Source organism: Pieris napi, chromosome 21 (assembly GCF_905475465.1).
Source record: "Pieris napi chromosome 21, ilPieNapi1.2, whole genome shotgun sequence".
In the NCBI taxonomy this organism is placed as follows: domain Eukaryota; kingdom Metazoa; phylum Arthropoda; class Insecta; order Lepidoptera; family Pieridae; genus Pieris; species Pieris napi.
In genome coordinates this window covers 196,642-268,730 of record NC_062254.1, presented here as the reverse complement: position 1 = coordinate 268,730, position 72,089 = coordinate 196,642, and the positions used below count along the sequence as shown (strand labels likewise).

At 33.7% G+C, this 72,089-nt stretch overlaps 3 protein-coding genes, 1 non-coding gene and 1 pseudogene across 6 annotated transcripts in view; 3 read left to right on the top strand and 2 right to left on the bottom strand.

The window, feature by feature from the left end:
• Positions 1-160, bottom strand: part of LOC125060497 (brachyurin-like) — a 1,363-nt gene extending 1,203 nt beyond the window's left edge. The window contains exon 1 of the mRNA XM_047665441.1: positions 1-160. This exon is cut by the window's left edge and continues 62 nt beyond it. Coding sequence (XP_047521397.1) covers positions 1-142 — 142 coding nt within the window. The 5' untranslated portion in view covers positions 143-160.
• Positions 161-20,099: 19,939 nt separating this feature from the next.
• Positions 20,100-71,746, bottom strand: LOC125060319 (lachesin-like). Of its 2 annotated transcripts, XM_047665171.1 has the most exons (11): positions 71,527-71,746; positions 58,812-58,930; positions 56,676-56,782; positions 46,400-46,607; positions 43,603-43,764; positions 31,350-31,478; positions 25,593-25,767; positions 24,098-24,207; positions 23,896-23,958; positions 23,164-23,328; positions 20,100-21,248 (listed from the first exon to the last, which is right to left on the bottom strand). In XM_047665171.1, exons 2-11 carry the CDS (start codon positions 58,888-58,890, stop codon positions 21,154-21,156), a joined length of 1,293 nt encoding a protein of 430 aa, XP_047521127.1. In that variant the 5' UTR covers positions 58,891-58,930; positions 71,527-71,746; the 3' UTR covers positions 20,100-21,153. The 2 variants fall into 2 exon arrangements, with proteins under 2 accessions (XP_047521127.1, XP_047521128.1); XM_047665172.1 differs by lacking the exon at positions 23,164-23,328 and having other exon boundaries at positions 71,527-71,743.
• LOC125060562 lies at positions 27,913-28,032 on the top strand (annotated as a pseudogene).
• On the top strand, positions 28,223-28,341 carry LOC125060551. Its single transcript, XR_007118879.1, has one exon. It is a non-coding gene; the product is annotated as a 5S ribosomal RNA (ribosomal RNA).
• LOC125060320 (phospholipase A1-like) lies at positions 28,500-31,181 on the top strand. Of its 2 annotated transcripts, none has more exons than XM_047665174.1 (4): positions 28,500-28,939; positions 29,500-29,652; positions 29,835-29,985; positions 30,465-31,181. In XM_047665174.1, the coding sequence occupies exons 1-4, from the start codon at positions 28,900-28,902 to the stop codon at positions 31,135-31,137; spliced, it is 1,017 nt and encodes a 338-aa protein (XP_047521130.1). In that variant the 5' UTR covers positions 28,500-28,899; the 3' UTR covers positions 31,138-31,181. The 2 variants fall into 2 exon arrangements, with proteins under 2 accessions (XP_047521130.1, XP_047521129.1); XM_047665173.1 differs by lacking the exon at positions 28,500-28,939 and adding an exon at positions 29,091-29,267.
• Positions 71,747-72,089: the final 343 nt, after the last annotated feature.

Here is a 72,089-nt window from a genome sequence, read left to right as displayed (position 1 = left end):
CAGAGGCAGCCTCAGCGGCCTTGATGCGTGCGGCCTCAGGAATACCGATCTGCCCATGGTAGTCGGTAACGATATCTTGGAACTGGGGCTGGGGTGCAGCTAAAGCCGCAGTGACTCCGAGTACTACCAGAAACAGCTTCATTGTTCAAATATGCTGCTTCAAACTGTCATATTGCCTTATATACACATAGGATTACCCAGATAATTAATTAATCGATAATAGTTGGGATTAATCTTATCTATCGTTACCTTCGTATTAATGCACAAATACAATGTTCTGTTGTACATTAACAATTTAACTACTACCCGCCGGCGCTTAGCAGCATTTGAGTTGTGGTGCTATCGTCGCATGCTTTGTATACCAATATCTCTTCCATGCATTTCCAATTCTTCCGTCTGTCTGTCGATGGTTAGCAATAATTGTTAATAAAGATCTTTTATTTCTGCTATAAATAATTTTGGCAATCTCTCGCCGCTTAGCTAAGTTATCAAATAAAAAAACAGTTTTAAGTTAATCAACTGTATCAATTAAATACGAGTATTAACATATATGTTTATCTAAATTCATATTTTTATAAAGATAATGGGTTTTTCCAATTCAGTTTTACGCGATTTATAAGTGCAGTATCTTATCACACTCATTATTTCTTGTGCGGTTCATTTTGTGCGGTGGCTATATGAGCTGTGGTCGAGAATCTCATATTGACGTTTTAATAATTAATAAGTAACCATAATATCAGTCGTGTTATAATTTCGACTCGACTCAATATTTCTTTGTTCTCATGGAACTATAAAGTTAAGAGTGCGGGAACTTTACCGTATATTGCTCAACTTTAATATTCAAAGTTTACGAGAGCGAACGTTCTGTGCAAAACAAGAAGTCATCATTTGTTATAATATATTTTAACATCTACAAGAAATATTTTCACAAGATGCAAATGGATTAACAAAATAAGTAAAATTGTTATCTACATGTAAAATAGATTAAGAAGTAGGAATCATTTGTTTTAATTTAAGTATAAAACACTTTTCAGAGTGACGCCTTTGGAAGTATGTTGTGTTTGTTTGAATTATATTTTTTCCAGAAAAATCACGAGACTATTATATTCGTTATACAGTTTTGAATGCGCAAGTGCCAAATAAATTTATTCTATCATTATTTTGTTATTTCTATGTAATGTCTCTAACGTACGATACTCTCTTCTGCATATTTTTTCCTAGTTGTAACATATGATTTATATAATCATATACTAATGTATACACACATAGATATTACTTGTAAAACGTTCACTAAAGGTGCCTTTTACCAACATCGTAATAATGCCAGCATTGTCAATTTGTGATGTAACACTTTGTTCGCCTATATTTAATGGTCTAGAAAAGACTCGCATAGTGAGACCACCAACCACCCTTGAAAAAATTTGTTATTTTTAATCAATCTTATATACTTAATGAAATATTTTTGAGTGAATCAATTTGTATGTATTGTAAAAAGAGATACTAAATAAATATGAAATGTTTTACAAACTCCAAAAGATTTTTCAATAATATTTTAAGCTTAGTGAACTTTAATTACATGGAATACTATATATTACTTAGTATAACTTAGTTGTACATTAATAAATCAAATAAATCATGTAAGCTATTGTCCTAAATGCCACGAGTTAGAAACATTGCTTGCACAACAATAATGAAGTAACATCGAACTAAGTTCGTCACAGCTTTACGTATATTATGCAGTGTACTCGCAAGGAGTAATTGACTTGCAACTTACAATAAAACTTGCCTTGCCGACATGAAAGCTAAACGATGGGGTTTAATTCAGACAAAACTGCGAACGAAATAGACAGAATTATAACGAATTTAAATGTGTACTATTTTGTATTTTCATTACTTCGTGACCTCGAAGATGCTTGTTCTCTTTTAAAGTGATAATAATCTCAAGTGATACAAATTACAATTACGTTTGGCTGAGAAGGTTAAGAATATCACGATAATAAATAAGTTCCAACTATTAGAGTTGGAACTTGTTTATATTGAACCGTAGCTTCGAATTTGTTTGGAAGCGTCGTGCCTGAAACTGGAGGTACAGAAGAAGACATTACTAGTATGAATAAAAATACTTTGCGGATTGCCAAAGCTCGGACAACCATCGCACAAGGTGGCGTGGCCGTCCCGAAGAAACCTGGCACCGTGCACTTGCAAAGAAAGCCGGAAAAACTTGGAGCGAGGTAAAATATTAGGCTCAAGACCGAACGCTATGGAGACTCACTGTGGTCTCTCTCTGCCCCACCTAGCTATAATAATAATAGCCTTTAATTCAGATACACTTACATTTAAACACGTTTCTATTTCATCTTTTTTTAGGGTATCTCTGTGCCCTTTTAAGGCAAAGGTCTCTTCCAACCTATATAAAATAGTTTATATAGCTGATATTGTATCATTAACATCCATTATTGTTGTCCGACTTTGTTAAGATAAGTATTAGAAAAAATTGGTGAAAGTTTGTGGTTTGCACCAGGCGCACAACTCTATGTAAGGTGCAGAGTCAACTCGCGACAAACTTGACTAGCTTGAGTTGGAATACACCTCGCGAATTCAATAAATACCCGACCGAAACAATTTATTTTTAATACATTGTGTGTGTGTGATTGAACTAAAAACGTCCATAATTAATAATTATTAATTAATTAATTATTTTTAATTTTTTAGACATACCATTTTGGTTTTACTTTTTTATGATACTGCTTTTTGTTTCTGCTTAATAGTTCACGCCTAACAGCAGTGTAGGGCTACTGGCCAGATGTAACAGAGTCAGAGTTGAACCCTCAATTTGATACTAATGTAATACAACATAGTTATGTTTTTTTTTATATTATTCCATACAAAATGTTTCTTAAACATCTATTAGTTTAACGAGAAACATTGTAATTAACAAGTGATTTGCATAGAACTCGAGCTGACTAATTAAGGGATTTCAGAAACAAAGTGCTTCTGATGACTTTCTTTAATAATCAAGAAAAGGTCTTAGTGTAAGAGCAATCATACTTTCAATGCTTGTGTATTTATTTGAAAACCTGGTAATTTTTTCTTTATTTTTGTAATCAACTTAGTTGCACGTAACGTATTGTTTATGTATGTAAGGAAAACATAATATATTTTCCTATACAAACTCTTGTACCATATATTGTATTTTATATAAACTCTTTTGTAATGTTATCTTTGCCGTCTGATCGACGATGTTTAATTTATGTCACTTGACATAATATGTGTAAGATATTTTAATTTTTTCATTATATTATTTTACTTTATAAAACCTAGAATATAGACTTTAAATGTTGTTTCTTTTGTATTCACATAGAAACGCAGTTGCGCCTTATTTATTCCCAGTATAAGCGATTGATACTATTATATGTATAGTAATTATTTCTTTAAACTTTAACGTGAAATGCGTTTAAAACAAAATGTGCGCGTCTAATAGCAGATTTAATTTATTTATTTAAGACATAATACAAACTTACAAACACCTTTGCTATTTTATCAACATGTTAATTGAAGAGTTCTTATATCTTAAAACCCGTTAAAATTAGCTCTTTGACCAGTTAAATTATAAAATATCGTGACGTTTAGTTTATTAATGGTAAGCTTTTCAGACAAATTTATTTTTAAGACAACATTTATAGACCAGTGCAGATAGCCTTTAAAATAAATAAAAAGTGAAAAAAATTACAGTAGGATGAAACCCATTAGGAAAGGAGGGGAATATGATCAAAATGAAAGGAAAAATAAATTACGGTCGATCTGTGCTCGGGAAGGGGTAAGGGGGGGAGTTTTAAGGGTAAAAAACGGTTTATCTCGATTTCCGGCAAAACTAAAAGTCCTATCGAAGAAAGTCAAATGGCAAAGTTGTAGGCAATAAAAAGATCTACAACTTTTGTATTTGCAGATTTTTCACATAACCTCAAAATTTAGGTGAAAAATTCAAAAAACCAACTTTTTGGTTTTTTATTTCTATCTTTTACAAAAATTTTTTTTTTTAAACGAAATTTGGTGAAAACTTACCTTATTATGTCCCAAATATACTGTAATTTATTTGATTAAAAATATTTATTTTTTCACCTTATTTTGAATTAACATCGAAAAAACACCCTAATTTTCAATCGAAAATTCTGACGTCAAAATTTCAGCTTTTTTCAAAAAGTTGATGTGCTTTCAGTGCGTTGAAATCTCTACTTTCCTATGGTAAAAAAATATATATATATTACCATAGTAAATCTTCTCAGAAAATGCAAAAAATCGTATGCAGTAACGCCCAGACCCGCCATCCCCTTCCCTACTTCTCTATGTACTATCTTCTTTAAATTATAATTAGATGCCTATTATATATATACTGAAAGCACATCAACTTTTTGAAAAAAGCTGAAATTTTGACGTCAGAATTTTCGATTGAAAATTAGGGTGTTTTTTCGATATTTATTCAAAATAAGGCGAAAAAATAAATATTTTTAATCAAATTAATTACAGTATATTTGGGACATAATAAGGTAAGTTTTCAGCAAATTTCGTTTAAAAAAATCAATTTTTGTAAAAGATAGAAATAAAAAACCAAAAAGTTGGTTTTTTGAATTTTTCACATAAATTTTGAGGTTATGTGAAAAATGTGTGAATACAAAAGTTGTAGATCTTTTTATGACCTACAACTTTGCCATTTAGTTTTCTTCCATAGGACTTTTAGTTTTGCCGGAAATCGAGATAAACCGTTTTTTACCCTTAAAACTCCCCCCCTACCCCTTCCCGACCTCAGATCGACCGTAATTTATTTTTCCTTTCATTTTGATCATATTCCCCTGCTTTTCTAATGGGTTTCATCCTACTGTAATTTTTTTTGGTTTCAAAAATTATCGGCACTGGTCTATTAGCTGTATTTAGCTGCACTCGAAACGTTATGTAAATGCAAGAAATTCGTGCTTGTGTGCTTGTTGCGATACTTCAGTCACATAAAGGTCGCGGATTCCAGCTCCCAACAGCTTGAAGCCTCAGGCTCGAACCTGATAGAACCACGAGTAACCTGCGCCGTACTTCAGTCGGAGACCTCCGTAGTTTCAGCCTGTTGATGATCATGCTCACAACAAATACAAATATGTAAGTATTATAACTCAATTTAGATTAAAAGATTATTTTTCAATGTTCAGATACTAAAACTAGATATAAGGTACATGTAGTTAATAATTTATATTTTTTATCATTCAACGTACGCACAAATGAATTAATTAGAGATAACCACTGCTATCATAATTAATGAGAATCAATAAAAAAATTACAATTGTATGTCATTTGAATTTAATGTTATCTGAAAGGAAAAAAGATAACTTGGTTGGATTACGTCCTCTGACGTGATTCACACACAATAGTTATTTCAAAATAAATCACTAATTTAATATTTTGAGCCGAAATCTATAAAATTGAAGGAAATAATTGTCTCTACGAATTCCAAACAGACGAATCGGGAGATCGGTGTTTCATCTGTTAAGGACAAGGTGTCACGGGTTCGAACCCTTGGCAATGGAACTTTTTTCTATATACGAAATCGACGATGTGTGTTAGGCACGGGAGACTAATGAGTGAAGAAAATGTCATCTATATACTGAAGCCTATTGTATAGGTTTACATCATCTCTGTGTTATATTATTATAATTATTATTTAATATACAAATATCTTAATATATATAAATTACGTGTCACGTTGTTTGTCCGCGATGGACTCCTAAACTACCGAACCGATCCAAACCGAATCAATCAAATTTGCACACCGTGTGTAGTTTGATCCAACTTAAAAGATAGGATAGCTTGCATCTCAATTTATACCCGCAATGTAATTTTATTGCAAATTATTTGTTTATTATTTGACACAAATCTAACAGATGGCGCTGTGTTGAAAGTACCAACGTTTCACATAAGCTACAATTTAATGGCATAGCCACCAAAAAAGCATGGTGATCCCCATGGCTGTTGTTTTCCTGCCGTTTCCTTTGAATAGTTTACTACTATGTAATATAACAAAAACCTTAGCCACAGCAACGCTTGGCCTAGTCTGCTAGTATGACTATAAATATTTTGAAATAGCTATAGATAAATATCTCTATCTTAATTGGCTAATTAGCGTTTGCACGTTGGGATGTTTAAAGCAATTATTATGAAATACTTAGAACCTATTTCTTAAAAAAATAAAAATAAATATATTTCTTCAAATTTTACGTAAATGCCTTGTCATGTTCCTTACAAGTTCCAAGCATCAATTTAGTTTTATTTTAGGTATATTCTAGAAGCAATTACGCAAAATGCAAGTTTCAGGATAGTTTGCACTTTCTAACTTCTCAAGTTTCCCGTATCGCCTGATCATAATTCAATGTAACTTTATCATCATCCTATGAGGTTTCCAATATTTCATATAGCACTTGAAAAGAAAAATAATTTGCTCGCATCCTCCAGTAAGTACGCGTATCAGTTGTTTCTTATTCTTCGTTATTAGACTTATACTTCTTCTCTGATACTGTTAAGTCAAGTGGAAATATTAAAAAAAGTAAAATGCCTTATGAACAAGGAATTTGTTGACTAAAATTGAGTGCATTTCATACGTCAACAACACATCCGCGATCTAATTGCGCTTGTGTTAAATATTTAACTATAAAGTAACATCTGCTTAACGCCATACATATCAGGAATTTTAATGTTTATTCTCGCAATGTTAAATCAGTTTGTTTAGCATGGATTAGGCGTGAAATTAAATATGTATTTATTCTTGTTTATAATGGTTAGGTAACTTTCTTGTAATAAACCCTAATTACTAAAAATAGAAGAGCTTCGTGCCTACATGAAGCTCTTATTTTTGAACGTCATATCGTAATATGACGTTCGAAAATAAGACGGCGCATCAAGTGTGGGGCGGCTTATAACCCGGTCGACTGTCCGTCAGGAGTGATACGGGTAAAGCAGCTGCTTTTCTCGGCTCTTGTATTAACACATATTATTTACCTTGTGTTTCAACTGCATTTAAAAATCGTAAAAAAGAAAGAAGATTTCCAATAGTGCAGTGCCACCGATAAGGCCCAGGGTTGACAGGCTCAAGATACTGACTGCACCTTATCATAAGTTAGAAATAATAATATTCAATTGTCTAAACTACTTTTACTGTGTTGCATTTACCATTCTCTGCATTTAACTCAAGAAAATATTGTTTTTTTTTATTAATAAAAATCAATCATAAAGTTAGGAATGTCTGATTAAATTTACACGTTTGTTATGTCTTAAAACGTGATGAGAAATAGCCGAACATTAACAATTTTGTTGTGTGTAATGTATTTGTTTCGTGTCAATCCTATTAAATTTAAAACGCCATGGTCATTAACCAAATCATCAAAGAATATATTTAGTAAGAATTTTAGAAAATTAGGACCGGATAAAACGTATATGCCGATCTGCGGCATAGATTCGTATGAAGATGATATTTTTGGATGTATTCCTGATGTATTAGATAATAAAAATGTAACAAATAACCTAAACGAAGCAACGGCGAAAGAAACTGTGAAAAATAAGCTTCATGGGGAATTTGAATATGAGATGAACCCTTCCACCAGAGTGACTTATATTTGTAGAGGCATCGCAATGTGTCGATATTTACAAGGAAAACCTAGCATAATAGGATTGCCAGATAGACTTTGAACATTCACATACATTTTTGGGATATTAAATGATTCTATTATATCATTATATCATTATTGTGAGAATTCTTACTGTATTTAAATAATCATAAATCTTAACGGACTTTGAATTATTACTTTTTTCGATGGACACAGTTTTTTTTTTCAAATTCCTCACTAACTAGTAGCGTTGAAATGGTCTGAATTGCTTTTATCTCGGTTGGCCTCAGTTATTACAGCTCCCGTCTGAAACTTGACAAGGGTAAATCCGTTCTTCATATGGACAGGTTTTTTACCGCGTCTCCACGAAAAATGACGCGAGCAGCAAGACGTGTCGAAGCTTCCAAAGGATTAAGGAAGTGATATGTAGGTATGGTATGTCCATCTAAGATTGACAGTGATTTTGTTAAAATGACTCTTAAAGTCTTTTTACTACTGTCGTAAGACTAATCTTATCATATACTTTCTTATTTGAGAATCACCTTGGTTCACTAATCACTATTTCCTTCGTTACATAAATGCGTTTGATTATGTATAAGTTTAAAATAAAAAGTTTCTATCAATAATTTAAAGGGTTTGATCATCTATTCGAGATCTCTCTGTGTAATTCATAAGTGGACAGCCGGGGTTTAGTAAGACTTAAGAGTCGAACGCCACTGTATCAATACTGAATAATAGTAGAAAAAAATATAAAAGATCCAAAAATGTAGATATTATTAAAAATCGGTATAAATACGGATTAAGATATATATGTATGTCAATCAATTATAAGATTTCCTGTTCAATGATAATAAATAATCAGTTAAAAACTTAAACTAATTAATTACCAAAACCAATCTATTTTAAATTATGATAAATACAGAATATCAGATTATAATACTTCATATTTTTATTACTGATTTGTTTATATTTTATATTTTGTTTATATTCTGTCATTTTCATAAAAAATAAAATCCTTTTTCATTACCTTCGCGAACACAACTCTCAAAGCACTCACGGTCTGAACTTATATAAACAGAATAAAAAGAGTATTAATCATACCATATATTTACATTACACTTAGCAACATCAGCGCATCGTTCCATATCTATGGAGATGTTTAAAGGCGTCGTTGTAAGTCTTCTGGTGCCGACGGTAGGTGGTGCCGTGCTAGTCGTTGTGTCCTCACTTTGCAAAACCTTATTCAGCTTTAAGCATCTACCATCTCTACAAGGCCTTTTCTCAAGTGTGGTCTTATATGCTTCTAACCTGATCACAGGTCGGTTACTTCGGAGTGGTGAACAAGTTGTTAGAGGAAATTGGAGTAGCAACAGTGCGAGCATCACCTCCATGATGTAAAATTAAAAAACTACTATTCTCATTTTAGTCAACAGTTGCAAATGTAATTGCGTTTGTTTTGTCACGCTCATAACTGCACTGTATTTCATGCTGAAAACGTCGCAGATACTATTTCACAACTTGTTTCACTTTCACTCTCGATTGTGCTATATATTTATATATGTGATAACAAATGTTTTTCTGTTTTTTAGGAATACATTCTTAAATCGCCCTTGTATCGTATCTTACACGCATATTAGTATATTTAAAAAATAGTAAAACTAGGCTTCAGTACGGCATAAAGTTACTTAAAACTTTTAAAGGATATTGTAAATTAATAGAATGTCCTGTTCCTGCGTAAGAAAAGATACTAAAGTTGTTGATTGACGAGCATGAGCTAGACCAGTGCCGATAATTTTTGAAACCAAAAAAAATTACAGTAGGATGAAACCCATTAATTAATCTCGATTAATTATTGAAAATTAATTGATCTCGATTTTGCCGGAAATCGAGATAAACCGTTTTTTACCCTTAAAACTCCCCCCCCTACCCCTTCCCGACCTCAGATCGACCGTAATTTATTTTTCCTTTCATTTTTATAATATTCTCCTGCTTTTCTAATGGGTTTCATCCTACTGTAATTTTTTTCACTTTTTATTTATTTTAAAGGCTATCTGCACTGGTCTAAGCAGACAACAGTTTGTTTTAAACTAATATTGTAAAGAGTAAAGATTTGATCGTTTGTTTGCTATAAGGTCCTAAACTATTAGGCTGATTTAAATTTTCGCCATTAAAATCCTGTTATCCTTTACGCTAAATAAAAATAAACAATAAATTTAGGGATCCGTATTTATTTATTTATTTATTTCAGACTCCTACAGCTAACTTATATTATATACAACAAAAAACAATTATAGTACACATATTGGCAAAAATGGAATATGTATTTACTACAAAAAGGTTCAAACATTTACGAAACTTAGGAAGGAATAAATCTATAAAAATATTAAATAAATATAAAGTTGTGTGATGGTGTATATATGAGGGTGTGTATGTTGGATGTGGTCATGATGCATGTTATTCTTAATACTCCTTTTCTTCCTTCCAAGTCGAGGCTTAAATAGTGTATGTCCGAGCTGCGCGATACAAAACTGAGTTTTTTGCATACTTGGTGTTGATGTGACGAACATGAAACAATGCAAGACAAGACTGGTAGGCAGAAACATAAAAGTGCAATTTTGCTAGAAGCGAACTGCAATTAATTTTATCTGAGATGATGTCATATTATAGTAGCGTTATATCGTATTTTAACTCTTGCACGAAGTATAGAAAATTCATCATAATCTCAAGAGTTTCAACTTGATCTCCAAAGCGATTTAGCGGTTTGTCACGTATAAAATGTATAAGCGACTTAGAGTAATTAAACACAATAGACGAAAAAATCTCTTTCAAAAATTTATTGCTAGTAAATCAAAAATAAAAATAGCACACGGACAGTGTCATCATTATCGAAAAAAAATTAAAATCGTTTTAGTAGTTCTAGAGATTACCCTTACAAACAAACTAAAAAAAATATTAGTTTTAAGTTTTTATAATATTTGTTACTGATAATGTTCGGCTTTGACGATTACAAATAAATACGCTTAGGCCCAATGAGTAGGTTCGCTTACGGGGTGCTTCCTTTGGTATAGGGCTACTCTTTCCACGAAGTTAAACTGGCACTCGTTAAGTAAACCTCATATTAAAATTGTATTCAATATATGCAATATAGTATTGTATATACCTACTACGCACCGTTTATTTTGCACTACTATAGACAAGCGACCGCGCTGTTGCGTTGCGTTTGTCACTAAAGCGGGCGAAGGGAGATGCGCGGGTGAAATCATAAATTTTGCTAGCCTACTGTTTTGCTGCAGTTTGCAGTTTGCCAAATCATAAAATGACTGCTTCGCGACTGATTTGAGAGCGACTGCCGATGCGAAAACTGCTGTGTGAGTTCGAAAAGTGAGTTACAGAATCGCAGGGCAGAGGTGAAATCTTCGATAACATGGTGTGAAAAATCAATAAAATCCCTACATCAAATACGGATAAGCTAGGCCACATTTTCGTACCTTTGTTGTTAATCCATATCCAAATAAATATCTACCTCTCCAAGGCCATTTCAATACATTATGGCAATTGCATTTTAAGAAACAACGCTCCTATGGTTATATCTACAACCGAGAATTACCACGATAATTTTCGCAAGTGGTTCATAGGAACCAAGGATAGGAGGTTGAAGAAATAATTCTTGGAAATAAAAATCGTTTATTTTATATAGTTATTATAAATATAGTAATTTATAATAACTATATAAAATAAAGGTTTTTGTTGAAGATGTTGCAAAAATTGCCCTAATAGTCGTAACCCACGTTGGAGTAGTTGCTATATTATCTACGATACGTTTGCTATTGAATTATACATGGAATCATTATTTGCGTTACAATATATCTAATTAATATATCTAAACCCACATGACATTGTTATTTGCACGACATGACACCTCAAACAAGTGAATTCATAACCGGTGTTAAACATCGATAGTTTCTAACTAATTAACCCATTCACTAATTATGGTATTTAATTCACTTAGCGAGACAAGCCTTTAATTAGATAGATGTATTGTGGCACGAGCATAAAAACTGTATAAAAAAGATTGCTAAAAATGCATGGACGTATTACAAAAAATTCAATAATAATTATGCATATTGAAATCAGAACAGTTATTATTTTTAAACATCATAGAGCCAAACACCAACCACCGCCACCACTTTAAAATCACGAACAAAACACTAGCTTTAGCTGTTATGCATTAAATGTCTTATAGTTACGTGATATTTTAAGGCTTTCTAGATGGATGATCAGCCAGCCATCTAGCCTTTTAAATACATTAATCGCCGTTTCGCCACAAATCGTACCCCAGGCCTCCAAGTAAGATGAATCACGAGGATTTAATCATCTAGTAAGCGAGTGAGTAGGTAAAATAAATAATAAACATGTTTTTTTTTATAGAACAGGAGCAAACGGGCAGGAGCTCACTTGATGTTAAGTGATACCGCCGCCCATGGATACTCTCAATGCCAGTACGTTGCCAGCCTTTTAAGAATTGGTACGCTCTTTTCTTGAAGGTCCCCAAGTCAAATTGGTTCGGAAATACTTCTGTGGGTAGCTGCTTCCACATAGCGGTGGCGCGCGGCAAAAACTTCCTTGAAAAACGCTCAGTTGTGGAACGGCGGACGTCGAGGTTATATGGGTGGAATTTCGTATTCTGCCTCGACACCCGATAATGAAACTCAGCTGCATGTATTAATCCGAACAACTCCTCCAAACACTCTCCATGGTAAATGTATGTTAAATCGCAAAAGATTGCATAGAATGTTAACGTGAACAATTATCATTCAATGCAGTTAAAATTGTCAGTTTGGGCTTTAATATGCCTGGCCTGTACATTAATAACGCATATATCTCTAATTTGCCTGCGGTTTCCCGTACTAACATTTCAATTATTATATACACCTCCTGATGTTATTGTTAGAATTACAGAATCTGTGATAGTTCATATTATTGTATATTATTAATTATTATTATATATTATGCCACGCAAAGCTTAAGTTTATTATAACTAAAATTGAAACAGTCATGTATCCAATTGCTCCGACTTTTAATGCCCTGTCTGTGATTTGATTGATTAGTACATTTATTTTAAATCTTACACACAAATTAATTATCTACGTTTATATGTACCTAACAATGGACGTTGAAAGTATGCCAAAGCGATAATTAATAAAATATAATCAATCTAAAACAATCAATTATTTTATTAAAATCTAAACAATATACTAAGTAGACAGATTAATCTATGACTAACTACGATATATTTATCAATCACGTACCTAAATATGTTGTTTAGATTCTGTAAGAATTCTGATTAATAACAAAAACTTCAGTAAGTCACGAAATGTCTTGTCTCGCATATACCACTAAATACCACTCTTCTCGAAATGGTCGCGTGATGAAAGCCAGTAAATAATCGCTTCAAGAAATTTTAAAGAGAACTTTTAATTCCATAATTCAGGAATACTGAAAAAACTTTTGTGAATGCCGTTTATAAAGGCAAGCTGGTCACAAGATATTTGTTTTTGGTAATTTTTGGACCCAGTGGTAAGTGATGCGTAGCAGTTCGTAACTGACCAGACTTACTCTACGTACTAATGTTACTAATGACATGTAAAAATAAAAGAGTCTATGCACAGTTTAAAGGTAACCTTTAGTATTTCTCTGTTTCCTCAAGGTATGGAGTAACAAATAGAGTAGTTATTGGCTGACGTGTGAGTTACTTAGCGCTATTTGTTTAACGGATGTCGACGATAAAATTTCGTACCTCGTGTTTGTAACGCACGACACGTCCCGCTCTTTGCGAGGATGCGCCCACTTTGCTGAGCGGAGCGGAAATCTGGATGGCTTTCGATCATATTTCATGGTGTATTAACAAAAGTAGAGGAATAACGAAAAGACAACAGTTTTGAGTAATGAGACCTTTAAGTTTATCCCAGATGATAAAAAAAAGAGCAGTGTTGGCCTAGTGGCTTCAGCGTACGCCTCTTATACCTGAGGTCGTAGGTTCGACCCCGAGCTGTGCACCAATGGACTTTCTTTCTATGTGCGCATTTAACATTTGCTCAAACAGTGAAGGAAAACATCGTGAGGAAACCGACATCTCTTAGACCCAAAAAGTCGACGGCGTGTGTCAGGCACTGGAGGCTGATCACCTACTTGCCTATTAGATTTTAAAATGATCAGAAATCTAAGGCCAAGACAACACATCCTTCCTTTATATATCGTAGAAATCGTGGTAAGCAGCTATTTAATAATATCGACACCTTGCAACGTGTCCTTACCCTTAGTTCACAGTTTGCACGCGGGGAATTTTATTCCGCCAGTTAAAACTATACGAGTTCAACTCTATTCGCCATCGAAAATACCTCTCCTGAATATTAAAACACAAATATGGTACCAACGTTTATTGTATTCAGCATATAAAAGTAAATCATGAAAATATTTATACAATTTAAATATTTATTAACTTACTTGACATAATAATAAAAACGCTGACTAATATGTTTAATAGTTACGATGTTTTGATGATGGACACCCGACCCGTTGGAACACGAGAGTACTAGAAGAGATAATGTACTTTTGAATCTGCGTACACATTCGTGCATTAAAATATCTCCAGCATACGTTGCCAATAGACTCGACCAAAAACGTTAAAACATTTAAATCTATCTTTAAATAAAGTTATAGTAGTACTAGTGGACAGACGTTGTCCTGCATGATATTTCAAGCGATTAGTAAAGCAAAGTATGAAAGTACCGACTGCAGCGCCATCTGGCGGGCTGATTTGTGAATCTAAACCATTCCCAGATCCCCTTGAACACACACAAAAAATTTCATCAAAATCGGTCCAGTCGTTTGAGAGAAGTTCAGTGACATACACACTCACAGAAGAATTATATATACAAAAGATAAAGGTACGTTGACTGACATACGCTGTCAGTTTTGCAGATTTGATCGATTGTTGAGTTACCACGAAGTCTTTAAGCACAAGTTCCAATAATTAATTCATGGCCAATATAACTAAATGTAAGTCGATTGTAGCATGCGACCCGAGGTTGCAACTCGCTTATAAAGCGCACTAGAACAAGGCAGCAACTTTTATTGGAAAACTTCACCCGAATTTGCATGTCCTGAACATTATTAAAAACGCTTGTAAAACTTATAAATTGTACTTTATACGAGGGTGGAAAGAAACTTTTAAAGAATTCACCTACTAGAAGGTATTTTAATAATATTCATTTACACTGTTATTTTGTAAAAGCTGTATAGGTAAAATTAAACGAAAGCTCCGAAATATGTTTGTTGTATTACCGAGACAACGCAGGCCTTCGAGAAAATAAAGTATCGTTTTTAAAAATGAAATATAACGGTGTTATTATGGTAGAGTGAACCCGTGTCATGGCGGATAACTGACGCTCGTGTGTCTTCATCTTAACAACAATGAATTGATATTGCTTTTTGTTTTGACGCGGTATAAACTATACATGAGTTGTCTGTACTGTTATTGGAATAAACGAAGCGTTATTTTTTAATAAGACGATTCACTATACAAATTACATGAGAGCGTAGGTTTCACGTTTTGACTCTTTAAAATATACCTACTATAGTAGAAATTTAAATTTATTATACTTACATTCAGTAGTAAAAGCATAATAGAAGAATACTGTTCAAAATTATAGACTGGTATTACCTTTTTCCTGGTAAGAATGGAATCTAATAAAGTTCGCAAGTGCCTTTTTCCTTTTAGAATTGGTACGCTCTGTTCTTGAAGAATTAGTAGGAAACGTTGTCAATTGTGTAAAACATAAAACATAGCGTTTAAAAAGAGTGGCGGAGAGTTTATTGCCAGTTGTTCTCGTCCGTTCTACGCTCTTGTTTTGAGAACTGGCAGTAAATGTAAAATAAGAAGCCTTTAATATGTATTTCTTTATTGACGTTCATAAGTGTACAATGTGTTACCTAAATGATTTGGACTTTGACTTTGAATTAACCTTATAATTAAGATACGAGAAAGAGAGTACCGCAAGGATGATGGGGTAATACTTTATCGTAAGAAGAAGTTGCACGTTTTAGCTACATTACGTGTTTTTTTAACATAAAATAAAAACGAATTTTAATCACTTATCCACAAGAAAAATAATTATTGTGCAGTTTTTAAGGTGATTAATAGGAACATTTTAAAAGATTGGCGTATGTGTGTAAGTGTATTTACTAAGAAAAAGCATCCCTACACAATTGATCCTTGTCAACTATCTAAAATCATACTATCATTAAATCCAGCTAACGCATCATATAATGTATACTGTTTTAGTAATTCATAGATCACAGATTTTATAGCACAATAAACTCGAGCCGATCGGTCGCCCACAAATCAATGTTGAATTAACAGCTACACTTAACTCCCGAGCGTCCATTGACTATCACTATAACTATATTAATATTCGCTCATTACACGCCACGACTGCGACACGATCGCATCAAAAATTTAATTATTATCACAGTTGTTATGTGTAAAGTGGTTAGGATTTAGACCCAGAACTTTAAGTCACACGAATAGAGACAGACGATATGTTATCAACATTTATTGCAGAATCGTATCGGGAGATCTACAATATCCCTTTGGCTCAGATGCGGTAAATGGAGTCTGAGAATACTCAAATCAGAAGCGGAGTGTATTGTGCTGCCTTCCCCCGCTTAATTACTCTTACCTATTCATAAGTTTGCACCTAAATACCTATTAACAAATAATTGAAAGTTGCTGGCGCGAGTGTCAAAGACAGCTATTGATGCTGAAATAATATGAAACAATTTGCTTAAACTGGTAACTCAGTTAGGATTTACTTAAATATATATATTGAGATATTGGTTTCAGAACATTAGCTGGTGCGGTGAAGGTAAACATCGAGTGATGTCAAATATGTCATACTAGATTAAAGTTTGATTGACGTTCTAGAATACTAGTCGTAGACTCAAAAAGTGGATGGCGTGTGTCAGGCGCAAAAAAATTGGGCACCTACTTGCCTATTTCAAAAGAAATATCAGGAAACAGATACAGAACTCCAAAGTTCCAGACCCAGACCTATAAAGTTGTAGCGACACTGATTTTTACTTCCAGAGTATAGGAAATTTTAAATGATTAAAAAAACTGAGGTGTCAAGGGACACACGGATGGAACGAAGTTCCTTTCGATTAAATAGTGAAGGCAGCATTTATTTTTGTCTGTATAAAATCTCTACTTACCTAACTCCATCAGCAATATCCGGAACTTGTGCAGAAACACAGTCAAAATTCATTATTGTTATTATTATTATGTACAAAAAACCTGTATATACTCAACAAGAATAATTGTCGCAACACCACACTGTTCAATGCGAAATAGAAAGACGAAACGAAAATAAATGGCTTGCTTTCTATGAGGGAGAGAGTGAGAGAGAGAGAGAGATAGAGAGACAGACAGAGAAACACGCACACGCCGCACGGCTTACAACTATAGCAAAAAGTGTCGTTAAAACGTTTTCCGTCTAGCCCCCTTTCGCAACGCGCGATTAGGAACTTCGTTCTAAAAATTTTGCTACGAGATATTGTACCTGCTCCACCATTCATCATCATAAAAGGATCTAAACCGGAAAAATTACAGGAAACAAGAACAACCCACATCATTCCACTCACCCTGATCCACTCATCCATGCTAACCGTGCGTGAAATTTTACAAGTGAAGACACGGCTTACTGCGAATATTTGTTTGTTGTCGATATGAACTCTTAAGTCCTTGTATTAAGACACAAAATGGCTTGTCTTATTATCCCACATATAATTAACAATAAGAATAGTGACGTGCTTTAGATGATTACATGCTTTGCCAAATCAAGATTGTAATAATTCAAATATCGCAATTAGCTTTAATTAAAGGAAATAGTTTAAATTGTTTATTCATTACAAGAGTAATATTAAACATCACTGGCGCTGACATGATCATGTCGCGTCTCTATTATTATTATTGGACTAGAGATGCATCACGCATCATCTCTATTTTTTTTTCCGTCTGGATTTTATCATTGCCAATAGACATGATAGACTACAAGTTTAGTAACAACAAACATGCTCTACTTCATATTTTACGTTTCATTTTTGCTTTAATATTGATTGTTTGAAATCTATTATTAAATCGAATCGGATAACTTAAATAATATGTAATAATGATATCTATATTTTTTGAAGTGAAACTTCTTTAGGCGCATGAGGGTAAAATATTTACGGAACTTCACGATGGTGTGCAGCGTTTTTGTCGAAGAAAAGGGATAGAGCGATTGAGAGAGAGTGAGAAGGGTAAATAACCTTATAGAAATTCTATTTTGAAAAGAGAATTTATGAAATATTAGTATTTTATATTTTATGCAAAATAATTTTAACTCAAATGACGAATTGTAAATTAAAATGCCACGTGTTTTTATTATCAAAGAAATACATTAAAAAATTGAATTTATTATTTATATTAATTTTCGACACTTTTAATATTTTAATGACAATTAAATTCATTAAATTCCTATGATATCATCCTTTTTCCCTCCCTCTAAGTCTCGATAAATCTAAAGTTTTAAATTTGCATAAATATGAACAAGACTTAAAATTAGTTTGGCAAAAAATTATCACTTCTGACAGGTGTACTTTGTACGCACGCACTTTTATTTTTTATTAAAAGATCTGCCTTAAATTGCTTTCCATTTGTTTGTAGTTCGGCTAGTTGTAACTTCGTTGAAAGGTCTGTAATGCTTCCGGCTATCGAGTTACTTATGTAACTGGCTTTATTTAACATTTCAAGTTTCTAGTGGAAGCTTTATTCGTTTTGAAATTCGTAGAGTGCCTTTCTTGTTTATTTTTAGTTAACATTTTACTCCACTCAGAAATTTACTGATCGCGTAAAAGGATGTAATATGTTAAAAAATTTACTCTAATGAGAACGAGAAAATTCAGATTCCACAGTGACATGAATAGATTATTTATAGGTATAGGCTAAATTATAAAATTTAAAATAACAGATTTAAGTAAGAAGTGGAATGATTTGAACTTTAAATGTTTGCTTTGGTCTATTCAGCTCTGGTGTCAATTAGTTTAACTTTGAGTGTTGGCAAGCCAAGCCAAATTTACTGCAACTCGCTTTGTGAACGTTAAGGATAAATGAATGCAGAATGACAAGTATTGCGCAGTCCGGTTATTAAGATTATTTCATTTTGTCTTTAGGACCGATCTGGTCGCCGAACTCCAAAAAAAGTACATTGTTTCTTTCCATTTTTCGTCGTAAGGCGAATGGAAATGGCCTGCGCCCCGCAGTCCACCCCGAGACACTGACACAGCAATTCGTGCTGGGATAGGGCCTTAAACCGGAGCCACCACTTATGATAGTAAATTATTAAGTAGTAAAATATCGGTATTTAAACGCCAAACGAGAGCTTTTGTAAATTCATACTCACATACGCTACGACTTTAAATATGAATAGTCGTAACTTATTTACGACATAACCTAGACGTATCAACTACTTTCCAGTAAGTTAACACGAGTTAAAAAGATCAAATTCTTAAGACGTTCAAAAGTTTGAAACGGGAGCGTGTTGTGACAGGGGTAAACAGTTCGCGCCACTTAGAATTCATCACGAAATTTCTTTCTTCATAAAAGTGAATTAGGTCGAACATTTCCAAGTTGTTAGCGAACTTTGAATACTTCGAGTGTCAAATATTAGTTTATCAAATGGCAGGAAATTTAATTTGATTCGAGAATTAGCTGATAAAACGATCCGTGTTGATCTTGAACACCATTTCATGGAACAGCCAAAAAAAGTGTCTTTCCATATTTTTAAAACGATTATCGACCTAGTATAATACATATTAGTATCTTCTAAAGATAATATTTTACTGCTATTGAGAGTATCGCATACAAACCTTAATTTCATTGCTTACATCCAAATAAAGGTAACGTCGGTGGTTACTGAGACGTCCCGAAAACATTTGTTCAACTGCCATAAATCTAAGCATAAACGAAAAGGCGGCGTGTGAAAATTTCCGTTGCGCGGCAAAAGCCGCCATAAATAATTATAAAGATCCTTATTTCTCGCAGACGTTTAAATAAGTATTTATTCTATAGCATTCTTTAAAAATTCGTTAGCGCCTTCCCAACTCGACCTGAATTTCGATTAGAAAAAGACAAAGAGAATCGCAGTCGGACGTTAAAGTGGGGAATCAATTAAAGTGCTCCATTGATTCCGTGTGCTTGATAACGTCCGTCAGCGCGCCAATGGCCACTCGATAAGATTGTGCGCTCTTTTTAATTACTTGGAGGGTTATCACGCGTTCATCCATTTCATTCCCTTCATCCCTCCACTCTCCGCCGTCGAATGTCAATGCATCACTCGCGGGACTGATATTAAAACCTGATAATCTTTTATACTAATTTATTTCACCTTATTTACATCCAACGCCGTATACGGCTCGTAGTTAACCTATTGATACATTCGTTAAAACAAAAATTTGTACATTCAATTACATCTATGTAAATCAACAAATTGATATGATTAATTGTTTCTTATGTGCATTAGATTTTAATTTATATTTACATTGAACAAGCGTGAAGGGCAAGCTTGGATAATTACATTCGAGAATCGCTAACTAATCTTTAAATACTATTTTTATTACCATTACCATCTGTTTGTATACGTGCTGACATACTATTACTCGGTTGGGATATAGGTATGCAATAGGTTTATTTATTTTAACTATTAAATACTTTAAGTAATTGAAAAGTCAGCACGCATTACATCGAAAAAACTATATTTTAATTATGTAAATTATAAGTTATAATATCTTTGGCACGTGTAGATCTAATCGGACTAATCATTTTACACATAAGGCGAAGCGGGCCGTCATAATTAATTATTAAAATTTTAGATAAAGTGCGACTGAAGGACAATTACATAAAAAGGAGTTTAAGTAGCAATAAATGTAATATTTCACAATTAATTAATAATTAATTGACCAAAGCCGACCAAAGAATAGGCCGATTTGACAAACAATTTATAATAATTATTATTTATTATTTCTGCACAACTACAAAAACAAAACCTCAGGTTTAGGCGGTATTATTAAAATGCCATAAATCAGATGTGAGTTGGATTAATTTAATTTTTTGACTAGTAATTCATTCAACAATCTTAATTAAATATATATTTGTATATAGCACTTACACATTGGTTACTAAAGCTTTGACCAAAACTATCAATAAAAGAATACAAAGAAACATTAAAATTGAAAATAGCTTCATGAAACTACACACCATTTGATATTGAAAATATAAAAATTTCATTCGGAATATTCACAAAGGGGTTTTATGATATGTTTATTTTCGAAATTTGATTACTTATACAATTCAACACAGAAAACACCATATTTACTGTTAATCAGATTTAAATAGCATACAACCTTAATTAACAAAAATTCAAGTACAAATTAAGATATCGGCAAAGAAATCTATCTGGACGAGAACAATGAGAGCCAGGAAAGATTGTCGCCAACACTGCACCTTGTTCGAACCTGAAACAACAGAAAACAAGAATAAAAAATATGGCTGGGGAGATGTGAAGTAGCATGAAAGACAAAGCAATGGCGCGAAACGTCGTCGCAACATCTCTATTCCAATCAGAGACACGCGTTACGACCCGACTTATCGTTGGAAGATTCATAATCAAACGAATTGTTTTTGCTCCTATTTCTCTTATACTAAAACTTAAAGTGCTAATTATAAGTATTAGTATGAACCTACAACCGTTAACCACATATAAATATTTATTTAATTAATTATTTCATAGTCGTTATCCAAAAAAGGTGTATTAATGAGATTAAAGCTGAAGAGGAAGAAAGGTGTAATTTACTCTCGCACCACGAGGATTTCGCACAAGGCCATCATTCTAAGTTTACGATTAAAAACTCAACATGTCATGACGTTAATGATTTTATATTAAATATTTGGTAAGTATGCGAGAAATTAAAAATATTTCTATGAGTCTAAATGAAAAGCAAAAACTTAGCGATTTCACGTCGGATGACATCAAATGGCGCTAAGAAAAACGGAATAAAAACAAAAGCGTTAAGAGCAAAGAGGCGTTATCATTGACGCTCGAATGCATCTAGCGTCAACATTCAGAATTTTCACTACGCTTGCAACTGAACGTAAGTTTTTCAAATATTTATTATTATGCAGTAGCCAGTACACGATACAATTTTAGTATTCTACTCAAAAGATAAATATATTTCTTTGCCAAGTCCGATAACTGGCTTATGATTATTAATTGTTTGGCCAATAAATAGTCAACTCTCCCTACCATAGTAACAAGGTTCACACTTTGTTTTTCCTGTAGTCTATTGTTTGATATTTACACAATTATAGGGTTTATTCTCTTCCTGCCTAAATATTTTATTCAAATGCGCGATATCATATTATTCGGCTATTCAAACAGTTTTTCCTTAAGCTCGAGAGGTGCAGAATTGATTGTGCGGGCTCTGCACTGAATATTTATAAGGGTTAAGTGTGTATGCGAACTCGTTGAATGTTTAATCTCTATTTGGATCGGCATACGACCGCACACCTAGCTCGAGAACTCCAAATCAAATATATGAAGCCTATACGTTTGAGGAGTATTAACGATTCATGCGGTATTAGTGATTCGCTGGAATCAATTCGGGCGTCAAATATTGCCGAGTACAGCTATACTCTGCCTAATTTACCGTTTGCCGCTTAGCTCTCTGCATCGCACTAAATACTCTATTAATTTAAATCAGATTTTCATTTTAACCTCTTTTAATACGTTTTTATTGTAAAAGTAACAAAGAATTGTATGTAAATATGGTCATAATATAACTCCGGCGGTGTCGTCTCCGCGCCGTGACGGCGGTCGGCATTAATAATCTACTATATCGTAACAAAGAATTCAAAACGTGGAAAATGTTGAGGTAAACTCGGGTTTTTATTGAAGATCGTTTCAGTTTCTTTATATTCAGCTTTTGCATTATTTTTTTCACACTTTTATTGTTTTGTAGTATCGTGAATTACAAGTATAGCAATTTTTATAATAAAACTTACAAATTTATTTATTTTTTCAAGCTTTTTTTTAATTATATGGAAATAGGGATATTTATTATTATATAGACACAAAAAGCACATATGTAAACGTAAACGAAAAAAATGCTATTAATGGCAGGAAATTTTCCTAAATTATACCTATTACATTTTTTTTTTCAATATGAGACCGTGAAGGTTGTATTTAAGAATAGTGATAAATTTCATATTACACTGAGACGTCTCTTGTCTGATGGTGATGATTTTAGTATTACGCTGATCAACCAGGATATCACAAAATACCAGGTTACCTAAGACAAAAATTCGGTCAGCGCAAAAACCCTTCTAAGCCAATCGTACGATAGGAAAACGAGTGTTGCGCTAGGAGCGTACCTGAGTCGTGGTGCGGATGAGCGCGGTAGACGTGGGCAGTGCCAGGCGCAGGCGCGCGGTCGAGTTGTGCGCGCACCACGCTCGGCCGCTCCGTCGCGCTCGCCGTCTCACGCTCGCGCTCACGCTCACGTACCGACGATCGCGTTACGTTCGTGCGACGGACGCCTGCAAACGCTCTTTCATTTTAACCACTCTACTATTACTTTTTGCTTGTCTTTATGACAATTTGCAAATTTTCACATATCTGGGACCGTGTCTGCTTCGTCTCTGATAAGTTCAACCACAGTTTATAAGATAAAGAAGCATAAAAACCACAATGTATGTATTAAAACACTCGTGCGATTGGATTAAAGACTTATTGGATTAAAGAAGAATTATATTACGATAACCAAAAGTAATGTGATCATGAGTGCAAATTAAACAAAAATACATTTTTATTTATCGCTTTGATAATAATGATTAAAAATTGCCGCATCATCGTGTACACTAATTACATTAATTTATACGTTAAGACAATAATGACCCCTCCTCGTGTAGACTACTCTGATCTGTTATAGTATCTGTGATTAAATATAGAAAACAATAGAAACATTTACTGTTCTAGCATATTCTGTACTAATTAATGTACAGACTGTACAGTTCTGCCGACTCTACCGAAGCTACGTTTTTTAAATCTATGGGTTATTATTAATCTGATCAAGTAATATTTCGTGAAGTTCTAGTAATACTCACTTTCTTTGTTCGCTGTACTTTTCATCTCAGTAGCCTTTGGAGACGTTGACGGCATAGGAATTTCTATAAAGAAATATATAAATACAGTTCGTGAACCCGTAATTGTATATGTATACGTATAAATAAAACGTTTTCCACGGATTATATCAGTATTTAGAATCATAGTAATAATTAGACGTAATAAAAACATCAAAGCAGATACCGTAGAGCCTGATAGAGCCTTCGGTCTCCCCGAGGGAGTTCTTCGAGATGCAGCGGTAGTTTCCGAAATCACCTCCCTGAAGGTTGCGCACCGTTAGCTTCATGTGGGCCCTGTACGTGCAATTTATTACATAAACAGACTAACGGTTTTAAGACAATTCTCACCCGCACCGTACTGGCGATTTGGAAGAGTAGTTTTGTCATTGTTTAGATTGGCCAGCTCGAAGTCCAGGCCACCTCAATCCAATTGAGCATGTCTGGAGTCGCCCCCCAAAAGTTAGGGGGCTAAAAACAGTCATTGCAGAAGAGTGGGAACTTATGCAAAACGTTATTAAAGTGAAAGCATGCCTAGAAGCATTCAAGCTGTGAATTTGGCAAGAGGAGGTCACACTCATACACCGGTTTTTATATTTGTAAATTTACTAAATAAAAAGTAAATCAATCTTCTTATCTGCTTTGCCGAGCACTTCTTATTGTTGGCCGTGTACTTCGGCCAGAATTCACTTCATGCGTATTAATTCACACGATTATAAGTATACTATACTACTTCAAGCAATTAATATTTCATTTAATTAACTTAATTCGATCTTAGAAGGCCGTTTTTTTTTGTAAAAGAGAGATAATATTAAACTTGCGTTAATATAGCACTCTTAGGCACGCGTACCTCCACACGAAAGGACTTTAAAGAAAGACAAAATCTTTTAAGGTGATGTAGTCCCTAGTGACTTGTAAAAAGATTTACAGTCTCAAGCACAATACATAAAACAGCAGCTTACGTGGCATCGCTCTCCGCGTCATTCAATATTAACATCGGCTACGAAGCCTCGTGCAATCTTAACGGTTCGTGTTTTATTTGAACCTGCTGTGGATAGGACTGATTCACCGTTACTTTATAAATAAATGTTAAATTACGCTAAAGTATATACTATAGATTATCATATAAGTATAGACAGATGTAAGGAACGGTGCACCTACGAGGCAAATATTTTAAGAATGTCCATATTGGTAAACAATTATTCAAACATAATAAAATTAATTATTCAATATCCGTAGCGTTGTCGATTACTACTGCGAATTAGTGATTTAATTGGCTCACTAATGGCATGTTAACTAGGTATTTCAGTGCTATGAGTTAAGCGAATTGCTGTGTTCCCTTGTGAGGTATTGGCAAAGTATGCCTATTAATAAGTTATCCAGCATTGATAATATCAAAAATATGTTTAATAAACTACTATTAAATGGAATGGCCACATTTATTAGTTTTATTAGAATTAGATATTTATTGCCAGTTCTTCTCTCCCGTTCTACGCCCTTGTTTTGAGAACTGGCAGTAAATGTAAAATTAGAAGCATTTATATGTATTTATTTACTGACAAGTCATAAGTGTACATTATGTTACCTATGTGATTAAATGATTTTTTATTTATTTAGATAACATGGTGTTTCACACTATGATAAAGTGATACCTATTTTAATTTAAACAAAATAAAAATCACCGATATGAGTTCTCCTCTGTGTTGATGGCGTACTTCTTCGTAGGGAGCACCATTACGTTATCATAGACCCAGTAAGAGATTGCTCTGGGATGGGCCTCGGTGTGGCAGTCCACCGTGACGTCAGTGCCAGCCGGTGCTCCAACCAGCTGGTTAGGCACCCAAATCATAGGCGAGACTGAAATAAGGACATATATTGAGTATGAAAACAAAAATTTTCTAAAGAATTTACTCGTAATTCTATAATTTTTTTTTAAACAAAAATTTTCTAAATATTTAAACTAAACTAGACATTTCATAATAAGAAAAGACGCGACGGACATGTTACAAGAAAATCTGTTAAATTCGAAATAAAACTTATATCGAATATAAATTTTAAAAATTACAATTATTATAAGAAAATAGGCATATGTATAATGAAATATACACAAAAAGTACATGTGTAAACGTAAACGAAAAAAAAGCTATTCATGACAGGAAATTTTGTTAAATTATACCTATTATTTTTTTTTCAATAAGAGACCGTGAAGGTAGTATTTAAGAATAGTGATAAATTTCATGGTCATAATTTTTTCCGTAATAGAATTATCATACTTTTACAGTTTACCAAGCCATATGTAAATTATACAATATTACACTGAGACGTCTCTTGTACGTCTGATGGTAAGGATGATTTTAGTAGGTATCACGCTGATAGCCCAGGATATCACAAAATACCAGGTTACCTAAGGCAAAATTCGGTCAGCTCAAAGACCCTTCTAGGACAATTAATAAAATAATTTACTCGTACTGACCTATATTTAAACTTAACTAGACATTTCATAATTAGAAAAGACGCGATGGACATGTTACAAGAAAATCTGTTAAATTCGAAATAAAACTTATATCGAATATAAATTACGATAGTTGTGTAAATAATGGACAAAACACGTTAAAGTGATCGGTTATCAATCATATTATTTAACGGCACCTGACAACGTACGGGCTCCAGAGTATAAAATAAACTATCGGGAACTAGGAAGCAATTTATAAATTCCCGATATTGATGAATTGAACGAACTTTCCGAGCGTTGGCGACTGCTCACGAGTTACTCAACTGTTTGGGTTCCTTCGATATCTTTTAGTTCCCTTGCGACAAACCACCATCACAACTCATCAGAAAATCTTTTTCAATAGACTATTAAGAGACATACAATTTTACATATGAATTAAAATGAAATCAATTTAACTAAACACTAAGCTAAAGTGGAGTCAATATTTCACTGCGTAACGTGCAGCGATCCTAAATGTAATTCACAGTATGAGGGAATTACTCACATCGCCAGTTTATGTGGCAATTTTCAAGCAATACGTACGTCCGACGCGATTAAATATTCTACGACGTTTTAAAATATTTATAAAGTTCTACGTAATGCGAGAGCGTCGGGGGTTCATTATTATGCGGATGTGTGTTTAAGGCTTTACAGTATCATTTGAATACGGCGGATCTATGCCGAAGGTTTTTTACATTTTCCCATTTGAAAGGCATATTTTTTATGAAACACTTGCAATTTTAAGTTGGAGTAATTTTAATGTTTTTAATTTATCATTAAGTACATGCTAAAGTAATTATATTTTCTCACATTTATGTCCTCATAATATACATTTTTTAAAAGCAAGTGTAAATCTCGTAAAATCCAAGTTAAAAGTATCGCAGAGACGCCATTGTTTACGCGAACTCTTTTAATTTTGTTTTTAAAAGAATTTTCTTGAAGAATTGATTGTAGCGTCGGCAATCTCAGTCTTGCACCTTGGGGAAATATTATCTTTCAATTATCACTGTCTTATTTATACAGCTGCGCCTTGTAATAGGACGGAATAAGGCTATCGCACACGGGCCGTTTTCAAACAGGAAAACAGTCTGGCAATCTTCGGTCATTACGATATTTGATTAGAATGAGTAACATTTTTAAATTCACGGTTTAAGTTTGAGTATGGCCAAATGAAAGTTAAGTAGAGTTTGTGCTGATAGAGAAATTAAATGGGATTTGAGGTCGCAGCAGCTAAAACGCTAGTAACGCGTAACGCGTAACTAGTAACGCTTCGTATAACTGGTTCACCGGTTATCTATCGGCACAGATACCTCTTCCAGAATAATGCTAGACTTTCTTTCTTATCATCGGTTCAAGAATTGGTTCAAATTACAAATATTAATTCAGGTTTAAAAATAATAATTACACGACTCCTGTAAACGGCATTGAGTTAATTTTGGAACGAAGTTCCTTATGGCGCGTTGTGAAAGGGGGCTAGACGGGAAAAATTCTTACGAAAAGTTGTCACGACAGTTTTCTGCTATTTGCTATTGTAATACACCGGTTCTCGTCCGATCACCGAAGTTAAGCAACGTCGGGCGAGGTCAGTACTTGGATGGGTGACCGCCTGAGAACACCTCGTGATGTTGGCTTTTTTTTGTAGGGATAAGAAATGAAAATTATTTTTGGAATCACTTTTACACACAATCACATTTAGTTAAAATTAGTCTTCGAAGTTATCGAGCGTTGCGAAAGGGGGCTAGACGGAATAAATTAAGACCAAAAGTTGTAACGACACTTTTTGCTATAGTTGTTATATTTTACATTTTCGATTTAACTGTCGCCAACGTCCATACCACGTTGAATACACCGGTTCTCGTCCGATCACCGAAATTAAGCAACGTCGGGCGAGGTCAGTACTTGGATGGGTGACCGCCTGGGAACACCTCGTGATGTTGGCTTTTTTTTTCGTCGTAAGATTGGTGTCGAGAAAATCTATCATACTGTTATGATACCAATTAACATATAAATTAATCGAAAGGAATTTGGTTCCATCCGGGTGTCCCTTGACACCTCTAAAGTTTTTTTGTGACCTTAAAATTAATTCAATGCCGTTTCATATTAACCGTAACGGCAGTTTTAGAATAAGAAAAAGTTTCCTATTTTCAAATTATAGCAGCGTATTTAATTTTTATAGGTTTAGTTTGCAAATATTCAAAAGAGTTAATTTAAGTCATCGCATTCATCCTTTTCTTGCTAGAGATTCTCTCGGGCCAGAATATTCCAAGGTATCTCTAACCATCAGCTATGGGAGCTACGCAATGAGGTGCCTATTGGCAGGTCTATAAAACGCCGAATGTGGAAATGGGTGAGCCTTACCTGCCAGGAAAACGTGGCCCCCAGGAAAACAGACCTGGCAACGAAGCATTATTGTAGAGGCGAGGAAAGCTAGAAAGACATGTAGTGAAATTAATCCAGGTCCGATCCCGGTTCCCGATTAGGCTGGTTTTCTATGCTGGATGCCTTCTGCCGCTTGCGGGACATTGGACTTTAATTCAAGTAAGTCATTGCTTGTAAATACGCGCATTAAATTAATTATACTCGGTTACGAAATTTTCTTCCGTGAGTTTTTTCACAACGGATAAGCAAAAAGTTTATATATTATATAAATGTATTTAAGCTTACTATTATAAGTTTACTGACAGTGATGCGAAATAGCTGTACTTCGACATAGTTAATAATTAATAGTGACTCTAAATAAATATTGTTTTTAAAATGAAAGAATTTTTGATAATTATTACTCTAACGCTAGTGGGTACTTCGACGTGTTTCATAGATAGAATAGCTGACCCTGATCTAGGCGTCTCTAGCGGTTTGCTGCCCTACTGTGAGTATTTTATGAATTAATAGTTCGGTGCCTATTCTAATGAATTGTAAAAGGATAAGGTTTGTATTTTTGTATTTATAAAAAATCTATGTGTCAAGGCGCTAAAAATATAAATAAGTATTAGTTTTAAATAAATTTAAACCACGGAGTTCTTTCAATTTGATATTGTATAAATTATACAAGTAAATCAAATCAGTACAGCAAATTCATGAACTGCATGTATCTTTTAAAGGTCCGGGTGTTGAAAAAAACTCAACGTTCACAAGGGAGACTTTGAATCGCTTTCACATTAGAATATATTCGCTTACGGAACATGGCGTTGAAATTCAGAAAGACTATCCCATCGAGTCTTTCTTTACTCATATTGTCAGAGACAAGTTATTTGGTAAGTACACATTATCTATGCTTATAATTTATAAGCCCACTGATGCAATGAAGTTTCTTAAGAGTAAAAATTATAGTAATATATTAATTATTTCTCGGCTTACATTACAGAGGACGTGGCGTAAGCATCAAACTTAATACAAAGTGTTGCATTCCTTTTACAATACAATAATTGGATTACAGATTTAAAGAAGAAGACAGTGGTCTACGCAGAGGCTTACTACGATAGCACTTTCGACCCTCTGAACAAGAAAATCGCCAGCCTCTATTGTAATATGGGATACAATGTCCTAATAAGCGAAACGCTCACTGTTCTCTCGCGACATTATCCAAAGTATGTAATAGTTACTACTTTTTTTAAATAAATTACTTATCTACATATAGTCAAAAATGCCTGTTAAATTACACAGTGTTATCAGTTGCAATGCATATCTGTTACAAGCTGTTTTTAATTAACAGATTTACAACAGATGCTGTCATTTCAAATAATATACAAGTATACGAAATGTATCGCCAAATAATAATAATCAGTGGCGCTACAACCTCTTTAGGTCTGGGCCTCAGATTTCTGAATCTGTTTCATGATAATTTTACAATTTAATACGCAAGTAGGTGATCAGCCTCCAGTGCCTGACATACGCCGTCGACTTTTTGGGTCTAAGACATGTCGGTTTCCTCACGATGTTTTCCTTCACCGTTCGAGCGAATGTTAAATGCGCCAAAAGGATTACAAAATTATTAACAAGTCGGTTTAAAATTCTTTCTAATAGCTTTATTTATACATGTGTTAATTTGTGTGGGAATTAATTTCAGATCAGTCCGCTTGTCTCGCGCAGTCGGTCTTAAAATTGGTGAACTTCTTGTCAAATTAGTCGATAACGGGTTAGATGTAGCAAATTTAGAACTGGTCGGAATGAGTATTGGCGCTCACGTAATAAGTTACGCCGCCAAACACCTAATAGCTGCAAGAGGAAAGAAAGCTTTTAAATTGACCGGTTTGGATCCCGCCGGACCGTGCTTTCGAAACCAGCCGCCGGACGAAATCTTCTCGAGCCAAGACGCAGAAAGAGTTTCTGCCATACATACAAATATCGACGTGTTCGGCATGTCTAGAGCTTTTGGACAGGTAGACTTTTATGTCAACGGTGGTGAATTTCAACCAGGTTCGTTACCCGACCCGGTATGCTTGGCTGTCTGTAGCCATATAAAAGCGTTAGAATATTATACACACATTCTAAAGTATCCACGATCCTTCATCGGAGTGAAGTGTGATTCTATACAAGATGCGCGACTCTCCAAGTGTTTCGGCAACACGGAAAGAAATTTAGCAGGGCCACTGACGGATTTCAGTAAACCGGGTATCTATTACTTGCCGACTAAGTTGGAATATCCGTATTACGCCGGAGAAGAGGGCCTCGTCCCCGGGAACGAGCCGTTCGAAAAATATACGCTACAGGTTAATTCTGAAGATGTTTATGTAGCGTAATTAATTTAATTCAGTTATTTCTAAAAATATTAAAGCACTTAATTTTAAAACTTGTTTCATTACTAATTGTAACTTTTCGTATATTGATTTTAACCTTCGGCTAGAAAATTTGAGGTTAAATTTATTAACCTGATAATTTGAGGTCAATTAGACTGAAAGAAGAATAATTAAAGTTAATAGTTTAAATTAAATATATAAAACATTCGACTTACATTCAACGTCTACAATAATCCTCTTGGAGACAGAAGGGGGAACGGCGTTGGTGGCAATACAAAGGTAGGCGCCCATCTCCGTGCGACTTATGCGTTGCAGGGAAAGAGTGTCTCCTTCGTACACGGTTACTGTGGAAAAAATATAGTGTCCATAATCATTTAAAAATGGTTATTGAAAAAAATTGTGAAATAAAAACTTTAGAGGTGTCAAGGGACACCCGGATGGAACGAAATTCCTTTCGATTAATTTATATGTTAATTGGTATCATAACAGTATGATAGATTTTCTCGACACCAATCTTAGGACGAAAAAAAAAGCCAACATCACGAGGTGTTCCCAGGCGGTCACCCATCCAAGTACTGACCTCGCCCTACGTTGCTTAACTTCGGTGATCGGACGAGAACCGGTGTATTACAATAGCAAATAGCAAAAAAGTGTCGTGACAACTTTTCGTAAGAATTTTTTCCGTCTAGCCCCCTTTCACAACGCGCTGTTATACGGGTACTTAAAAATCTCTTTTTAAAAACTAAATGATTTTATTTGGAAATAGTAATAGAATACAGAGGTGTAACCTTAATGGATACCGAATGAGAACTGACCCTGCTCCCGCTCGCTATGCTTATATGCTTTCCTCTTGATTACTTAGCATATTAGATAATCAAGAGGTTAGCCATTACTCCTACATATTAAGGGTATAACAACCCCTCGCATAAGACCGAAATTCAGGGATATAACTGAATTTTCGGAGAGTATTCAAACTAAGATAGATGTCTAAGAGGAGCAGGGCTTACATTCATTTCCACATCTTCAGGTTCAGTGGTTTTGTGGAGTTTAACATTTTTTCTTAACTTAATACAATAAACTAACTTATAAGCTAGTAGTATAATAAAAATAATAAAAATAATAATTACAGACACTGTGTAATGAGTTTGGAATTTTACAATAAAAGGTTCCTTATTAATTAAATTGTCTAGTTCTTTCATTTCACTTTCACTGTTAAGTTTTAATTTATTTAAATCTATGACCTTCGGCGTCTTATAGTCAGAACTGAGTTCACTTTTAATTTCGGGAATCATATTACAGCAAGAATCGTTTGTCAACGTGAAATCCAGTATAGGTGTGGTAATATTAACCTTGAAGTTTTTGTAAGCTTTTATCTTCATTGTTCTTGTGAATACAGTGCAATGTTTAGGTATCCTAAGTATACCTGTACCAAATACTGTGGTTTCAGATAGGCCATTTGCACCACAATCTATAGAGATCTTATTTCGATGTGATTGGATAAACACCCATCTGTTATTTGTGAGAGGTTCCCATGCATCAAGTGGTCCAATGTGGGTTTTCGTTATGCATTGCTGTGGTAGTGAACTATGAGGGTTTTTCAACAGTTCTGTTTCACACGTAGGGTTGCCACTGGTCGAAAGGATTGCCCGAGTTTCGCAGATATAGAGCTCAGAGTTTACAAGGCTACATTTTCTTAAATTATCAAAAATACAATAATCATTCTTATCATTAGAAATAGCAATATATGGATTATTTGGTAGAATAAAACTAAACGAATTCGGGTCATTCATATTGTGTGGAATTGGTATAGCTAAGGTTCTGTATAACACATATGTTTCTCTAGTTACTAAAGGGATTTGTAATATGAATACTAATTTATGATTATAATAATAACAGGCTACACTAGAAATACTTAAAATTAAATGAATATTACTTAAATCTAAGGGTACAGGAATATGTGTATCTTCCGGCAAATGTCTGATGTTGCTTACAAGTTCTTTGTAAAGTTGAGAAGGAGATAAAATATTAGGATGAAATACATTTTGACTGGCAAATAGAATACCATTAATAAGGTCTTGTACTTGGAATGACATGGTAAGTAAAGAACTTTCTAAGTTACTAATAATTGAATTTATGCTAGAGTTTATGATAAGTTTATTTGTTACATTTTCATATTTAGAAAAGAATTGGTAAATATTTTTATTTAATTTTCTTCATTTAGTTCAAGTTGCTTTATCGTTTCTTTAAAAGAGTTTAATGTATTTGTTGTTATTAAAATATTTTCTTTAATTAATTTGGCAAGGGTTTTCTCATCTTTCTGAACGGACTCTATAGCCTGATCATATTTTATTGCATCGTCTTCGTCAAGAGTTCCAAAAATATGCCGAAATGCGATACCGATAGCGCCAAACCATGCTGAGCGTTTATTACGATTAGAAATAAGATGAGATATAGAATTGAATTCACTTTTAATATCTTCAAAGCGAACCAGTAAGGAAGACAGGGTGTTCTCGCAGGGCTGATAATTAGCACGTTTGCATATCTCTTCCAGAGTGGTAAATACGCCATTTAAATTATATAGATGAGGGCCGATATAGGAAATATTAATGTAATTAATTATATCTAGTTGTCCCTTTTTTATTTTTATTTTACCCAAACCATCGAAAAGGATGCCGGAACTAGAAGGGAGTGGTTCAATAAAACCAGAGGATGTGTGCACCTCACCCATGGCGCTGAAATGGAATTATATAATTTAATCGTGTTAAATATATGTTTAAAACTAAACTTAAATTAGAATAATAGAGTATTAATTATATAAACTTTTATTTATATCTTTGATTCATTGTAGAAAGGAATGTTCGTTGCTTATCGTTTGTGTTTATATTAACCGATGGAATTGTACCTGGGATAGGATGTTATCTTCTTATACATTCGCAATTAGTTAGACATAGTTTAAGAGACGCTTATTTAATTGATGGGATTATTAAGTATAATATATTATACTATAAATTATACTTTGAGTTTTTTTTTAGGTATTAGCGCCGGTTTCATTTGATCGAAATGATGTGTTACATGTTTCCTATTTATTAGAAGTGTCGCTGTATGATTATTATTAACCATTATTATTTTATAAGGTCCCTTCCAGATAGGAGACAGAGCTTTTCTTAGCCTTAAGTGATTTTTAATATAAACATAATCTCCAGGTTTATAACGTGGAGGAGATTTGGTATGTGAATCGTAATAAGATTTTGACGTTTCTTTAGATTTTGTAATGTTTTGCAAGGCAATTTCCCTTGAGAATTTTAATTTATGTTGTAGCATTTTTATATAATCCAAATAGGTAGTAGGTTCTTCTTCAAATACAGAATTTGGTATATAAGGCTTATGTCCAAATATGAGTTCGTAGGGCGTGTATTTTGTAGTTGTATGAGGAGTTATATTATATGTGAGTATAGCAGTATAAACATAAGTGGGCCAGTTGTCTTGATTATTATTAATAAAAGATTTTAAATATTCTTTTAATGTTGAGTGGCTGCGTTCTAGCGCGCCTTGAGTTTGAGGATGGTATGGTGAAGACCAGAGTTGTTTTATTTTTAGAAATTTACAGGTACTCTTGAAAAGATCAGCTGCGAAGTTAGTACCTTGGTCTGTGAGAATGGTTTTAGGAATGCCAAAAAGTGAGATAAAATGTATTAGACAATCGCTGGTCTCTTCAGCAGTTGTAGACCTTATTGGATAAGCTATTGAATATTTTGTAAGATCATCTTGTATGGTTAAGATGAATTTGAGTTTTGCAGTACCTGATTCAGGAAGAGGACCGACTATGTCCAAAGCTATTCTCTGGAAAGGGGCTGTAGATGTTGTTGTTATTTCCATAGGAGCTTTGTTAATTTTCCTAAGAGCCTTATTTTCCTGACAAGATCTACACGTCTTTACATAATTTTCTATGTCGCTCCTCATTCCTTTCCAGTAATATGACTCCTTAATTCTTTTGTACATTCTGACAGATCCTAAGTGACCAGCTATAGGAATGTCATGGTTTTCATGTAAAATTTTGGATCTTTCACTTAAAGTTGGATATATTATTTTATTTCGATATACATCGACAGGGATGTTAGTATTATGGAATATGTGAATAATTATATTGTATATTTTAGTATAAGATAGTTTATCAAACGGATTTCGGAAATCAGAGATAGAAATGTTTGTTGAATCAGAGGATAGTAATAGGTCGTTCCTCACTTTCTTCAAAGCATCGAATATAGAAGGATATGTCATTTCGTCGAAATGATGAACTTTCGTAAATAGCAAATAAACAATTTTATTTTCATAGTGTATTTTAAGAAAGGAATTTAGTTCTTTTTCGATATTCAAGATTTCATCTTTATTTTCTGTATTAAGGATGACCTCCGATACGTATGGATTGCTTTCGTCGAGGTCTATGGATGTTGGAATAAGAATTATTTTATTTGTTGTTTTCAAGAGATGTTCGTTGTGTTCTTGTAATGTAGTATTATAAATTATGTCTTTTTTAGAATTTGATTTTAGAAACTGTGAGTAATCATCGTGGGAAATATTAGGATTATCGGAATTAGATTCATTAGGCGACGGAATTTGGAGTGAGTCGAAATCTAAATTAATATCGTCTTCTGTGATATCTAAATCGATTGGGCCTAGATCAATTAAATCTGAGTGTGGAGATGGTAGTTGATCTTGGTCTGGTGTAACACGAGGTATGGGATTAAGTAAAGGATTTTGAACAGGATTTTGCATTTGATTCAGAGGATTTTGAATTGGACTTGTTTGAAGTATATCTTGATCATTGAAAGAAAGTGGTATAGGAGATGGTAATTGAGAAAATTGATCATCTAAAGAATTGTTTGAATTTTCATCGATATTTGGTAAAAGAGAATTTGGAGATTTGGGATTAGTATGTATAGGATTTACCGGAAATCGAGATAATGCATCAGCATTTGTGTTAATTTTTCCTTTTTTATGAACTATCTCGTAATCAAACTCTTCCAACTTTAGTCTCCATCGCACAAGTCTGGAACCAGGATCTTTACAATTAAAGAGCCATTGGAGGGGCTTATGGTCTGTGACTATGGTGAACCGACGACCATAGATGTAGGGCCGGAAAGTTTGAGTACCGAATACTATTGCTAAACATTCTTTCTCGGTTACACTATAATTGCATTCCGCCTTGTTTAAGGTGCGTGAAGAATAAGCTATTGGCCTGTCTTTGCCCACGGGACCTTGGGATAGAATGGCGGATATGGCATAATTAGACGCGTCGCAGGTGAGAATAAAAGGCTGAGTAAAATCGGGATATGCTAGTATGGGAGGAGAGATGAGTTTACTCTTTAGGATTTCGAAAGCTTGCTGTTGTTCAAATTTCCATTCGAATTCAGTGTCTTTCTTTAATAATTTTGTTAATAATTTTGCAGTCTTGGAAAAATCAGGAATGAACCGTCTATAATAAGACACAAGCCCTAAAAATGACTTAATGTCTTTGGCACATTTGGGAATTGGAAATTTTTGTACAGCTTCGATTTTCTTTGGATCAGGTTTCACACCATGTTCGGTAATAATATGGCCTAGATACCCCACTTCTTTTCGTAGGAATTCGCATTTATCGGCTTGTAGTTTTAGGTTATGACTTCGAAGTTTTTGAAATACGGACTTAAGATTTTTAATATGAGACTTTAAATCATATGAATACACTACTATGTCGTCTAAATATACAAAACAACGTTCACCTTGAAGACCAGCTAGCACGTTGTTCATTAATCTCTGAAAAGTCGCTGGTGCATTTTTAAGGCCAAATGGCATACGAGTAAATTCATAATGACCTTGAGGTACACTAAATGCCGTCTTATTAGTGTCCTGTGATTTTACCTTTATCTGATGGAAACCGGAGCTTAAGTCTAAAGTTGTAAAATATTTGGATTTACCTAATTGATCAAGGATTTCAGTGATGTTTGGTATCGGATAAGTATCGCCTATAGTGATGTCATTTAATTTACGATAATCAATAACAATCCTCCATTTTTGAGTTCCAGAAGCATCTATTTTCTTAGGTACCACCCATATAGGTGCAGACCACGGGGATGAAGATGGCTTAATTATGCCTTGATGTAGCATTTTTTCGACTTGTGTTTGTACTTCCTTTTTGTGTGCCTCTGGGAAACGATACGTTTTTACACTTATAGGATTGTTTGTGTCGGTATTTATTTCATGTTGTAGAGTGTCGGTTGCTGTCAATGATTCGTTTGGGAAATGGAATATATCACTGTATTGGGCACAAATATCAAAGAGGGACTTAGATTCTTCTTCATTTAAATGAGCTGTGCGTAATGATTCAATTACTCTTCTCGAGCGGTCAATAGCAGATTCAGAGAAATGATGTTTAAGATTGGATGTTGGATGATATTCAATTGGATGCAGAGTGATTAACATATTTGGATTTAGTGATATTGGGTTTTCTGATACATTAACAATGGATACGTTTACTCTATTATTCTCTTTGACTTTCACGATACAATTTGCGAGTAATAATTTGTCCGAAACGTATTCATCTAGTATAAGGCCTTCTTTAATTTCGGGATTTACGACGGAACATTCTACAATAGTCTCAGATCGAGGAGGTATTTCATAAGTAGGTTCGTTAAAGTGGAGTTTGATTTTATTACCATCCGGTCCTTCTAAGTGTCCTGTTTTATAATTAATTTTCATGTCAAAAGTTGTAAAGAAGTCATTGCCTAGTATGCCGTCATATTGAAGACATATTTCCTCAACAATATGAAACTCGTAAGAAATAGTAAGTTTATCTACCTGAAACTTGAGATTTGTAGTACCGAGACTACGGATTGGTTCGTCTTTAATATCTACTCCTTTAATAGTAACTATGTTATTTTTATTAATTGTTTGAATCTGAGATAGGCACGAGCGCTTAAGCAAACATATAGAGGATCCAGTGTCTACTAAGAGATTTATAGGTTGATAGGATTTAGAGGTTCGTAATACAACACAAGGTAAATATCTTTTAGAATTCGTATTAATTTTATATATTTTTTCAGGAAGATCATTTGATAATAGTGAAACAGTGGGCATAGTGCTCATTATAGGTTTAGAAATGGTTGACGTAGTTGATACAGTAAATGCGAGAGTTTTGGGAACTGTGGATAAAGAGGATACAGTGGACACAGTGGGTTCAACGGATGTAGAGGAAACAGAGGATACAGTGGACACAGTGGGTTCAACGGATGTAGAGGAAACAGAGGATACAGAGGATGCAGTGGATCTAGAGGTTGTAGTGTTTCTACCTAATGTAGAGGATACAGAGGATATAGAGGATGCAGTGGGTACAGTGGATACAGAGGATGCAGTGTTTCTACATAATGTAGAGGATACAGAGGATGCAGTGGATACAGAGGATGCAGTGGATACAGTGGATACAGAGGATGCAGAGGATGCAGTGGATACAGTGGATACAGAGGATGCAGAGGATGCAGTGGATACAGTGGATACAGAGGATGCAGAGGATGCAGTGGATACAGTGGATACAGAGGATGCAGTGGATACAGTGTTTCTTCGCGATACAGAGGGTTCAGTGAATACGGTCTTACTATATGATGCAGAGGATACGGCGGATGTACTGTTGTTGTATGATGCAGAGGATACAGCGGATATGATGTTTCTGTGTGACGCAGAGGATACAGTGTTTTTACGTGATGCAGATGATTCAGTGGATACAGTGTTTTTATGTGATGCAGTGGATACGGCGGATGTAGCTTTTTTATATGATGCAGAGGATACAGTGTTTTTATATGATGCAGAGGATACAGTGTTTTTATATGATGCAGTGGATACAATGTTTTTACGTGATGCAGAGGATTCAGTGGGTGTAGTGTTATTATATGATGCAGAGGAAACAGAGTTTTTATATGATGCAGTGGGTACAGCGTTTCTGTGTGGTACAGAGGATTCAGTGGATACAGCGTTAATAAATTTGGTATCGGCTTTGAAATTATTATTTTTATTTCCCGGGCGATACCATTCGGGAAACCGATTTAGTTTAAATTACCTTGGGAGGTATATTCGTCATTATTATCCTGGTAATTAAAATGTGTGTCAATATGTTGTGCGCGATTCTGAGTAAAGTTTTGATTGCGATTTTGATTAGAGTTAGAATTACGATTAGGGTTTCGGCTGTTATTATATTGTCTTTTACGGCAATTTTCTATACTATGACCCATGTTCTTGCAATATCTACAAGTTATCACATTTGCAGTATTATTTGAGGAAAAGTTTGGTCTCGAGAAACGATTAGGTGTTGAATTAGGACGTGGTATGTTGTTATGTTTTTTATTCGTCATACCCAATATTTTTTCTTCTGCTATCGCAAAAGCAATTGCTTCTGAAAGCGTTGATGGGTCCTTGCATCTCACTATTGTGGAGAGTTGTGGCTGAAGGCCGGTTGTGAAAATGTTTAATGCTAAATCTTGCATTGCTGCTACGCGACCTACGAGTTCATCTTTTTTCTTTGTGGGTATCGAGATATTAATTTCAGCCAATAGTTTTGAAAGGCATGACTCCACCTTCAAGGAATATTGACTGATGGTTTCATTAGTAGACTGTTTACAGTCTTGTAAGTCTGCCAAAAGATATGCATAATGTTTCTTATCGCCGAACTGGGCTTTTAAGAAATCCTCAAGTTGAGGCCATTTATTAAAATCTCTAATTGAACACGCTGATTCTGCCTTTCCTTCTAGCCTACTCAGAATATATTTTAAAAGGACATCGGTTTGTGATGGTGTGGCCATACTCATCGCATTTTGACAATTTGTTAAGAATGGGCCTAACTTTTCTCGTGACCCATCGAATGTAGTAATGAACTTGAGTAGTATGTTTAAGTCGATTTCTGACATTTTGTTGGAACTACTGTCTTCGGTTTTTAAGTTTTTAGACATATAATTTTTTACACAAAATAAGATATAAAAAATGAACGAGTCACAAATGAAAAGAATACACTGTCTCTTAGACTACCTAACTCTGAGCTCTGATAAGTGTTTGGGACTTACAGCGCAACGATGATTGCAGTAACCTTGAAGAGCATAACTTCACTGGAGATATATAACTTGTAACACTTTACTACACTCACTTAACAGGCCAAATAGAACTATTGTTTAATTACCACTTGAAACACACACGAAATAATTATATACGGAACTTCGGAGTCGTATTCGGGTAGGGGATTTTCGTATCCCACCGCTGCCACCATTTAATGTTATACGGGTACTTAAAAATCTCTTTTTAAAAACTAAATGATTTTATTTGGAAATAGTAATAGAATACAGAGGTGTAACCTTAATGGATACCGAATGAGAACTGACCCTGCTCCCGCTCGCTATGCTTATATGCTTTCCTCTTGATTACTTAGCATATTAGATAATCAAGAGGTTAGCCATTACTCCTACATATTAAGGGTATAACAGCGCGATAAGGAACTTCGTTCCAAAAATATTTCGATACATAAACTAAGTATTATGGAGCCTTAGATACTTGTTAATTATGTAGCTAAATATCGGAGATTTTTATAATAATATAACAACAATTAATATACAAAATAAATTATATTATATATTGAATTTCTGTCAAATGGAAAGCCTGCGGCGCCCTGCCCTTCACGCGTGCGTTGGTACAAAAAGGTTATATATACGAATAAACACAAAAAAATATTTCGTATAATTCAGATATTTCTCAATAATGTATTATTTGAAGTTTCTTTTAGTAATATTTTTTTATATTTGTATTGCATTTGCAAATTATCGTAGGTATACAATAATATGTAGCTTTGGTTAAAACACAACGAATATATTATATAAAGGTGATAAAGAAGTTTATAATTTGATTGAAATCACAATATTACGGGAGTTTGAAATGTATTGACATCGGGTCATTAGGATTGCGGCGCGGTGGTGCGGCCCCTAATTAGCGGATAAATAAACGTGTGACGTCATAATTAGGGATAATTGATCGCGGAAATTACAGCTCTGATCAAAGAGTATTTATATAATGGTGACTGAAATCTTTTGTGCAGATTTATATTAAAAATATATTATAATATTAAAAATAAGTACTAGAATACGTTGAATATTAGGCTAGGGATGATCGAAAAGTGATAATGAGTATGGCGCAATCATCTTTTATCAAACGTTATTATATTTTTCGACGTAGACACATTTCAGGTTTATACACTTAGTATATTTTTTACCTAAAGCATAAATACTTTTAAAAAAATATGGCTCCAGAGATGTATCCCTTAACCCAGGAAATCGGTAGAACCACTAGGAGATAGATCCGGCGAATATGGGAGATGTTACATAAGTTCGAAACCAGCTTCTATCGTTACTCTGGACGAGGGGCCTGGGGGCATAATCTTAGTGAAACAAAACAACTTTAGCGAGTTTGCCACGCCGTTGCTTGCGTATTTCCTCACGCAATGCTGTTATTTGACCTGCGTACAAAGTCCCCGTAATAGAAGCACCATGATTAAGTTATTCGATCATTACCACCCTAAAAACCGTCTATGATTTTACCGGTGAATGGAATCCTCTTAAATTCAACATTCTGGGCAACCAGCGCGCTGACATTACATACGATACAAGTAACTTTAATTGAAGAAATAAATATTAGTTTGTGAATAGCCGGGCTTTGAACTTTCAACCTCAGGGTTGTTGCTTAAACATTACTCTAACAAGGAAGATTGCGCCTGTAGAAATTCCTTTTACCGGAAAATAACAATTAAGAAAAACTATTCATTAAATGATTAGAAAATAATAAAAACGTTTAGCCAAAGTAGAAACGGGAAGAAATTTAGATTTTTTGTAGAAATTCGTAATGACAAATTCAGTCACTACGGACGCGATGTAGCGCGTCCCAAGCGAAGGTCGTTGTTAACGGCAGTTCTTCCTCACTTGAACTCTGGACATCTTCGCGCATCCTTAGAATTTGGAGGCTTAAACCCCTGCTGTATATTGGAAATATAAACAAAGATATTAAAAGCCTATATATTCATTGAAAGTGACCAAGGCAATGCAGTGCAACCGGAAATCTAAAGGATTTTTGAATTTTCGTTATCGCCATTGTTTTTGTGTACATCACAATATATGAATAGTGTATGTTTGTATTTTTAATTGGATTTAGCTACAGTGTGATGTCAGATACATATTATTATCTGATATTTGACCTATAGACAACTAGAAAAGAATTACCGCATCCTACATATTAAATAAGCCCCGTTACAGATAATACCTAAGCCTTTTGAATAATTTTCAAAGTTTGAACAACCTCGGATCCTATTGACTGAAATATAATGGAGGTCTGAGACAGATATATTATTTATGTAAGAAAGTGTGATAAACAAGCAGTTATTTAGTTAACTTTAACTTAACTATTGCCATGCATAGTAAAGTAACATCAATTAGCATACCCAACCTAAATAATATTGTATTAAGATAATCTAGAATTCGCTGTGTTATTTCAGTGCTAAAACAACTGTATATATAATATTTTTCAACGTTGTTTATTTAATATCATTCATATTCTGTTGGTTTATTATGATAATGTTTAAATCTACATCAAAGGAATAAATACAATTCCTGCCGTTTTATCTTTACTGTACGAATTTGTGCAAAAATAAAAATTTCTTCCCGTTTCTACATTGGCTAAACGTTTTTATTATTTTTTAATTATTGAATGAACGACTTAGTTTTTCTTGATTGTTAAATTTTTATTTTGCAGTGATAGCAATACCTACAGGCGCAGTATTCCTTGTTAGTGTAATGTTTAAGCAACAAACCGATATTTATTTCTTCAATTAAAGTTACTTGTATGGTACACGGTGTCAAAACCAGAGTACTAATTACCTACTTAGCTACGAAAAATTATTATTATTATTATAACCTTTTTAGTTGTAAGAAAAATTAGTTGTGGAGTATTTACTAAATCAAAAATATTTTGTTCTGTCATTATAATGTACTAATACAAATCTTTAATTACAGATATAATTAAACAATAGGAACGTTTAACCTGGATGTGAAAATATAATTGAAATCGTCCCTTAGCTAATACTGCGTGTGACGGTGAGGATGACAGGTCCTAACCGTGAAGTCATTGACCACAAGAGGACATTGAGGCTCGCTATTATATTATATTATATTTGACCCTGGTACCTTCATTTAATTTTATTGTTCAGCTAAATCAGGTTTTCAGTGATATCTTGTTAAAATTACATAAATACGAAATCTTCATATTCGCAATGCGTATGTAATATGAAACTAATTCATTTGATTAATAATACCGCAATAATGCTCTATACATAAGAGAGGTTGAAAGAGAATAAACTGAATTTATATAATATATAAACGAAAATGTATAAAAAATCATAATGTCGAAATTGCTTACCCTTCTTTCTCCTTTCCACGGAGATAGGCTGGCCATCTTCCCGTCTCCACATAATCTTCGGTGTGGGGAAACCATCGGCCTTGCACACCAGGCTTATGTTTTGGTTTTCACGCACTGCTACAGCTGATTGGGTGCTTTCCTCGTCTAGGATGTTGGGAGGGACTGTGGAAAGTAAAATGACTGAGTCTGCTAAAATACTATCGATGCATCACTTTTTTTTAATAAATTGTAATTATTTTTTATTTAGGTATATACAAAAAATACAATCCTATCCTAACAGGTGACCCAAAAAGAATAATTTACGTAACCAATATAAAATTCACACACGAAACAAACATAATGGTCTAAGATCCCGCTATACAACGACCTTCACCGAGATGCTTATTTAATTAAACTTATTTTATATTTAATTTAATATGTCAATAAATATAATCCATATGGGTTGCCTAGCAAATTTCAGTCCAGAGTATGTTTAATTAATTTAAAAAAAAAATATTTTTTTAAACATTTCTCCGGTATGATTATTAGATAAATTCTATACCAATCGAAAGTATGAAGCCCATAGAATATGCAAACGTTAGGTTGTTTTTAATCAATTAATTATTTATGTGTATATTTTTTATGTGACACTAAAGTATATATACATCTTTAGTATAAAAGAAGGTTATAGTGATACATATATAATACTACCCTGATTAAAAATATTGATTGAAAAAAGTTCAAAAAATTTACTACATGCAAATTATAAAAAAAAAATTTTTTTTTAAATATTAATTAAACATACTCTGGACTGAAATTTGCTAGGCAACCTATATGGATTATATTTATTGACATATTAAATTAAATATAAAATAAGTTTCATTAAATAAGCATCTCGGTGAAGGTCGTTGTATAGCGGGATCTTATACTATAAGAAATTAATTAGGAAAAACGAGCGAAAGAATTACATAATGAATAAATGTATAAATTATTATAGACGCTAACAAATAGTAGAACTTTTGTCAGTTCACTCAACGGACAATAAAAAAGGGTCCGTTAACCAACAATAATAATCCCTTACTGTTTTGGTTTGTTTGTAACGTTTTTGGAGTCGAACTTTATTTTTGATTAAGTTAATTAATTCCCTGTCATACCACTCTGGATATCGTGAATTTTGGTTCACCTTCGAAATAGACTTTTTAGGTACACATTCATCCTAATGTGTACCAAATATCATAAACTACATAGTAAAAATAGACAACCATCTCTTCTACGACGCTCAAGCTGTAAAACGTACCGATAAAAAGTGACCAGTCTACTGATAACAAACGCGAGTATAATAGATGATAATATGCTTTATTAAAAGTATTGATATTTGAGTTCACGATTCATTATAGAGAAGAATATCATTGATGACCTTGGCTCCAATCGCAGAGGAATGTGCAGAAATGGTATAGCGAAAATACAGCAGAGTATTTCGCGACAGAACAACATACCCAAGGGTAAAAGGTATTATTCTACATATACACTCGTATTCAAAAAAATCTACCTCGATAAGTTTTTCTAGGTTTATACATTTAGCGTTCTGTTTGTGCTAACAGTAAATAACTTTAGAAGAGACGTTAAGTAAAATATTGTTAAAATTCTTGAAGCAAATCAAGTTAAACTGTGAAACTCAAACGTGTGCAAAATATTTGGTCCGCGAGCGTGAATTTAAAATTTGAAACTGCCAACTTTTCCCTTGCGCACAGTTTTTACTCTTTTTAACTCCGCACGTTCAAATTTCGTCTGCACCTCGAAGGCCTTGCTTCAGCTATAATTAATCAACTTATTTTCGAGATCATGTAAAATTTCATAAAGAACCAAAATTTTGATCTTTTGATTAAGAACGAAAACTCTATGTTTAACTTTTCATACAAAACGACAATTTATATTATAAACTATTCTCTTGAATAACTAAACAGTTCAGTAAAATTCAGTTTCCTATTTTATAAGCGGAAAGAGACCTTAATAAAATAAAAAAGACCCAACCAAACATTATTATTTCCGAAATAAACACCGAAGACCTACAAATTATATCAAACATAAATTTAGCTCTTAGAAATCAAATCCATTTTAGTTTTGAGAAAATTTTATCGTTGTTATAAACCTTCCCGATCGGCCGCTTCCGTTGAAGCACCTTCGTATTTCCGACGCAATAAAAAACGCATAAAGCTGACCCGATTCGGAAATTAAAAAAATGCCACTTAAAAGTTTCCTAAACCAAGTGAGCGGCTCGTGGTTTTAGACCAACGTGAAAGTGTATCTGTTGCTAAATATTGGGCTTTAAATGGAATGCTTTAAATACGAGGTGAGCTGCAGTTTTTATTACACGTTGCCTTACAAATGTGGCGATGCGGTAAAATAAATATTATTCGGCTGCGATATTTTTCAGTGAGTTGAAACCAGTCGAAATTGTGGCGTGAGCAAATGCATTTTTAAACAATTATTGTAAGATAGTTCACCAATTATGAGTTGCATTTAGTAGTTTATAACTTAACAGAAACATTCATTCACTTATTCATTCACGCATCTACTATCTAATAATGGCTATTACCTTGGATTAAATCTATGGTGAACTAATTCAATATTTTAAGTTACTGTTAAGACGTAATTTTTTTGTTAAGACTGTGAATTCGATAACACATTTCTCGTTTTCTACAGAATAATTGACTTTTTATATTGACTAAATATTAAGGATTGCATGTAGTTATGTATGTTCTGAGAACTTTTATAAAGTTGGATCATTTATCTCTCTCCCTAATGTAAATGGACTCACCAACGACTTGTAGATAGCCCACTTGGCTGATCATGGGATTGGTATTAACTTGACACATGTAGTAGCCGCGGTCCTCTTGCTGCACCTGGCTGACGTGCAGCAGCCAAGTCATGGCGTTGTCGTGCGACACACTGAAGCGCGCCAAACGTGTGATCACATGGCGATGTATGGTTAGTATCATTTGACGATCTATATGAATCCATGCTACCTGCAATAAAATTCAGCTTTAAACCTAATAATTGACCAATTCATACAACTTAATTTTTTTTTTTAAATGTATAACGTTAACATTCTGACGTAATATTCACAAAACGGGATGTCATTTTATTAATTAATATAGGATTACGTCGTTTCGGTATAGTTACAGTACTAACTTATGTAAATATGGAACAATAATTATAATAATTTATTTATTGCAAGAATTTGGTACAAAAATGTGTAAGTTGGTACAATCGTAAGTTCGCATATTCTGCCACACACAATGGCGCGCAAATTTGTCTTAAGGAATTTTACATTTTATATTATTAGTCAAAGTCAATTCTTTATTTTTGTATCGCACATGTCATACCATACTTTATTAAATTAATATATTAGTGTCTCACGCAAATAATCATTTATTGAATAGTACATTTTTTCCAAAGGTAATACTTCTATAGTCGCTTTTTAAAGACTCTAGTCGGAAGATCCTTTAATTCTTTTGGTATGTTATTGAATGCCTTAATTGCCATACAAAAGGTGTTTTTCTTAAACAGTTCTAGGTAGGTACTCTGGTTACTGTGAAAGTGTCCTACATTGGTCTCGGTGATTAAATCAATTCCTTATGTATGTTTTCTAAAAACCTTATTGACGTATAATAAAATGTTTTAAACTCTAGGGTGTACCACAGTAAATACTCCAACTTTACTTAAAATTTTGTACAATATTATTTTGGGACTATGACTAGTTCGCGCTTAGTTTAGCGAGTAGACGCCGGGCCTTAATTCGGAACACATAACTCCGCTCGTCCGATCTAATCCGAAACCTAAAACTAAACAAGTAAAGGCCATTGTTTGTCTGTAAGTGTCGTTAAATTCGCCAGCGACCGCAGACAGTGTCGCAGTGCGCACTGCGGGGCGCTGCTAGTCAATACGTTGCATATTTTATGAGGATTCCCAACTACTCTATCTTTGCGATACTCCACAATCTACATTGCTAGTGTCAATTCCGAACCGAGATGCTGTGGAATTCACTTTGACTCTAAAAATTTATTTCGCTTCGCGGGAACTACCGAGTCAACATTACTTATTCTAACAGAGATATATTAATAAATTTAAGATACAGTTATTGTGAGTAAATTAATACAGGTGTTTAGAATCCTAGTAAGCACAGTTGACATTCAGATCGATTAAAGAGCAAAGAGCATAGCTGAGAAGTTTATTACGGATCGGAAGTTGGTGCATGAGTTACGGGAGGAAGTGGGAACTGGGCGCAGAATTAATGGCTCCGTCGTCGATTATACAGCCATTAACATCACCTGGAGCTCGAATATTGAGTCGCTAAGCACCCTCATTTATATCCTGGACATCTTGCTATGCTTCGTGGATATTAATAGCACTTAATACACTTCGATAACTTGCAACGGAGAAATGCTTTAAACAGACTCGCCAACTGAAATATTCTTTATGCTACGTACATACTACTGTTTTATCGTCAGTATATTAAATAATAATGTTCTCTTTAATCGGGAACAAATTATAATTATACATTACTTTCTCAGTAAGAGCTAGCAGAGCTCTTCTATTTCTAATTCCGAGCACACAGTAATGAATGTTCCTTCAAGTAAAATAATGACGTCTATCCAGAGTGTTTTGAGCGCAGAGGCAAGGGCCACAATTTACGAGCACTCCTCACTAAGTAATCGCATCGTAATAGCTCCCAGTTATAAAGAGAACTAAAATGTAATACTTATTACTTGAGTCTTAAACACACTAATAAGACAGCAACAAACAGAGAAAGTATGATTAAAAACGTTTAAACGAATATACAATATATTTTCTTTTTACGCCCGATTTATAACTCGCTTCGCAACAGGTTATGTACGCACTGATGCATATTAAAGCGCACATAAAACGAACAAAATTTTAATAAAACCTTAAAACTGAAAATAAAATATATTTTATATTCATCAGCATAAAAAATGTTGCTCAAAGTGGCTTCGACGTCACATATAGACCTCGCCTGTTATAACCAGATTATGCTCAAAATGTATGCAAAATGATGATAAAATTATGAAAACTATCTTTGAATATTCTACGTGAATATTTAACGACTTTACTTAAATAAACCGTTTTATACGTTTATCGACCTCACAAACGATTAAGTCTTATTTTTTTCATTTTTCTGGTACAGAACATAATATGTTGCCCAGAGGCGCAGCTTGAATTAAAAAATCGGCGAAATTGAAATCTAAAGCCAAAAACTGATTTAATTTTGTTTTTTACATGACTTTTTCTTAATTAGGAAATATGCGGGCTTCTTACCGTACTAACTCTGTTTTGCTACGAATTTTTAACTAGGGTTTACTGAACCGGGCAACATTGATTTCTTTGCTTTATGGCTGAACCTAATTATAAAGGCAAAAAGTCGAACGTCGGAGTTAAGTAAGTTGGTAAGCCTCTCGCCACATACTTAAGAGCAAATTCCTTTATCTCCCGCATTACCGCGAACTTCGCGAACTCGCTAATGTGTCTGTGTTCTAACGCCGACTTATTGTGGCTACGCGTATTCTTGCTTATAACTTTTACAGTCTTGACAATTTAATCTTGGGACTTTATTTTAAACTTTTCTATTTTCATTTTCCAGTTTAGTTAAAAACGTTGTAATAAACAAATAACCTAAAGAAAAATCTAACTTGAATACTTTATATTTTGTGTACGATAGCTTCTTTTGCTCTCTTTGCTCTTTGATTTAGTTTACATTAATACTGCTTATATCTGTTCTAAATAAATAATAGCTATTATCTAAAGTATAAAATGGAAGTAAATACGCTTTCTATTAGGTTATTATCAAGTTTATTGCAAAATCTCATCCTAAACACAGGCGTAAAACCGCAACACGTAACGAACGTAGCTCTTAGCCTAAACACTCACAAACGAAACCTATCGGCAATCACATCATTATCTTTGTTTGCCAGCCTTTAATCAATTTAACCAACCTTATAGCATAAACATTACAATCTCCTACTAACTATAAAGTCCCTTCTAAAACGAGATCTCATGCTCAGCATTCTGAAACGCCTGAAATGTCTAGTACTCAAGGAAACTTGATAAACTTCCCCACCTCAATCTATATTTATTATCAGGAATTAACCAATTACTTAGTGTTCACCATTAACATGAGTCGGGGCTTCCAATTGCTCAATAAAAAAGTAACGCCGAAGATAAATATTATATAGCCATAAAGCAAAAGATTTATGTATATCACTTAACATATTAATAAAACGATATCACTCGAAATTCATTCCGTGAAATTGCTCACGAACGTTCGAAGGCAATTCCAAAAGGAGGCATATAAAAACGCTCGCACCGTTTCGGTACTTGGCCGATGCATACCCTAATCAAATATAACTTTACCTGAACTCTATCGATTCTACGGAAATAAATGGGCATCCTCCATACCCTTTTAGTTTTGTATAATTTTAAGCAATGGAAATAAAACAAAAGTGTTTCAAAGTTGTGATGAAGCTCTGGTTCGTGGCGTTAGAAAAGACCAAAGATGGATGACACATTTTCTGCGGAAGAGTATATATTTTTTTTGTGTGACAGAGGCAAACGGGCAGGAGTCACGCCTGATGTTAAGTGAAACCGCCGCCTATAGACACTCATATTCCCAGAAGGATTCCCAGGCCTTTTAAGACTCTTTTCTTGAAGGACCCTAAGTTGAATTGGTTGGAAAATACTTCAGTGCGCAGCTGGTTCCACATAGTGGTGGTGCGCTGCAAAAACTGCCTCAAGAAACGCTCAGTTGTGGAACGACGGATATGGAGGTGATACGATTGGTATTTTATATTCTGTGCCAATGCATATATGGGCGCATGGTAAGCTTAAACCACTATGAAGACAGACAAACAAAACATATAATTTGATATCATCGGTATACAACGTTGAAGAAATGTCTGTATGCAATGTATATAACAAGTAATTTCACATTTAGTATGTATTATTAAAAAAACAATCGTTTTCTGAACTATAAAAAATAGTACGCAGCGATCTAATTTTCAATGCCAGAGTATAATTAAACCGCGAGAGTTAAGTAAAAACGTAATTAAGCCTGGTACGAGCCCCAGAAGACGCATATCATCGTGAAAATCCGCCGTAAAATCAACCCTTTCAATTACTTTAAAATTCCGAGTGGCTCAAGTATTTACGAGACGCCAGTTTCTAGGTAATAGGTCTCATAAAATAAAACAAATTATTAGTGCCGTGGTATATTCATGAATAAGTTAATTCCGTCAGTGCAATATTTGTTTAAGGGAGTCTCTAAACTTTGTCGTACGAAACTTTTTTATTCAATAAACTTGAAGTATTAGGACATTTTAACAACAAGACACTTCATTTTATATTTAGTTTATTTTCTTAACGTACACCCAACGTACACTTCATAGCCTCAATTAGGTATTTAATATTATATCTAATAAAAGAAAGTCATGTTAGAACAAAACACACAAAAAAACGAAACGAAAGTCGTGTTAGTTTAAAATGTGGTACCTATAATAATACGCAACAAACAGAAAACGAAAAATTTATCAGTCATAGCCGTTCATTTGTTCAGAATGTTGTAACAAAACGCAACAACAACTAAACGTAATGTTATCTATGGTTAAGTGTGATTGATGACAATAAGAAGTTTCGAAGGTTATCGGTTGATGTGTTTATTTTGAGTTTCTATTAGCTTACCGTGCCGATTTTATCTTTAACAATACCACGACGAAGACTATTGAATCTTTCCCGACAAAGCCATAATGCAATAAATGGGTGGACCGATATTGATGAGTGTTTAAATGGATTCGAGAATAGTTCAGATTATTTACAGTTAGATGTTTTTTGTTTGTTTTTTAAGTTTGAAATTTTGTATTAAAGATGTGTGCACAGGATAACGTCTGTTAGGTCCGCTAGTTTCAAATAAATTAACACCATAATTTAACTTATGTGTGTATGTAAATATGTGTGTTTATAGATTAAGTATTAAGTTTAAAAAAAAGCCTAAGGATTCGTCTGTTACATTAAAATCAATAATAATTAATTATATTGTAATAAGACATCCAATCAAATCAGTTCAATTTTATAAAACGATAAGAACGTGCGTGTTTCATATGATCAGATTTTATTCAGTAGCAACAGATAAATAATCCTCGCCGAGGCTCCGATATTTTCCAGCTGTCTGGCTTCAATGATTATGTACGGCCCGTTACAGTATATCCGTCCGTGAAATTCTACTGAATTTTTTATTTCATCTATTTTAATTCATCTATTTCGTGATCATTCAACAGAAAGAAATTTAACTTAACGTTTGGAGTATTCAATAGGTACGATGACTTATTTTCCTATATCCCCTAGGTGGGGCAGAGGGCGCTGCGTTTCTTGAGACAGGAAATTAACTTCAAACCACGTCAATCCAATAGGGCCAATACCGGGTGGCCACTCACAATACAATAGATAAACACTTTCTCTGCATTAATTTTAAATCCTTTCCTAATTATATACAATTTGTTTGTACTTAATATCAGTATATTTAGGACAAACAAATTTATCCGCTGTATACAAAAATTGCATAGCTGCACACAAGCACGTATTGAGGAATTACAAAATATAGCCTATGAATATTATGTGCTGACATATAACGGTGAGTAAACAAGCAATTATCAATTACAGTAGTCTATTTAGCTAACGTACACAGTTAGGATGGTCGCGAACAAACGTGTATCGCCCCATTCGCGTGAATTAGGCCCTCCCTCCCGGTTTAATTAGTGAAGGGGTGAAATTTGACACCCTGTTTATTCCTCTGACAACTTATCACCCTGCTCTGCTTTGCGGTTTTGGCAGTTTCGCTCTAATCAATTACAACTCAAAAATAAAGAGGCTAGAGTTAGATAAATAATTTAGTACAAATCATATTAATGTTAGTAATAGCAGCCTTGAGCAGTGTTTGCCTAGTGGCTTCAGCGTGCGACTCACATCCCTGAGGTAGTAGGTTCGTTGTGTGTGTCAGACACAGGAGACTGATCACCTGATGCTTACTAATGCATTAGATTGACAAATGATTACGAAACAGATACATAAATCTGAGGCCCATATCTAAAAAGGATATAGCGCCACTGCTTTTTTTCTTATTTTTATAGACTTGCAGACATTTTAATATAAAACCAGCGGACAGTATCTGGTCTACTGACTACGGTGATCGAAGAAGATACAGTAAAACGTAAAAAGAAGTTGGATGAAATCAATATAATCCGAAAAACCATATAGTGCATACACCCACAATCCTAACGGGATGCGACGCACAAATGGGTCAAATTCGTGTCCGAATGGGGACTGGAACAGTATGTGGTGTGAAGTACAATAGCAGCGTTTCAATACATTTAATTGTGCCTTGTTATAAAGAACAATTAAAGCGAAGAATAAGCGTCAATTTGACACCTTTTGTCTCGGATCCAACCAGAATATTTATACAATGAATTATTCTGCTATTCATTTATTTAAGTCATCTCGGTGTTTGAATTAGATTTACGTTTTAAAAATTGATAAATTACGGAAAAATAGCCTAAATTTAATTAATTATCTTGAAGAACCTCTTATATTTGTTGAAGATCCGTTTAGGTTTTTGCCTATTCATTTAAGGAATATTTAGACTTTTATATTGAGCCCATTATATTAACAGATAATAAGCACCATATTTAACTCTGATAAATAGTCAAATATTTGTGAGTGCTCAAATAGGGTAAAGCTAAATTATAAACGGATAAGCGGAAATCTGTAATTATTATCTAAACGACAACGTCCGACGCTCATGAATAATTTAATTGGCTGCATTGCTACGTCCAGGTTCACATGGAATTGTTTCAGCATTAAATACACCGCCGTAACGTTTAGATACCCAGACGTGGAATTTATTTGCAAGTTCGATCGAGTTTTGAACAACTGACGTACGCTTTACAGTCAGATTGCAAAATAGCTTTGGGTTGAAATCAAATATTCCACGGGACTCATTTCAAGCCTCCATTTTAGGTCAATTGTCATGATAATCATTATAATTTTAAAATAAATTTACATAATTATTTAGTTACTGTTAATTCGAAAACATTTATAATGCGGTTGAATATCTGTTGTTTACAAAAGCCAAAACGTGTGACGATTCTTAGTTTAATTTTGACATGCACGCCCAGGGAAGGGTAGATACGAGGATACAGCTTGCCAATACCCAGGAGCTTACAAGCGTAGTCAAACTTCTAAATAATTATCGTAGATTTACCAAAAGCCGACGAGTTTCGGCTATGAATAAAACAATAAAGCAGTACGTAGTGAACATGTAGATGCTTCAGTACCCCGTCAAACCCGAGGGAAATCTACCGACAATACAGCACTGATTTATTCGCCATTTTTTAACAATATGCACCATTGTAATTACTATTCACTTTAGGTATTTACGGTTGGCCACTAAGAAATAATATCACAATTCTTGAATAACATAAATTTATTGCGCTCCCATTTTAAATATGAATCGGGTATTTTGGGGTTGTTAAAGCAGTTTAGTGATGAATTACAAAATTATTACAATGACGAATTGCTTTGTGTAATGCGTATTAAATCAAAATTTTTAAGCTATTGCATGGATATTATCGCGGGTATTGAGCGTGGCGACCGAATCAGGAAATTCCGTAACGAAAATAAAAACCTAACACACGATGACGTTATATAGGTACGGCCAATACGCGTTAGAGTGGGACAGAATGTATACTGCATATTCACATCTCTCTGACGAGATCGGTGACGTAGCGTAAGCGCGGCCGGTTCAGCCGGTACGCGTTAGAGTGAGACAGACTATATAGGCGTGTTAATCTGATTCTGGTAGAATAGATTGAATTAATATCAAAGAAAAAACTCGAATTAACATCAAAGAAAAAAATTACTGCATAAATAAATAATTATAATTGCACAGTACCGTAATCACGACTCGAAGAGGAACAACATACTTATTTATTTCTAAGTCCTAAAATAACATGTATACTTAAAATAAACAAAAAAATATGACTTCACAAATTTTACACACACACATCAGCAAAAAGAAATTTAAACTAAATAGAAACTTAAACCTCATTAAGAGCGTGACAGTGATAGTAAGGCAGTCGGCACATCTTAGACTCAAATGGTTAAAGTTTAATGCTGGTAGTGTCAGGTCAAGTATATGTTTATATATTTTTCTCTCCTAAATAAATCACACCCAACGCAAGGAACATGGAAATTTATTAATAAAAACATAAGTGTCGTCGGTCTGTCTGTCTAAAGTGCATAAGGAGGCACATCTGGAGTAGATGATCGCTGCTCGACGAGTCTCCCTCTGGGAAATCTTCACTCAACTATACAATTTATTGCGAACGATTAAATATAAAACTTAGGACCTTCGAGTCTCGTATCACTTTATGGACTGCTGCTTTTTCATTGCTGCAACATTAACACCTCGACTGGTGATCAATAGGGAAATAGAACCTTAATTTGTTTTCATTATCATTAATTGTTGCTTTACTTGCGCCAAGCTGTAGCTTGGTATAGAACCATTTATATATTTATTTATGGTATATATATATATATTATTGGTATAGATGAGAGACGTGTTGGTATAGAACCATTTAAACTAAACGATCTTATTTTTGGTAATTCCAGAAACCAAATTCTCAAACCACACTTGTCTAAAACAGTAGCAAAGTTACACTCTCAAGTAATGTCTCAAGAAGTATTATAACTGCTCATCCGAGCCCATTGCAGAGTATATTCAATTAGCGTAATAAAGATTTAGGTAGAGCACACACGAACGCGATAAACGCTAATAATTATTCAACCCTTATATTCAATTTATTTTTAAATTATAAGTTTTAGATATTTGTCACTAGATAAAATCCTGCCATTGCAGTTCCTTTAATTTTTTTGAAGCATGACGGGAGGAGGAGGTCCAGTACATGTGCTTTCCGTGCTTGAGCAATATTTTTTTCGCCGGGTACCTCATCCAGTATCTCGTGGGTAAGCAATTCTCTAATATGTTTATTGTTAGTTAAACTGTAATAAGTGAGACATCTCATGATTCAGATATTTAACCTTAAAAAGTAACCATGCTAATAATATCTACGTTAGGGAGCCAACTCTTCCTTTATTGGCGAATCTTTTAGGGTCTCCGCAGTGAGGCTATGTTATTTAATTCTCGTCCCTATCCGCTTAGCTCCTTCTCTAACTTTAAATCTCTGCTGTACAAGCAATACCTGTCCACATCGTATCCCTAATTACCGTACTAACTGAACTAACTAAAATTATCGTTATTCATGTCTCCTTTTTCACTGTCTACATATATTTTAATTGTACTGTTTTCTTGCAACGAAGTATGAATAAATACAATAAAAATTATTTATTTTGGAAATAAATATAGTCTACAGACATTTAAAACATCAATATTTACCCTTTGAATTGATTTACCGTCTTTTATTTGCCTTATAGATGCAATATATAATAATTTTAATTACAGTTAATTAATAATAAATATGTTTCGTTATAATTGTATAATGTATAAAGCGACAATTGTTAAAAGAAATAATAAGTTAATCTTCGTCGTGTGGAGAAATAAAACAGAATTCTTATAATCTGCAATAAGTTAGGTGTGATCTGAATAACGACGCAATTTCAATAGTGAATGTATATTGCGGGTTAGTAAGTGCTATTTATTGGTTTCAATAAACCACTCGTTCAATGGATTTTTTCCTTATATTTATGAGATCCCGCAATTTGAATTTGAATGAGACCTTATGAATATAAGTTTTATAATACGTTCCAAGCTATTTCCCTCCCAGGACATTCAAAATAAAATATATGGGCAGTACAAATTATATTGCAATAAACTATACTACACTTAGGTTTAACAAATAGTTAAAGTATAATATTGATTAAGTTAAAATTATTGTAATAGATGATGGCATGCCATGTAACAATTGTCCATTATGTTCATTAGAAGCTGTTTTGTTTAATAATCCTCATGTTACCTTATAATTGCCAAGATGTTCTACTACGCAGGGTAAGTTCGCATCACGACCGAGCGCAACCGTCACATTCGGGATGGGCTCCGAGAAACGAGGTTCCTCCGTGAGAACTGAAACAGTATTGCATAACTTAAAGTGATTAATTTAGTATTTAGAAGAGCACGAGTTCAAGCTAGACTTTCCCGCGAATTCGTTTGTGTGTATCCTGGGTCAACGGCATGCTTTTAATAATGTAAAAATGTAATTGTCACTATTTATTGTATCACAAAACATATGTTGTATATATAATTAATTGTTATTAATGCTATGCTAATTAATGCTGAATAGAGCGCGTGTGGGTTTCTCTCGCGGCGTAACTCCGTGTAACCGTGGCGATTTAAGAAATGTGTATTCTAAGACGTATTTAAGCATTCATACTAGGTTCATTACGAGATTTGAGTTAAGATTGTTTTCTAAAAAGAGACTTGATATTCTATTTAACGAAAGCCTCTGGTTATCGATGATCGCCACATCAGCTTCGCCATCTTTGCCTTATCCCAAAATTCGGCGGCGGGAAAAAAACACCCTTTGTCGCTACTCCTCTCTTCAAAGACGCTCTCCTTAAAGCCTCAGATAGCATCGGAATACTGGGCGTTGACATATCGAATGACGTTCATGGAATTACGATATTTGCCTCGATGTCCGATGATGAAGCTGGCTAGCTATAGCTGCTGGTATTACACTTACTTAAATAAAACCGGATATCAGTATTAGCAACTTAGCGCTTATTAATATGATACAAATCGAATTCAATTAACTTCAAAATTGTGTTTCTTTTATAACGTCCAGCTAATTTGCATTCACATCCTGTTTTTTTCTGGTTTCTCCTGTGAAGATTTATAATAATATCATTATTTTCTTTAAGAGGAAATTATTAAATATTAGTTTATTTTTAAGGTATTTTACGATTTTTCACTATAATACATATATGACAATTGACACTAATCATAAACTAATACATAATATAAACAATACGTTAAACACAATGCTTCCAAAATTATTTTGATTTCCTATCTACATAAGCACGCTAAGCATTTTGTTGGTACTTAATAGTGCTATAGATTAATATAGGCCCTGTTGGGCTCCGACAAATTCAAAAAAATACAGCTCTATTATTTTATCTATTTGTATTGTATATGTATACTACGCATCGTACAAAATGCCTGAGCGACTAGACCCTAAACTCGACTGCATTTGTCACTAAAGCGGGCGGAGTAAGACACGCGGGTGAAATTATATTTTTTTAGCTAATCTCTTTTTAGAATACAATCTTGACTCAAGTCTAGAATCATAGCTTAATATACAACTTAGAAACCTTAGATTAGACGTAAGCCACAAACCACAAAATTCCAAAGTCTCAACTATTAACGTGTAACTAGAATTGATTGACACCGCACCTAATATAGACGAAGTTGTTCAAAGACACGCTGCGAGATATGAGCGAGATTTAATTACTGAAGTTACCACCCTTCAAAATATTGTCTTCATTAGACTGCTCCCTTTGACTTGGTTTTATTTGAAAAGTTAGTAATTTGTAACTGAAAGTTAGTTAACCTGTTAACGGTTTATCTTTGAGTTCACACAAAATCTAGTTACACCAACACTAGATTACGTGATTACGTTTATTTAGAAATAAAAAGCTCAGCAAGTATTATCTGCGAAGTTTAATTGAACTGCCCTTCTCGGCTATAAAAGGTGCGCAGCATATTAAATGTCCTTATAGTTATTTGGCGATCAACTGTACTTTAGTAATAACCAGCAGATGATACAGTAAGTGTTTTATAAGAGAAATTGATGCCTGTATATTACCGTGCCTGATATACGCATGTCAAACCTGGTCACTCACTGATAAACTAGAAAACAAACTAAGAGTATGTCAGAATAGTATCGAAAGGAGTGTTCTAGCTCTGAGATTGAAAGATAGAGTAAAACTAGAAGAAATAAAGGACATGACAAAGTTTAGAAATGCTGTTACTTCTAGTAAAAGATTGAAATGGAAATAAACAGGACGGATTATGAGAGAAGATAAAGATATTTATTTATTTTTATGTAATATAAGTTATTACAACAATAAGGGCTTTTATTATTATTATTATATACCTTGGCATATAATAGTGATGATCTGTATGAGTGCGATGACAACAGTCCGACCGGGCGCGCGTCTCCCGCCCGTGCTCATCCTGCATGCCCGATCACTGCTCACCGCCACCACCGCATCGCTGTAAAAAATAATCAGTTCCTTTTTGTACTAAGTTTATAATAATTATAGTAATTAATCGTTTATTTGCAAGGAAAGTGGTACATTCAGATTGATTTTTATGTATTAGTCAAAAGTCAAAAATCATTTATTCATGTAGGTAACACAATGTACACTTATGAACGTCAAAGAAAGAAATATACATTAAATGCTTCTAATTTTACATTTACTGCCAGTTCTCAAATCAAGGGCGTAGAACGCAAGAACTGGCAATAAACTCTCCGCCACTCTTTTTAATCGCCAAGTGTTATGTTTTACAGAACGTTTGTAAGGAGCTGCAACCATTACACCATGTTCCACACATGACATCTTTAGTAATGAATAATAATAAAACAAATTAAAAACAAAGGTTTGTTATATTGTATTCATACTTGGGACACAAATCCTATTTCTAGCCTCATTTTAAAGATAAACTGCATTAGAGTGTAAAAGTTTTATCGGGATAGTTGACTATTAAAAAATACGCGACCTCTCAATACAGTTTTTTTCAATATTATTCTTACTAGTGAAATTTAATCTCCATTTTGTAGTAATAAAAAACGTATAAAGTGACGTAACTCTATGGACAGTCTTTATAGAAAAATTCTTTGTGCTACCTTTATAAAGGATCGCTCAGCAAATCGACAGTAAATTGACCCATAATTAGATTTAAATTGTCAATCTAGAAATTGGAAATCTATAATAAACTTTTACAATAATTTATTTTTCTTTACGACGTGTAGTTATTATAAGTTTGAACGTAAAAACTATAATATTATATATCTATCAATTTTGAACTAGTCTTCTATTCTAGAGTCATGTGGTAAATTTAATAATATGGAGAATTCGCAACGGATAAGAGCTTAAAATAAAATTGTCCCGTCACACGCGACAGTGACATTTGACACATTTGTATAACGCGATGAGGAGATATCTGTCGTTATAACGCCTCAGCCGACAGTTGAATTTTTAGTCAATTTTCGTTTGACACAATTGAATTTGATCTTCGTATAAATCAAATTTCTGAGCACGGAGCGAGGGTTGACTTCCGAAAAGAACAAGTCATAATATTCAGCGATCACAAATGAATTATTGATTTTTATCGTCTTCGTGTAATAAGGACAAAGGAATAAATGCATATTTTTTTGTTTAATGTATAAATGACATAGCTCACAGATGTAAATTCAGATATTTTTTATAAATTTTGATATAGCTTAACGAGAAAGCTGTGGAGTTTCGTTCATAGTTAAAATATTTTTTTAAGCTTTTATTAGTTTAAAGTTTCACTCTCTCATAACAAAAACAGCAACCTATGACTTGCGCCAGTGATGTCTGTCTCCGGTCCGTCGTTGAGATCAAACGTTTAAGGCTACTTAGGAGCCTTTGTGTGGGCTCATTGCGGTCGGAACTCAGGCAAAACATTACGATTTATTTTCGCCTATTACCAAACAATAAGAATTTTCTATATAATAATTGTAGTTTATATTCTTCTCTTTACGCAAATATGTTTATTTTCCAACGAATGAAAAAAACTCCCTTTTTCGCTACTTCTTTCTTTGAAGACACTCTCCTTAAAGCCTCAGCTAGCATCGGAATACTGGGCTTTGACATATCGAATGACGTTCAATTTCGCGTCATTTTGAAGGGAAGGCTAAATTAGCCTCCAAAAAGCTTGGTGTGCTTAGCAAGGCTAGACGGTACTTCACTCCGGGCCACCGCTATTTCCGAACTAATTCGACTTAGAGTCCTTCAAGAAAATAGTCCAACCAATTCTTGTAAGGCCGACAACGCACTTGCGAGCCTTCTGGCAATGTGAGTGTCCATGGGCGGCGGTATCACTTAACATCAGGTGACCCTCCTGCCGGTTTGCCTTCTATTACATAAAAAACAAGTATGAGTGTAGTGAGATACTAACGTATTAAATAGATGTCATTTGCGCATTATAGCGATTAATTTGATCAATTCTCTGTCATGCAATAACATGGTTTCTAGGATTAAATACAATAACTCATATCAGCGAGAGCATTACAATATGTAATATCTTAATCAGACGGCGAACTGTTGCGCCATTTCAAACACATGCCTGTTAGTCCAGTCAAATTATGGCTAAAAACGGGTTAAATAAACATGAGCGAACACAGTTTGGGGATTTTGAGGATCGATAGGGGGGTGTATTCTGAGCATAAATTCCAATTTGAGGGGTTGTACTGAGGTCAGCTCAAGGTCATTTCGATGGAAACGCGTTTAATTCGATATCTCGAGAATGGTTAGTGTTAGGCGAAAAATTGTAAAGACCTTTTCTTTTCCTAACTAAATTTACTAACTTTTTTATCTGAAACTTTTTTTTATAACATTAATATTTTTCAAGTTATTACTCCCGCAAGGCAGAAATTTTACTTTTTTTTCAATTTTTCGTCGTTTTCTCCCCAACCATTTAATTTTATTAAATTTTACCGATCATCGAAGTGAAGATCTTTTAATTATGAACAATTTTGTTCGTAAACTTTTTTCCGTAATGCCAATACCTTCGGAGTTATAGATTACTTTACCGAGCGAAATCCGCGCCACTGTCGCAATATAAAAAGGTCAATCGATTAAGCTATTTAAAAATTAGGTATTTAATATGGGTAAATCCTTGGGTTAATTCTTGGGTTAATTTGGGTAAGAAGTAAATTAAAAATTAAAACTGTTTCACACATTTATTGATAGAAAAATAGGTTATAAAATTCGGAATATTAAGCACCCGAGGTCGATGGAAGTGATTCGTAAATATTCGTGGTCCTGACGGTATCGGGGCATACGTCATCCTCGTCCATTGCGTCAAGATCATCATCGTCGATAACGTTCGCGACATTCGAACAATAGTTCTCTTGGCAATTGGTGCAAATCACTGAGCAAAAGAGGCCGGCCTTTCTGCATTCGCACGCTTTGCCGCATTTGGTTTTGTATTTGCACGCAATCGATCTCAGTAAATTATTAATCTTAATATATGATTAATAATGATAATTAATCAGTAATTATTAGCCGATAGCGATGTCATTGAAACCAGATCCGGATAATTTAGGACGACGTATGCCCCGATACCGTCAGGACCACGAATATTCACGAATCACTTCCATCGACCTCGGGTGCTTAATATTCCGAATTTTATAACCTATTTTTCTATCAATAAATGTGTGAAACAGTTTTAATTTTTAATTTACTTCTTACCCAAATTAACCCAAGAATTAACCCAAGGATTTACCCATATTAAATACCTAATTTTTAAATAGCTTAATCGATTGACCTTTTTATATTGCGACAGTGGCGCGGATTTCGCTCGGTAAAGTAATCTATAACTCCGAAGGTATTGGCATTACGGAAAAAAGTTTAAGAACAAAATTGTTCATAATTAAAAGATCTTCACTTCGATGATCGGTAAAATTTAATAAAATTAAATGGTTGGGGAGAAAACGACGAAAAATTGAAAAAAAAGTAAAATTTCTGCCTTGCGGGAGTAATAACTTGAAAAATATTAATGTTATAAAAAAAAGTTTCAGATAAAAAAGTTAGTAAATTTAGTTAGGAAAAGAAAAGGTCTCTACAATTTTTCGCCTAACACTAACCATTCTCGAGATATCGAATTAAACGCGTTTCCATCGAAATGACCTTGAGCTGACCTCAGTACAACCCCTCAAATTGGAATTTATGCTCAGAATACACCCCCCTATCGATCCCCAAAATCCCCAAACTGTGTTCGCTCATGTTTATTTATTTCGTAATTTGACTGGAGTATGTACAGTGTACACTATACATACAATATTCAATATCATATAATTTGTAGCTGCAATTATAAATAAAAATAGGTAAAAAAACTTTTTAAGTTAAACGGTTTTATGTTACATTGCAATGTTTAAGATAAATGTACTAAAAACCAAAAAATAATAAAATAGATACAGTCGTGGGAATTATAAACATATGCATAGACTAGACTAAAATAAAACCGTGGGGCACGTCAATTGTCTACAAATTATCGACTTAATGTGCGATAGAAGAATCGTTTAATTCGTCGTTAAAATAGGCAGTTGGCCCGCAGACGGTCAGGAAATTACTTACTATTTTCTTGCTCATGGAAATTCCAATAGTTATACACTCCATGTAAATAAAAGAGATGTTTCAACTAGTTTATCGTTGGACATTCACACTGCTGGCTGGCGAGGAATCGGTTCACTGCTCGTAGTTTGTCTTTAATTGACAAAACATATGATAAAAGTACTACTCGCTCACCACTATGAAACCCTAAAACTCGCTTATAATCGAGTTTGCTAGCTTGTTTCCACATTCTAGCCCTACTTATCACACGTCCATCGTTGTCGGTTGAACAACTGCCTAATTATAGTGTAACATTACAAAACAAACATTTTAATCAACGATTGTAGACAATTGACGTGCCCTACGGTTTTATTTTAGTCTAGTCTATGCATATGTTTATAATTCCCACGACTGTATCTATTTTATTATTTTTTGGTTTTTAGTACATTTATCTTAAACATTGCAATGTAACATAAAACCGTTTAACTTAAAAAGTTTTTTTACCTATTTTTATTTTCTAGTTTTTAGTTTTTATTTCGCATTCTGTTTAATTCATTTAGTGCTTCATTATTGCAAGGTTCCTTGCCCGTTAGTTTATATAAATAAATCAATTCTATAATATAAATATAATATATATTTAATTAATAAAATAGATACAGTTTTTAATATAATGTTATATATATATATATATATATAATATATTTATATATTATATAATATTTAGTTATTTTTATTTTATTTATTTAGTTTATTGTATTGTCACCAAAATCCAAAGTGTATACAAAATTTCAGATTAATCGGTTGACAGGAAGAGGGTGAAATTTGAATTACTAAATTTGACCCAAGAATAAAACAAACGGGGTGAGCTAAATAAAACCGTTTAAATATAATATCTCTCTATACAAGTGATTAAGATTGGTTTAGTGGCAAATTTTAGACATATTTTATTTCTACTTTCAACTAAAAAAAGTTATTAAACAGAGTGTCTGTTTAATGCGCCAATAAGAGTGCGTTTCTTAATACTAATTCTATCAACAAGTTGATAGATTATCAAGTTTTATTAAAATAAATAGATAAATCCTAAATAAATGTTATTGTTCTAGAATATTGTAAGTACACTATTCGCATAAAAAGAGATTTGTCCAAATATTTGTACAGTAATTTTTACCGCTCTCGGTCCGCAGTCGCGAGAATTAGATTTGTCGCACAAAATGGCTCCGGGACCGCGGGCTGAATCCACAATGTTTATTGATAATACCTTTGTGTGATATCGGATGTTTATCTTTGGCTAAAGAATATCAAATCAGTTCTGAAACCTACGAAGGATCGATTACCAATATTTAGTATAAATTATATTGATCGAAATATATACTATTTTTTCCTGGCCAACGTTGTCTATCGGGTTTAAAAAATGTTACGTATAAAAAAATTCCGTCTTCACATGCTCTGTTTTATGAACACAAACTTTCAAATTAGCACCTGGCATTTCTATGGGAAAATTTGACAGCAAGGGATGGTTAATAGTGGATTTTAAATCCCATATCATTCGTTCGTTTTCGTAAAATGTGCAAATTTTGCAACTATATTATGTAGCATTAGCAACTAACTTGATGTAAAATATCGGCATTATCTGTTTCCAACATCGAGTTCTGCGAATTATTAAGTGAATTCACTATTGGGATTTGTTAGATGATGGTTATGTCAACTGTCATCTGCCACTCATACATCGCGTAATGTGTTCTGTCTATTTGCAGAGTCAGCATATTATAAAGTTTAATGTCGTGCTTTCTGTCGAATGTTATTTGTTACTATAACCAAAACTTAACGAGCACACAACATACATCTACTATCCAAATATATAATAAAATAATTTAAAGATTGAACTAATTAATTATATAGAGAGAATCTGTTAGCTAATAAAAAACAGTACAATGCAACATCAAAATCTATACAACCTTTAATCATTGGAAAACCTGAAGCACTCTCGATATCTGGAGAGCTTTTGAAATTTTATAAAGACGTGATTTTCTGTAAATAATGCTATTAGGAGTTCGATCGGTGGGTAATAACGACCGTGACTCGGGGATTCATGGTACTAACGTCTTGTAACCATTAAACCTTTAAGGCGTAAATTGATTTTAAAGAGGTGCAAATGAATGGGTTTATCAATTCATTTTATTACATTAAGCTGGTTCTATATTATTAATTAAGTATTCGTAAACGTCACATGCATTGGGGTTTTACGATATGTGTAATGTGTATGTTGTAACACGAATACTATTAAAACGATTTAATTGTGCGTTTCGGCGTTTGTTTAATTAAGCTTCTTAAATTGTCAATACTAAAATAAATTTGTCACTGTATGCTTCCTGGGTCATCGGGGTCTTTAAAACATAGAAGATTATAAAATCTAACTCTATAATTAACCACCCGTGTACAACATATGCGAAACAATTAAATGTGCTATGAAACGAATGAATGCAAAGTAACAGTCGAAGAGAATGCCTACGTCTGGCTATACTCTCGGGGTGTAACTCTGACGTATTGGGTAATCGCCACGCTTATAAAACTTAGGAAGCCTAAGTGAGAAAAATGTACGGCCTTGACTCGTACATACACATTGTTGCTGTGTACAATTTGCGAAAAATACAAATAAAATACAGATTTACTTCACCTTCTTCAGTTGAAACATAAAGAAGAAGTTTCAACAAACGATACCATAAAATGTTCAACATATAGTCGTACACGTTATATGAGCATTTAAAGTTTGAAGGCGAGGAAGAATGATATACGGAGGATTGTCCCAACCCGTCAGCTTTTATTGTCGCTGCGTGTAAAAGTAAAGAAAAATTACTTGCGATTTACTTCTTATTTTGCGCGATGATAATTTTTTACAGAGCCCGTTTCGTGAAATTGTCTGAATGTCCCTGTTCTGTGAGGAAATGAGCAATATAAATACTGTTTTCTTTGCTCCGAGGATACGCTTCATTATATTTTACTTTTATTATTCAAGTAAATTTAAGCTTTAATATTCTTTTTAATTCATGAACCATTTAAGAAATAAGTAATACATTCATTAAATTGACAGTTAAGCGCCTTATTCAACACATTGTCTCTTAACATTAAATTAAAATAAAATTTAATCTACGAAGGGTAGCATCGCAGCATTCAAAACAATAATGATGGTTAAAATATAGGATAATCTAGCTTTTATCTTATTTCTGTAAATTACATTAGCAATTCTGTATGAATTGGGCGCAGACAAAATTCAACGAAATGATAATTTCCCTGTAATTCTTAAGATAACCTACATTTTATGTAATTATTATTAAACCACGTAAAATAATACCTATTATGATTCTTATTTAAACCAGGAGACAAGTAGATGAGGAGCGATCATTATTTAATTAAAGGAATTCATTGAATTTAAAAGATAAGAAAGGCTTAGTATTAGCCTCCTAATTATTTATTAGTATCATCTTCATCCTTGTCTAGTTAATTTAACATTATAAAACTGCCGTGACACAACATTGCAGTTTGGACATTACCACGACAAGCACGAACAAAACCAATTGTGAACATGACCAATAAAAATAATTGCTCATTTCGAGGCAGTCCGCTGTCCCGTTTGAAATATAAAATGGCGCCGCTTCCACCTCACGTCAGCTATATTTCATATTTCCCGCAATACCGGGAAATTCCTTTATTACATCTCAACAGTTTTGGATGAAACTAATTATTAATAATTTCCGCAACGCATCATTTTAGAATAACTTTCATTAACTGACTTTTGATTACCATTAAACTTGAATGAAAATTACGTGGATATTTAATTGCACAATAGTATAGAGCAAATACTTATAATGAAAAAGTCAGATATCGTATACAGAGCACCTCACTTATGTGTCGTAGTGCTACTTAGAGTAAGTCGCCTGTATAGTAGTCGCGTAAGCTCGTAATCACTTCTCTAGGACGGTCGCTCCTCTGGCGTTATTAGACTGGGCCTTGATTAAACTCGACGGTATTTCGTCACATAATAATTACTGTCTGCGTTATATCACTTGCCTCTAGTACTAATCTTCTCATACTGAATTTCTTTAGAACATAAGATTAAACAAAGTCAGTTCACACGGCTGTCTCCATACCAATTAACTACGGAATGGATTTAAAAGTAGTTTTCTCCAATAGATAGAGTGTTTTAAGATAAAAGCATATATGCATAATAACTTCTACACAGTATAAACAATCGTATTACCGCACGCGGACATAAACGGGCTTATTAAATATTTTTCCATAAATTAAAAAGTCCTTTATCATGAGTATTGCCAAACACATGGCTTTTATAATATAACAAAAGTATAAAACTTCCATGTTATCTTTGTACTTAAAACCCGAGCTAGAGTAACTCAAATATTCAAACATTGAAGTAATAACATAAGTAAGACGTGTATACTGTATATACTTTCGCCGTTTCGTTTACGTAACCGCATCTTTCTTGGTTTATTTGAAATATTATTAAATTCATATTAACGTTCAATATCTTTTAATCGAGAAATGTTGGTCAAGTATCTGAAGCGTACGAATATCAATCCTAAGAATCATCATATCACTTACCAACAATCGTCAACACATGTCAGAGAAACAAAACTAATACTTCCTTGTTCATAAAAAATAAAAAATATCAAAGTAATAAATGGAAGTGATTTTAGGCCAAATCTTAAAAGCAGCGCGGCCGAATTATTTTTAACTTTTAATCAATATGAGACATAAATAGACTAACAAACCATGAAAGATTTTGGTTTCTGCAAAATACAAGATAAGTAAAAAAAGGGTGCGTGTACTTATGTACGCGCGTAAGAAGTTATTCTTCTTTGGCATTATTAAAAATCGTTATTGATTGCATGCAAATAATTAATTACAATTAAATAATCAAAGACTGGTAAAGGAGTCATTATAGTCAATAAAGTTCAGTTTATATTTGAAAAATTAAATAAATAAATATTTATTATTAATCTCTTACATTAAGTGTAACATAAATTATATTATTATTAGAATGTTGTTTTTAAATTATGTCCTATGCCGTAGCATCTTCCGTGGGCAACTTCATTCTGTTAATTTTGTGTCACGGTGCGCGCGCATCGTAAAATTTCACTCTCATAAATTTTTCACAACGCGCCTAAAGAAGTATAACTTCAAAAATATTTGAATTAACGAGTATATTATGTAATTTATCGATTAGTGATAATAACTCGATCCAATCAATAAAAGTATGCAATTTTTCTTGAATGTTTTCTTATGACGTTATCACGTAAAATTATTGTCCGTAATCCGATTTAACAGACAACCAAATTTTGTTTTTATCGTGACATGTTCAGAAATATTATTATGAAAGTGATTTCACATATGAATTTATTCATTAATAGTGAAAATCATTAATATAAACAGTAATCCATAAGTTGTTCATAATATAATTAATTACTTGTCTACAATTTTTTTAATTATCTTCAGCGATATTCAGAATGACATTGATGAATTAATCGGAATAGAGAAGACAAATTACTACGAAACAAGCGTCCTGGGCTCCTATTCCTATGAAAATTTTATATTTTATATATTACCTAATATATTCATTGCAATTTAACTCTTGTTACTGTAAAAGTAATGTTGTATTTCCCGACAAGTAAATTGCTAGTTGAGCGTAAATTTTCCCAGGTCAGACGTAAGTTGTAAGAGTTTAGAGTCGTTAGGATGCTGGTAAATGAGGATAAGGAAAGTTTTCAAAGCTTTTTTCTCAATTACAGAAGCATTTTATGTGGAAATACGGTCAAGTGCCACAAGAATGAAATGCTACTTGAATCGAAGTGAATGCTGTTCACTCGTGGTCTTCAAAATTATGAATGCTTCCAATTAATTACTGAACCGCCACTTTTCAAGCCAAGATGTAGTCGAAATGTAAGTTGTAATAATTTATTTAAAATTTTAATAATTTCAAGTACTTGTTTAAACATACATGTACAAACAATATTACAATCTAAAAGGCTTTTTCGCTAAGAATGTAATCACTCCCCATGCCCTCACTGACGCAGTGTTGTCACGTGTGTATGATATTAAATTCCTCAACGATAAATTTAATATTACCTCTTTTAGTTGAACATGAAAAAATATTCATCAGTTTCTCAACGCTAAAAGCTATAATTGGAATAGCAAAAATAAACTCGTTATAGGAAGTTATTGTAAAAATAATGAACGTAAAAATTTCCTATTAAACTGATTTGAGTATAAAAGATTTTTGCTCCATTTTTATTGTATTCTATTAGTTGTTAAATATGTATGGCTTTGTGGTAAATTTTATTGACGCGTCACCATCAAATAAATACAATTATTTTAGTTAAACACAAACTACTCGTTTTTAACTTAACCTTTTTTTTCACAATATACGCAATATTTGTAAAAAAAGGTTAAGTTCAAACAAACATAGCGATAGGCTTACTAAAGTAATTAAAAAAGTCTAAATTATAAGCACAAGATTACTGTATACTCAATAAATATTTAGTACATATATTTATATTTGAAGTCATGCAAATGAACGGACAGACGAATTCCGAATTGAGGATTAAACTTAGGAGTTGTAGCAAATGTCGGTACCTCGGGGAAGCGGGCAGTATTGTGCCGACCCATTCACTTTCGGCCACGAGGGAACTGATTTGTCAAGCTTTTTCTAGCTTTGAGCTTTAAATGTACGATTCATGTGTCGAACCGGAAAGTTTTATTTTCTATTGTTATATATTTGATTTAAAAAAAAATAGTTTTGGATTTGAATGCGATGATAAACTAGCAATCTCTTTTTTAATATAAAACTTTGTGTGAATTATTTAGTCTGAAAACATAAACATATTTATATATGAAGTACCTACAAATGTAATTTTCACTTATAATATTTACTTTGCTATTTTTTCAACCTTTAAAGAAATAAACAAACGCTGACAGCGAAGATCGTTCATGCGTAGCGAATTGCGATTACTCAATTAAGCAATACTTTATCAATTTGTATAATATCCCAAATATGAAGTGTTTCGATTAAATCGAGACAGCTCAAATGCATTAGCTGTGTGTGGTGTGTCAGCACTCACCTGCCGCCATTGTGTGTCTGTCAGAGCGAATAACATCCATGAGTACCTGCCACGTTAAATATATTACGTGGTAAACAGACGTATTTGGCGTTAAGGGTATTTAAATCATTTTATAATATTGTTGGTTGCCTAATATAAAGAATATTACCATAATTTGACACTAAAATATATGTCAGATTTCCCTGTGTCTATGTATATCTATTACGATAAACCGAATAACAGAAGTCGAAGTACCAATTTGTGATAAAAAAAACTATAAATGCGACATTTTATCGACTTCCTTAATACTTGAACATTTTGTTCGTTTAGAAGATAGCAAAATTATTTTCCGAGCTTGAGATTTATTTAAATATTGGCATGTAGCGTTTCTTTAAAAAAAATAATTTATGCGTCCCATCGTGTGTGTACATAATGTACACTTGACAAATATCAAAAAAATCAATTATCGAATAAAAACTATTCCAGTAGGCTTCACATTAAGCAATATAGACAATGCCTGAAGCGGATTGAACCCAACAGATCATAAATGATATCGAGCACCAACGGGTAAGCAACAATATATTTGTTTCAAAGGTTAGATAATGCAGCAATGGAACAACATAGGTACATATTTTAATCCTGCTTTACAAGGTATTAAGGTAAGATAGGGTTTTAGGGTGATTCCTTATGTTGTTATATTCCGTATTTCCGCGGACCAAGTTTAACAGAAATATTCGTTTTGAAATAAAACAGCTATAACGTCATCAATTGCCCTATTATTTATTGTTTTATAATTCTAATGAAACTCAATAAATTGCTGCGTATTTTGTTTATATTATAATCATTTTAAAATCCGTCTCATTTTGTCACTGTTTTAGAAATTTTATCGAAACTTGGTAGCTATATAGCTTACAGATAAATTTATACACACTTTATATTTTTTTCACGTAGCGTTTTAAATCATATTTATATTGTTCTTCGACGTCTGTAATATAATTCTAAATTATATATTTAACTTTTTCAATATAGTACATTTTACTACCGCTATTAGAAGTAAATATAAAAAGATAATACCAAAATATGAATTTGTAGTAACAGATACATAGCACACGCTAACTTGGCTCTATCTATCTATGTATCTGTATAATCAATAAATAATTTTTCAATTTATTCGTAATATTTAATAATATATACTTAAAACGAAATGTGCCGAGTAATAATAAGTATCGTTATCGTTGTAACTACTCATAGATTATTTACATTTTTTTTGAAAGGCCTAATATGCACAATACAAAGAACTGAGCATATCATGTAAATTATAAATAAATTCTTATGTCTCCTTCACATAAACCATAATTCCCAAATATAGCTAAATACTATCGATTACATAAATGCATACCTCAAACAATATTAACATTCCACAAGCACAGTTTAAAATCCATTAAGTTTTCTCATTAACGAATCACCAACAAGAACACTGGCTTTGATGACGACGTGAAAAAGTTTCGAAAGTTTTAGGCAAGCGGAAAAGCTCGTGTAAACGACACGCGCGCGGAGATCGAAGCCTCTCGGCGAACTGTGACTCCGGCCGGCTGCCTCAGTGGAACATGGCGGCAAAGGATACAGGCGGTTACATAGTAAGATCGAAATTTGATCGCAGTTAGAATGAGCGCGAACTAAGACAGGTCTTTGGGTAATTTAGCCTGAAAAGGCATCGCGCATGCGTTCGGTCGTTCAACCCTTGCAGTGGGCTGCATCGCGCTCCATTACCTCGATTTTTGGATACATTTTGCGGTAACGTCCTTTACGCCTTTTGTCAAAGGTGATGGAACCGTCCGGATCCCGTGAATAGCCGAAGCGCACAATACCGAATTTCACGGCTCCACTTTTTCATATGCGGTGTTCATAATTGCACTTTCTTTATGAAGTGTACGGAGCTTTTATTTCGTGCTGCGGCGATCC

What these genes read in the sequence shown, in the direction of transcription:
- LOC125060320 (XM_047665173.1), top strand. Translation starts at nt 29,156, where the DNA reads ATGAAAGAATTTTTGATAATTATTACTCTAACGCTAGTGGGTACTTCG. An exon ending in TGTCAGAGACAAGTTATTTG is followed by an intron (nt 29,653 to 29,834) that starts GTAAGTACACAT and finishes ATTGGATTACAG; the next exon opens with ATTTAAAGAAGAAGACAGTG. An exon ending in CTCTCGCGACATTATCCAAA is followed by an intron (nt 29,986 to 30,464) that starts GTATGTAATAGT and finishes AATTAATTTCAG; the next exon opens with ATCAGTCCGCTTGTCTCGCG.
- LOC125060319 (XM_047665171.1), bottom strand. Translation starts at nt 58,890, where the DNA reads ATGAGCACGGGCGGGAGACGCGCGCCCGGTCGGACTGTTGTCATCGCA. An exon ending in CGTGGAAAGGAGAAAGAAGG is followed by an intron (nt 31,479 to 43,602) that starts GTAAGCAATTTC and finishes TTTTTTCCACAG; the next exon opens with TAACCGTGTACGAAGGAGAC. An exon ending in TCATCCGCACCACGACTCAG is followed by an intron (nt 21,249 to 23,163) that starts GTACGCTCCTAG and finishes CTGTTGTTTCAG; the next exon opens with GTTCGAACAAGGTGCAGTGT.